General features: G+C 45.7%; 1 protein-coding gene and 2 long non-coding RNA genes across 3 annotated transcripts; 1 reads left to right on the plus strand and 2 right to left on the minus strand.

The window, feature by feature from the left end:
• Positions 1–21363: 21363 nt before the first annotated feature.
• CAVIN2 (caveolae associated protein 2) lies at positions 21364–52732 on the minus strand. Its single transcript, XM_083411618.1, has 3 exons — positions 51834–52732; positions 22883–26702; positions 21364–22621 (listed from the first exon to the last, which is right to left on the minus strand). Exons 1-2 carry the CDS (start codon positions 52338–52340, stop codon positions 25911–25913), a joined length of 1299 nt encoding a protein of 432 aa, XP_083267744.1. The 5' UTR covers positions 52341–52732; the 3' UTR covers positions 21364–22621; positions 22883–25910.
• On the minus strand, positions 32091–35499 carry LOC310665382. The gene is made up of 2 exons (XR_014505444.1): positions 33547–35499; positions 32091–33186 (listed from the first exon to the last, which is right to left on the minus strand). It is a non-coding gene; the product is annotated as an uncharacterized lncRNA (long non-coding RNA).
• Positions 33564–38824, plus strand: LOC310665129. The gene is made up of 3 exons (XR_014505185.1): positions 33564–34177; positions 36425–36517; positions 38277–38824. It is a non-coding gene; the product is annotated as an uncharacterized lncRNA (long non-coding RNA).
• Positions 52733–71855: the final 19123 nt, after the last annotated feature.

Consider the following 71855-nt stretch of genomic DNA (forward strand, 5'->3'; position numbering starts at 1 on the left):
GAAACAAGCAGAAGGTTCATGATATTTGGGTTATTCCTTCAGAGAAGCTGAGTACAGTTGGCTTAAACTGGTTCTGCTATCTCTTTCTGTCAAGGTCATGCTGACTATGAAAGTAAGGCCAGAAGGAGCCTGGGTTTCATTTTCTCTTCCTATCTCGTTTCCTTCTGGTGTGGTGTTCTGTACATAGTTTGCTTTGTGGAAAGGTTTAGACTTATTATAAGTTATTGTAAGTTTAAGTTAAGTCTGCTACAACTGGATTTCTCACGGACAGTGCCAATCCTGAATGTATTGGATTTGTGACCATTATGTTCATTTGCCTTCAATAGCAGTAAAGGTCTGCTGGATGAAATACAATTGCCTCTGGTCTATTTTTTGGGAATCCTGCAACGTGTTTAACTTTTTACTCTGCTAACTTTACATTGGAATCTACTCTGGATCAATATTGAGTAAAATTCAATGACACAATTAACCGTTGCGGAATGATGTGTTATTAATTTCCTGCATAGACCTGGTGGAATAGAAAGGTTGTCAACAGGTGTTTAAAAGTTGGCACAGAAAGCACCCACTGAATCTCTATTGGCAGAGCATCCCTCAGATGGGACCATTAGCATGAAAGACTTGGCTTCTCGCTGTTGTCCAATGAGTCGAACCAAGTTGGGGAACGATCAGCGATGCTCCTGCGGATGATCTCAGTGGTTGAGTTGGGATAGAAGGATTCAGGAAACCCAAACTCCAGATATAGTTGAAATACAGTTCCCATAATCTAGAGTTGCCATATTTTAAAAAGTGACAATCTGGACACAATCTGGAGCTCTTTTTTGGGGGTGGGGGGGAACAAAGTTGCTGAGCTTTGGCTGACCTTAACATCTTAAAAATGAGAGTTTTTGAGCTACAGTGGTACCTTGGTTCTCAAGAGTGCCCAGCTAGGTGGTCACAGTCAACCACTAACCATGGTTGACAGTGACATGCAGATTTTTTAAGTGGAAGAGGTGGAGCAGTGGTCTCCCAAGTGCTTATGAGGCAGTACAGTAGTACTTTGGTTCTCAAACTTAATCCGTTCCAGAATTCAGTTCCAAAACTAAAGCGTTCCAAAACCAAGGCATGCTTTTCCATAGAAAGTAATGTAAAACGGATTAATCTGTTCCAGACTTTTAAAAACAACCTCTAAAACAGCAATTCAACATGAATTTTACTATCTAACGAGCTCATAGATCCATAAAATGAAAGCAATAAACAATGTGCTGTACTATAAAATCAGTAAGACAGTATTGTAGATGATAAAAATTAAAATTATTATTTTTTCCTTACCTGCACTGATGATAGTCATTGTTTGGCTGGGGGGCTTTTATCCATTTCTGCAGTCACACAATCAATCAATCAATAGCTGAACTGGGTTCCACACAGTCACAAAAACAAATTAACCGAAAAAGCCTCAGACAAAAACGCAAAATAAATAGCAAAAACAAAAGCACCAAACTTAATCCGTTCCGGAAGTCTGTTTGGCTTCCGAAATGTTCAAAAACCAAGGCACAGCTTCTGATTGGTGCAGGCGCCCTGGAAACAATAGCTGACAGCCACATTGGACGTTCAGCTTCTGAAAAACGTTCGAAAACCAGAACACTTACTTCCGGGTTTTCGGTGTTTGAGAACCAAGGAGTTTGAGAAACAAGGTACCACTGTATTTTAAATGAAATTTGCCAAAATCTGCACTTCTGAAACGGGCTACCATACATCTGGATTTCCCCGGACATTTCCCCTGGTCTTTTCCTACAATCCCTAACAAAAATGCTTCAGGTTTCTTAACAAATGTTAGATGGAACATTTTCTTCAATTCATTGTATATCATTTCCCAAAACTTTTTGATTTCATTGTAATCCCACCCCATATGGTAAAATGTCTCCTCCTTTCCCTTACCTGCGCGCCTTTCCGCTGCTCCCCGACCTGCTCTTTGGGGCTGGCGGTGGGCTTCCACCCGCCAGCTCCAAAGAGCAGGTCGAAAGGAACCCGAAGCCTCCACAGCGTGCTCCGGAGGCTTGGGGTTGCCTTCACTGAAGCCTGGAGAGCGAGAGGGGTCGTTGCGTACCTGAACCTTGAATGGCACCTTGTTTTAGAGGGGGAGAACAAGGGGAAAAAAATTCTCCCCCTCTCTGCGCAGCACCTCCTGCCGCTTTGCTGAAGAGGCACTGAGCAAAGAGGGGGAGAATTTTTTTACCTTGTTCTCCACCTCTAAAACAAGGTGTGTCCTATGGTCAGGTGCGTCCTATAGAACGGAAAATACGGTACATGTTTTTCCAAGTGGTGCAGATGGTTAATCTGAACGAATCTTATGCTTATGGAGAAAAATGATTACATAGGCAAGCTTCATATCTTGCTTGGTGCATGCTGACATGAAGCCGTTTTCCCCAAATCATTATTTTTCGCACATGCTAATCCAGTTCTTGAGAAACACATGTTGAAACCAGGGCTGCCGCTGTATAATAAAGGCCCGCTGAGCACCTGAGCGCTTGAGCCCCGATGTGTTCAGGCCCTGACATGTTTGCAAGGGGGGAGGAAAGCGATTTCCATAGCTTGATAGGCTTTGCTTATTGCTGTTGAGATGTCTGGCCGCTGGCTGATACCTTAATGACAGGCTGGCTTGCGATTTCCCCCAAACGATAGGAATCGCTGGCAGGTCTTGCCCACGTATTGTTTCTTGCATTGGCAAGGGAGTGACATACTGTATTTTTCTGTGTATAAGACTATATTTTTTCCTCAATTTTTACAGTTTAAAATAAGGGGTCATCTTATACATGGAGAATCCATAGTGCATTTTCTTAATTTTGAGTCTCCCAAAATAGTCTTATACACATGGGTGTGTTATACACACAAAAATACGGTAAGCCTCGAATGGCGGCGGTTTTGCCTGGACTTGCGGGGATGAACAGGCAGGCAAGGGAGGTGGCTTGTGGAAATTTTAAAATCTCTGCAACACTTTTTCTTAAAATATTTATACTTTTCTGATATTTACATTTCACTGATTTTACAGTCATTCTGACATTTTAAAACTTAGTTTGCCTACCCATGCAATACAACATTAAAAACAGAACAAAACATCAAACATTAAAAACTTCCCTAAACAGGGCTGCCTTCACATGTCTTCTAAAAGTCAGATAGTTGTTTATTTCCTTGACATCTGGTGGGAGGGTGTTCCACAGGGTGGGCTCCACTACCGAGAAGGTCCTCTGCCTGGTTCCCTGTAACCTCGCAGTGAGGGAACCACCAGAAGGCCCTCAGAGCTGGACCTCAGTGTCTGGGCAGAATGATGGGGGTGGAGATGCTCCTTCAGGTATACTAGGCTGAAGCCGTAGGGCATGGGTAGGCAAACTAAGGCCCAGGGGCCAGATCTGGCCCAATCGCCTAATAAAACCAGCCCGCGGATGGTCTGGGTATCAGCGTGTTTTTACATGAGTAGAATGCGTCCTTTTATTTAAAATGCATCTCTGGGTTTTTTGTGCGGCCTGCCTGGTGTTTTTACATGAGTAGAATGTGTGCTTTTATTTAAAATGCACCTCTGGGTTATTTGTGGAACATAGGAATTCATTTTTCGCCTTCCAAAATATAGTCTGCCCCCCACAAGGTCTGAGGGACAGCCCCATGCTGAAAAAATTTGTTGACCTCTGCCGTAGGCCCTTCTCTGTGAAAAAAATGCCTGTGGATGCCCTTATGAGCTGGGTGTGTTCGCTCAAAGCTTTTTATGCAGTAGAATTCATTATCTTGAATGGACCGCACCCCTACCCATGTGATGAGTGGATTGGGATCCAGGTTAGTGTGTAGTATTCAGCTTCCATTTCTTCTCAGTTGAGACCTGATTTTGTAGACGTCACATTTAGAAGGGTTTGCTAACGTCTGGTTCACACAGTCAACTTGGGGGGCCTGTTGCAAGAGGAGAAATAATCACAAGCACACCCTGTTTGTGGGATGGAGCCACACCTGCTGCTTTCCAAATTTCTTCGCACTTCGACCACACAGGGAGCCAAAATGTGCATGCCGTAGAGTTCACAGAAACTGACAGGCAAGCACAAGCACACTTTGTGAAAGCAGAAAGAGACGGGCACTTTTTCTCTCTTTTTTTTAAATAATAGTTTATTAAGATTTTCACATAAGAAAAAAGAAAAATACAAAAATAATAAAGAAAAATAATTAAAAACAATTCAATTTTCATAATATATCTTGCATTCGCCTACTTCCCGGACCTCCCCACACCTCCCCTCTTTGTATTCCTGCTTGGCAGGGGGTTGGACTCGATGGCCCTTGTGGTCTCTTCCAACTCTATGATTCTATGATTCTATTCGAGTTCAATTATTTATTCAGCAAATCCTTTCCCTCTGCCTTATCCTTATCTTGATCTTAATATATTATGCCTTTAGCTTTTCATCAGTTAACCTTCCATTTTTCCATATTCCTTCGTACCGTTGTTACTAAAAACCCCTTAACCTCAATCCAACATCATTCTAACATTCATTAATTTTTCTGTAAATAGTCTTTAAATTTCTTCCAATCTTCCTCCACCAACTCTTCTCCCTGGTCTCGGATTCTGCCTGTCATTTCCGCCAATTCCATATAGTCCATCACCTTCATCTGCCATTCTTCCAAAGTGGGTAGTTCTTGTGTCTGAGACGGGCACTTTTTCTCGATCCTTTCTATTCACATAAGTTTATACGGAAACAATATGGCCCAGGGCGTTTATTAAGTGGGGCTTGGATTTGTGCTCCTGTTCCTACACAGCCAGGAACTTGATATGTGGCCAAACCTAACATTTCCCACCTCAGTTTGCTGTCCGTAAGGGAGATACATTAGCAGGAAAAAACTGAATAATATTATAATTTTAGAATATCTAACTGTGAAGATACACAGAATGAAAGGGTTTAAGGTCAGTGAGAAAGAGGAGGATCGCTTTGAGAAGATATTGAATTACAGTGGTGCCTCGCAAGACGAAATTAATTCGTTCTGCGAGTCTCTTCATCTAGCGGTTTTTTCATCTTGCGAAGCAACCCTATTAGCGGTTTAGCGGCTATTAGCGGCTATTAAAGGCTTAAGGGATTAGCTGCTAAAAGGCTATTAGCGGTTTAGCGGCTTAGAAAAAGGGGGTGGGGAGCGGAAAAAAATCTCAAGACTTGCAAGACATTTTCGTCTTGCGAAGCAAGCCCATAGGGAAATTTGTCCTGCGAAGCGCATCGAAAAACGGAAAACCCTTTCGTCTAGCGGGTTTTCCGTCTTGCGAGGCATTCGTCTTGTGGGGTACCACTGTATTTGGGGCAATTAAAATGTTAAAAGTTAAATAAACCTTGTGGTTGGAGGAGTGTCAATGTATATAAAATTGTACATATGGTTGATTTGAATATGTTATTATTGATTATGTATACCCAGCTGCCTGGGGGGTTTCACTGTTGGTGTTTTGGTTGTTGTTAAAAAATAAAATTTTTAAACATGAAACATTAGCAGCTGTGACGGAGAAAGAATTTTTTGAGAAAGAATGGACACTGTGGCTTATAAAAATGATGCCGGATGCAGAAATGGCAAGGCTAACAGCCCACAGCAGAGATAAAAATAAAGAATTTTTTTTGGGAGGAAGTATTTTGTAGACTATTTAAAGAAATATTATAATATTATGAAAACGCAAGCAGGATTTGAAAAAATGAGTAACAACTTAGAAATAATAATTTAGGCTGATTCAATCAATAGATTAAGAATAAAAATATATATGCAGCATTTAAGGCAATATATAGAACATCATGGAAGGGACGATGGGAGGTCACAAGCCGAGTTCAGTGTCATGTCTATAGAAAAATGTGTAAAATTTGAAAATTCATTAAATAAAATTTATTTAAAAAGATAAATAATGGACATCAGATCCCCCCCCCCGGCAGATTAAAAGTGTTGTAAGAACTGAACAACCTGAGGCACTTGAAATTTAATATTTTTGGTGCCTAAACTGTTGTATTATAACCCCATGTGTTTGTGAACATCTTGACCCTTCACTAGCCCTTTAATAAGAGACGGTTTTCTTTATCGTAAGTATTCATTAAAGCATTATTTTTTAAATTTTGGCAAATTTATTAAAGGAATAAAAAGAAGAGAAAAAAGGCGGAGGAAACCAAAGCAAAATCATCATCTTATATTCACAGTATTAATACACACAATCATAATTTACACATACAGGTAGCTCTATGCCCTTCAGATGTCCCAACAGGTGTTTATAGAAAGTATATTTAGTGTATTAAGTGCTCCAGGAGGCTTAGTTTGGTCAGAATTGAATATACACTTCTAGAGTTAACCCTAAATACAAGACTTCTGGTAAATGAGCCACCATAGCTAGAGGGCCATGAAAATTTGTGTCCTGGCCTTTTTACTTTATTTTTTTATATAATTTTTTAATTTGATTTTTAAAAAGTATAAACCTGTAACAAAAAAAACAGTGCTGAATCCAAATATTGAGATTACTCTGAATCTCCTGACTCCCCCCTCCCCATCCCTTCCGTGGATACTAATGATAATATTTACAACTGCATATCAATACTTATCCAAATTTTTATCCTTCTAAATTATCCATACTTTCTGTTACTTTACAAGTGTGATTCAAATCCTGCTAATGTTTTAACCTGCTTACAGTGGTCTCGTAAATAAATTACAAACTTTCCCCATTCTTTCTTAAAGTTCTTGTCTTCTTGATTTCTGAGCTTCCCAGTTAATTTTGCCATTTCAGCATAGACCGTCAACTTGGTTTGCCATTCTTCTCTGGTCTGGTCGGGGTTATCTCTTCCTTCCACCTCTGGGCTAATAACATCCATGCGGCTGTTGTTGCATACATAAACAATCTTTTCTGGTCCTTTGGTATCTCAGTATCTATCATTCCTAATAAAAAAATGTTCTGGCCTTTTTAGACTTGTTTACCCATGTACCAGGGGACGTGGGTGGTGTTGTGGTCTAAACCACTGAGCTTGGGCTTGCCAATCGGAAGGTCGGCGGTTCGAATCCCCATGACGGGGTGAGCTCCTGTTGCTTGTTCCCTGCTCCTGCCAACCTAGCAGTTCGAAAGCATGTCAAAGTGCAAGTAGATAAATAGGTACCGCTCCGGCAGGAAGGTAAACAGCGTTTCCGTGTGCTGCTCTGGTTCGCCAGAAGTGGCTTAGTCATGCTGGCCACATGACCCGGAAGCTGTGCGCCAGCTCCCTCGGCCAATAAAGCGAGATGAATGCTGCAACCCCAGAGTCGGCCACGACTGGACCTAATGGTCAGGGGTCCCTTTACCTTTACCCATGTACTATCTGAAACCCAACTGGTTGCCAGTTGTAAATATTTCTTTTTTCCAGTTCTCCTTTCCCACTACTTTTCTCAGTCTTTGGTTTCTTCCTGGTTCCTCCAGCCTTAAAAATGGGTCTGAAATGTGTACATTGTAGCAAAGGGAAGCATTAAATTGCATGCATCGGTGAAAATATTTTGGAGCGATCTTTACCCAAAATTCCTGGAGAGGATCCTCCAGCACACAGTCTCAGTCTGGCTTTCCTAGGGTTCATATTCCGTATAAAGCCACATCTTAGATGTTTGTTAATGCCGGCTAAATCTCTCGCTTTAGCTCAGGCATCCAGTGGCTTCATATCAGGAACTTTCTTTTACAAAGTGAACAATTGTGTAACAATCCCAAGAGGCCGGCAGAAGCTAAAAACAGGAAAGTGAAGGCAGCCCGAGCACCAAATGTTTCTGAATAAATCTGTGAGAGTGCAGTTATTCCAGAGGGAGCAGGGAAGAAATTGCTCTAGCAGGCATGCCCTGTATTTTCAGCTAAATGTGGCAGGTTGCTCAAGTGAGCTTGTTAGGGAAGTTAGCAGAGAAGGAGCCAGGCTTTCTCCCATCCATATACTGTATGTGTGTGTGTGTGTACATGTTGTTGTTGTTTAGTCGTTCAGTCGTGTCCGACTCTTCGTGACCCCATGGACCAGAGCACGCCAGGCACCTCTGTCCTCCACTGCCACCCGCAGTTTGGTCAGATTCATGTTTGTAGCTTCGAGAACACTGTCTAACCATCTCGTCCTCTGTCGTCCCCTTCTCCTTGTGCCCTCCATCTTTCCCAACATCAGGGTCTTTTCCAGTGAGTCTTCTCTTCTCATGAGGTGGCCAAAGTATTGGAGCCTCAGCTTCACGATCTGTCCCGATCTGTGTATACATATATATATAATCAAAATCCCACAGGAGTAGTATTATGACAAGCCCACCCACAGCAGGTCTTCAGCCCTCATCATCTATGCAATATCTATGCAACATGAGATGCTATATATGTATATGTATATGTATATGTATATATGAAACAGAATCTAACATGCACTCCACACTGGACTGTTTAGGAAATGTAGCCTTGTTGAGGGAAGGAATAGTCATGCTGCTGTCCCAAACCACTTGAGGAGCAGCAAATTCTCCACCTGCAAAGCAAATCTCTTTATGGGCTAAGAGTTTGCTGCCTCTCAAATGGTTTGGTTTAGAATCCTAGAATTGCAGACCTCGAAGGAACCACAAGAGTCATCTAGTCCAACCCCCTGCAATGCAGGAATCTTTTGCCCAATGTTGGGCTCAAACGACAACCCGAAGATTAAGAGTCTCATGGTCTACCGACAATGCTGAACTATGTTAAGAAGCCTCTAAAAGGAAAATGTCCTGGGAACAGAAGCTCTCTGTGGTCTGGGATGTGAAACTGACTAGTCTCCCCTCACAAAAAAAAAAAAAAAAGGTCTGTTAAAGCATCTCTAGTCAGTTTCATCTCAGTTCCTTTAAAGTTTGGAGGCAAATCCTGAAGAACCCGGTGGCTGCCTGCAACGATAAAACCGACAAGCACGCCGTGTGACAAAGTCCCTTCTCAATTTTCACAGTGGGAGGCAAGCGTTCAGACTTTGCCTCGAGATCAGTCGGCCTCAGCGGCGTCTTTTATCCCCAATAATATCAGAGACCCTGTTTGACAAATGCCAGTGACATATCTCGCCATCGATCCCAAAACCACTCCAAAGAACGATGAGGATGTGGGGGAGCGGCATTTCTCATGTGCTTGGATCCCTTTCTTGAAGGAACTTCCCCTTTGTGAATTTTACAAAGCTTGCATACTTTTTCTAGGACGGAAAAGAGAACTAAAGGGTGAAACGACCCAGGGCTATCTTCCGCACACTCTGTAAATGTGAACTAAAGCCCAATTCTTTGCCAAGGAAGTGCTTGTTACAAATCTCCGCTTTTTCCTATTGTACCAACAACAACAACAACTTATTATTTATACCCTGCCCATCTGGCTGGTTTTCCCCAGCCACTCTGGGCGGCTCCCAATAGAATATTAAAAACACGATGTATTTAACATTATTTAATGTTAAATACATCAAACATTAAAAGCTTCCCTAAGCAGGCCTGCCTTCAGATGTCTTCTGAAAGTCAGACAGTTGTTTATTTCCTTGACATCTGATGGGAGGGCATTCCACAGGGCAGATGCCACTACCGAGAAGGCCCTCTGCCTGATTACCTGTAACCTCACTTCTCACAGTGAGGGAACCACCAGAAGGCCCTTGGAGCTGGACCTCAGGGTCCGGGCTGAACGATGGGGGTGGAGAATCACACCTGTTGTTCTTCCCCCTTTTACGTTGGGGCCTGCTCACCACAAATACATGGCCATTGGACGTTTGTCTATGAGGTCCCAGGGGCTCAAAATGTCCCAATTTATTTGTTTATTTTTGCAATCTTCAAAGAGGTCCTCACTCCAACAAGTTTTGCTTACCCTGTGTAGCCTAGAATGACTTTGTATCCTGGCAGAGATAATCAATCTGGCCCAAGATTGAACTCAGGAAAGAAATACAGCTTGTACACACTGATTGTGGTCTCTGTCCGGTGACTGCAACAAATAGACCAGGACGCAGTGTCAATAAATCTCTATCTCCAAAATACCAACTGAACCATAGGGACCTTGAGAAGCATTTTTATTCTTAAAAGGCACAAAGCCCCTTTGACTAGCTGTGTGGTTGTTTCTAGGGCTGGGTGATATATCAATAAATTGTCCAAAACTGGTTTGAAGCCCATATTGTGATATTGGTTTCATAATTTTTCCTGGCAATATATCACAAATCATGATGTGTGTTACAGCTGGGTGATATATTGCCCCAAACTGCCCATATTGTGATAATGGGTTCATAATTTTTGACCTAGCGAATCCGAATCGTGTGTGTGTGTGTGTGTGTGTGTGTGTGTGTGCTATGCAAAAATAACAACGTTGTGAAAATCATGAGGCCAGCCAATGCTTCTACAGAGCTCCATACTTATTTCAGACACTGTGATATACAGTGGTACCTCGGTTTTCAAATGTCTCTGTTGACAAATGTTTCAGAACTCGAATGCCATAAACCCGGAAGTAAATGCTTCTGTTTTCGAACACGCCTCAGAAGTCAAATGGCTTCCACTGAGGTACCACTGTCTTTTTCTCCATTTTCTCTGTTAAATTTGCAGACTGCCCTTTGCGCCTCAGTTTTCAAACATTTTGGAACTCGAACGGTCTTCCGGAACTGATTACGTTAGAAAACTGAGGTACCACTGTATCTCTATATTGTGATGTTTAGCTGGTGATATATCGCAATGTTGAAAACCCGATGTTATGTACTGAGTTGATCCAAAATGCAGCAGTCCAATTGGTCCTAGAACAATAGGATCCAAAATGCAGCAGTCTGATTGGTCCTAGAACAATAGGATTCAGAATGCAGCAGTCTGATTGGTCCCAGAACAATGCGGCAGTATGATTGGTCTGCAGGAACCACCCAATCCAGCTCCAGGTGGAAGTGAATCCACAACCTGATTGGCCTACAGGAGAATCCCAGAATTAGCCAATCAGGTGCGGCCCATTGTGTAAATAATGTATATAAAGCAGATATTTTGGGGGAACTTCCATTTCTCCTCACCACTATGAGCTGAATAAAGAGCATGAAATCCACTCTCGACTCCGAGTAGATTTCACCAGATATTGCCCAGCCCTAGTTGTTTCTTACTCCTGTCTCAGATTGTCTTGAGTTCTCTATCCTTGTTTCTTACTACGTTTCCCAGATGTAAAGACTGAATTCTGCACCCTACTGTCTTCCTCCTTCCCAAGGAAAGTGAATTCGTAGGTTACCAAATAACAACTGCAGCTCTTATTTGAACGCACGCAGCTGCTCTTGGGGATAATCTGATCATCTGAAGAATGGCAACAGTGGGAGGCAAGCAGAGAGATGTCACTGCAACAGATTCTATAAATTAACCCACACACAGAATGTGTGCAAACCTGCTCTTAATAATACACCCCACCAAAAAAGAGACTGGAAGCCCAGGCCATCATCATTTTTTAATTGCATGCCGCCTTTCCACAGTTAAAAAAACAATGCTCAAGGCGGCTTACAGCATGACAAGATTTACATAATTACAAAAGCCATAAACCATAAACAAACCACATCAAAAAAACACACAACCAAATGAGAAACAATTTCCACATAAATCAAAATCTAAAACTAAGAATACAGCATTAATATCACGGTTTAAAATGACATAGGTAAAAAATAGCAGCAATTTAAACAAAAAACAAAACAAAACAGAGCCCTCTCTGCCCAGCAGCAGCAGCAGCAGCAGCAGCAACAGCAGTCCTTTATAGAGCCCATCAGGCCCTGCCCTGGGCCAGGTGGTGAGTGGCAGGACTGGGGCCCTCAGGCACTGAGCAGGGGAGTCCTCCTGGAGCCACTCATGTCCTTAGAATCCCAACCAAACTGACCATTGCCCTTCCCCTCACAGAAGCTGGACTGGAAACACTGAATTCCACCACCAGCTTTGTTTTGGTTGGTTGTGAGCATTCCGGCTTTACAGTGCCTCAACCGATGGATTCCAGAGACTTTATTGCCGTTAGACAATATGGTGTCCTGCGCTCTGCTGAATCTAATCACCCTACGTGTTTGCCATTGCAGAGCCTCATCAGCTACTCCTGGAGGCTTTCTGCCTACTGCAGGTTAGCTCCTGTTCCTTGCACCGAGCCCCCGAATCGGGCTAGCCAGAGGCCCAAATAAATGCAATTTCTAATGAGGGTATAATTGGACCGAGTCCGATCATTTCTGAATGGAGCCTCCTACAGCTGCATATCATCTGGCTGGGACCTATAACTTAATGAGGTTTCCTGCAGGGCTGTTATGAATTAGCCCGTGGGGTAGCCTTATTAGGTAGCAGAAATCTGGGAGCTGCTTCAGTCTGCAACTCTCAGCTCCCGAAAGTGATGGGCATGGTCAAATGCCTAAATTAGGGTTCTGCTTCTCCCTCCCTCCACATCAGAGCACTCTTGAGGAGAGGCCTCCTTCCCCCAATACTGGGAGTTAAAAGTGGCTGAAGTAAAACCATGCAGATCACAAGAATATATTTTGAGATCTCCAGGCTAATCATAATTAGAAAAAAAAAAAATGTCTTCTGCAGAGAAATTGTGACTCATAGTTTATGTTCCCCGGAGTGTTGCTATGGCAAAGGAAGCTTGTGCCAACCGCCGCACAGATATTAATCCCCAATTTGAAAGAAAGATAAATAGACAAACTTTACTTTAGCCAGAACCCAGCCTAACTTTCTATCAACAGTGGAATGCATCTTGCTGGAACGGGCAACCCAGGCGCGCAGGAGAAACTCAAAGCTTTAAATCAAAAGGAGTGAAAGTACAAAAGGTTTTTGAAAGGAGAGCTAGTTCCTTTATCCGAAGAGGGTGCACACCCAGAGACTGGCAGGAGAGAGACAGAGGGAGAGGGAGAGGGAGAGAGTGTGTCAGCTGGTCAAGAAATAAATAGCGTGTCAGGTGTTAATACAAAAGCAGAAGGTACCGTATTTTTCGTCCCATAGGACGCTCCGTCCCATAGGACGCACCTACTTTTTTGGGGGGGAGGGGGATAAAGGAAATTCCCCCCCTTTATTTCCCCTCCAAAACCAGGTCGGGGAACAGTGGGGTGGCGGCGCTGCGCCTCCCCGCTGTCCCCCGAGCTTGTGGGGCTGGCCGATGTCTGCCCGGCACGAGGGGCGCTCTGCTTCAGGGTGCATCAAGCGCCGGGCGGCAGGCTGCGGACACCTGTGCGAAGCAGGTTCCCCCCCCCCGGTGCGCAAGGCTTGCGGACACCTGTGTGAAGCACGGGGTACCCGGGAACTCCCCCCGGGTGCGCAAGGCTTGCGGATAGCTTCCTGGAGAGCGAGAGGTGTCGGTGCGCACCGACGCCTCTCGCTCTCCAGGCTTCAGCGAAAGCCTGCATTCGCCCCATAGGACGCACACACATTTTCCCTTCATTTTTGGAGGGGAAAAAGTGCGTCCTATAGGGCGAAAAATACGGTATATGGCGTTTCTGTGCGCTGCTCTGGTTTTGCCAGAAGCAGCTTAGTCATGCTGGCCACATGACCCGGAAAAACTGTCTGTGGACAAATGCTGGCTCCCTTGGCCAGAAAAGCAAGATGAGTGCCGCAACCCCAGAGTCGTTTGTGACTGGACTTTACTGCCAGGGGTCCTTTAACTTTCTGAGGGTGTTTCCACATGAGGCCTAATTCACATTTTGAGCCTCTCTTTGCTCACTATCTGCATTAAAAGCCGATGATAATTGTGGACGAGAAAGCTGGGGAGAGGCATTGGTGAGGCAAATGGACACCCCAGGCCAATTCATGTTGGACGGTGGGTTGAATCAACCTATCTCATGTGAGACGTTGCACACCTGAAACGACACTGGGAACAGTGAAACTTGTAACAAGCTATGAGCGCATGCATGTCCGAGAGAGTCAATTTCATGTACAGTGGTACCTCAGGTTAAGAACTTAATTCGTTCTGGAGCTCCATTCTTAACCTGAAACTGTTCTTAAACTGAGGTACCACTTTAGCTAATGGGGCCTTCCCCTGCTGCCATGCCACCGCTGCGCGATTTCTGTTCTCATCCTGAAGCAAAGTTCTTAACCCGAGGTACTATTTCTGGGATAGTGGAGTCTGTAACCTGAAGTGTCTGTAACCCAAGGTACCACTGTAGTGGCTACAGCACTGGGCTAAGACTACATACCCTCCAACATTTCTCTGATGAAAATAGGGAACTTCTATTCAACAACAGCAACAATTTTATTATTCATACCTTGCCCATCTGACTGGGTTGCCCCAGCCACTCTGGGCGGTTTCCAACACATATAAAAACAGAATAAAGCATCAAACATTTAAAAAAGCTGTACGGGTCTGCCTTCAGATGTCTTTGAAAGGTTGCATAGTGCTCAGAAATCAAGGTGACAAGAAATTTTAAAAAAGAATGGGAAATATTTATTATGTACTTGCAAAAATATTGTAAACAGGTTACTAAATTGGTAAGATTTTAAGAACACTTGTAATTTTAGAAAGAGTATAGGAAATTTGAGGTAGAAAAAATAATTTGGAGTAGAAATGACATGCAGTTGAAAAGGAAAATTAAGGAACCAGGTGAGGGGGGAAGAAGAGTCACGGGATTCGGAGAATCCCATTTTATGGATTTGGTATTGTTTTTGTGTATATTTTTCTTTGTGGTTGTTGTGTTTGTTGTTGAAAATTTAATAAAAAAATGTATAAAAAATAAATAAAGGTTGCATAGTTACTTATTTCTTTGGCTCGGGGGTCACATAAATCTACAGTCTCCAACATGTCTCTGATGATAATAGGGACGTCCTATTCCACAATCATAATACTAATAATTTCATTATTTATACCCCACCCATCTGATTCTGTTGCCCCAGCCCTTCTGGGTAGATTCCAATATATATATAATTTAGGGCCGTCCTAAGGAAAAGCGGGACATTCTGGAATCAAATTAGAAACCGGGGCGGCTTCTGTAAATTTGGGGCTGTCCCTGTCAAACAGAGATACTTTGAGGATCTTCATTGTGCTAAGACTGGGGAGGGTCAGGTTTAAATCCCCATTTAGCTGTGAAATTCATTGAGTGGCCTTGAGCCGGTCACTAACTCACCACCCATGCTCCCTCAACAGGGTTGTTGTGAGGATAAAAGGAGGCAGGGAAGAGAAAGGAAGCAGGGAACCAAGGCTGACTCTGTGCCACTAAGCAGTGTGAGACGGCGCATTAAAAAAGTGTAACTTTTCCTCATAGGAGTGATAGATTCGTAATCTGGAGAACCGGGTTCGCGTCTCTGCTCCTCCACATGCAGCTGCTGGGAGACCTTGGGCCAGTCACACTTCTTTGAAGTCTCTCAGCCCCACTCACCTCACAGAGTGTTTGTTGTGGGGGAGGAAGGGAAAGGAGAATGTTAGCCGCTTTGAGACTCCTTCGGGTAGTGATAAAGCGGGATATCAAATCCAAACTCTTCTCTTCTTCTTCATAAGTGAGGGTGCGCTGCCTCGGGCTGAATGCATAAAAAGAGCCCTGCTGCTGGCGCATCTAAGTATGACACTCTGTGCCACACAGTGCCTGGGGAAACTGTTCCCAGAAACCCAGGAACCAAACGAAAGGCAAAAGTATGGTTCCAGTCCACGCTCTTCAGAAATGTACTCCCTTCCATTTTCAAAGCAGGGGATTAGGAAGCAGAGAGGCAAAATCTATGCAGTCTCTGCACAGGTGTTAGTGAATATAGCCAATGCAGTCGTCCATGCTTTCAAAGACACACCGTGATCAGAAAACTGGTTTTTCAAATATGATACCTTCCCATTTCATGAACCCCTTTTCCACCAAGTCACAGAATGAAGCTTCTGTACGTATCAGAAACTGGAATCCACAAATGGTTTTTTTAAACCAAAAACAGAAAAACCAACCGGTCTCTTCTCTTCAGCGTTGCCAGTAATGGGGCAGAATAAATCCTGTGTTTCCGCAGTAGCGTCTGCTGTGCTTTGCAGACAAAACCAAACCTTTTGATTCCACCCATGAGCTAAGCGTAAAAGATTAGGGAGATGTAATGCAGTGTTGGTTGTCCTGTGTTCTTGCCCAGATCTCCATGATACTGACCGGTGTGAGGGACTTTGCAGAGTCCTGGTCAATGGAAAATCTATGTCATTGCTGGGAGCTCAGTCACTGACGCCAGTGGGTTTAGAAGCGGGCACATTCTGGGGGCACATGTACATTAAAACAGGATTTGTTCTCTTGGTGCATTTTCCTGACACTATATATCCATCCTCCTTTTTATTTATTTGCATGACTTGTCACAGCCTGCACTTCATGATGTGTTTTCTGCTTGCAAAATATGGCATTAAATGCAGCTTGCAAGGATGTAAAAGTGCTCCTTCATACATGTGTGTGTGTGATTGTGTGTTTGTGTGTGTTTGAAGACTTTCAAATAAATAAACAGATGCCCCTTCATAGAAATCACCTGTATCTATTTGCATGGAGAGTTAAGAAACGTGAGCATCCAATTGCAGGCTGAAGTGGTAGTATTCAGACACAGGTTTATCACCTCAGTTAGGCCTCTCTGATGGGCTGCAATTCTCATGTGCTCTGTGGCAAAGCAACCTCTCTTATGTTTTACCTGAGCGAGGCGGTGTACACCCTGCTCTGTACATGCCCTCCAACATTTCACCAAGGAAAATAGGAACATCCTGGCGCTGTGGGTTAAACCACAGAGCCTAGGACATGCCGATCAGAAGGTCGGCGGTTCGAATCCCTGCGACGGGGTGAGCTCCCATTGCTCGGTCCCTGCTCCTGCCAATCTAGCAGTTCGAAAGCACGTCAAAGTGCAAGTAGATAAATAGGTACTGCTTCGGCGGGAAGGTAAGCGGCATTTCCATGCGCTGCTCTGGTTCACCAGAAGCAGCTTAGTCATGCTGGCCACATGACCTGGAAGCTGAACGCCAGCTCCCTTGGCCAATAAAGTGAGATGAGCGCTTCAACCCCCGAGTCGTCCGCGACTGGACCTAATGGTCAGGGGTCCCTTTACCCTTTACCTTTATTCAATACTACTACTAATTTTATTATTTATACCTTACCCATCTGACTCTGTTGTCCCAGCCACTCTGGGTGGCTTCCAACATATATAAAAACATAATAAACATTAAATAACTTCCCAATACAGGGCTGCTTTCAGATGCCTTATAAAGGCTGTATAGTTACTTATCTCTTTGGCTCAGGGGTCACATAACTCCATACCCTCCAACATTTCTCCATTGAAAATAGGGGTGTCCTAAGGAAAAGTGGGGCATTCTGGGATCAAATCAGAAACTGGGATGGCTTCTGTAAATCCGGGACTGTCCCTGGAAAATAGGGACTCTGGGAGAGTCTGGGAGATTTCACATCCTTGAGACGTGCAGAGTGTGTTTCATTCAAGAGTTGACAAAAGCCTGATAAAATAGGCCTGAGGACTCCCATTTCTCTCCCGTAGCACCGTTGTTTGACTTAAAGCTACCAGGAACATAAACAATGCAGGAATAGCTGAGAGTGAAATGCAAACATGATGTTCGATTCCTTCGCAAGTGCTAAAGGGCTGCTGGAAGTTGACAGCTATCCCATGAAGGTTAAACATACATGCTTTGGCCTGTCAGTAAAATTAAGTCTTCTAATGGCTATGCAGCACTGTGCATGACACAAGTGTCTCTGTCTGAATAAACAGAGCATCCACTTCAATATGTTTCTGCTGGCGGAGCTCTTTAAAAAGCTACCCTATTAAAAAGTCTTGCACGATACAATAGCAAGTGCAGACAGATCCGTCAAATGCATTGGGGCTGGCAAGGTGCAACCCCTTTCGAAACATGGTACTCTGATATCTGGGAGGAATAAGACGAAAGGGAATAGCATACCCTCCAACAATTCTCCAATGAAAATGGGGACGTCCTAAATAATAATAATAATAATAATAATAATAATAATAATAATAATATCCTGCCCTTCTGACAGGGTTGCCCCAGCCACTCTGGGCGGCTCCCAACATATATAAAAACATAATAAAACATTATGGTGCTGGAGGAGACTCTTGAGAGTCCCATGGACTGCAAGAAGATCAAACCTCTCCATTCTGAAGGAAATCAGCCTTGAGTGCTCACTGGAAGGACAGATCCTGAAGCTGAGGCTCCAATACTTTGGCCACCTCATGAGAAGAGAAGACTCCCTGGAAAAGAACCTGATGTTGGGAAAGATGGAGGGCACAAGGAGAAGGGGACGACAGAGGACAAGATGGAGGGCACAAGGAGAAGGGGACGACAGAGGACAAGATGGTTGGACAGTGTTCTTGAAGCTACTAACATGAGTTTGACCAAACTGCAGGAGGCAGTGGAAGACAGGAGTGCCTGGCGTGCTCTGGTCCATGGGGTCACGAAGAGTCGGACACTAAACAACAACAACAACAAATATTTATTGATCTCCTTGCTTCGTGGGTCGCATAACTCCATACCTTCCAACATTTCTCTGATGAAACTAGAGATGTCCTAAGGGAAAGTGGGATGTTCAAGAATCACATCAGAAACCAGGGTGGCTTCTGTAAATCCGGGACTGTCCCTGGAAAATAGGGACACTTGGAGGGGTCTGGAATAGAGGCAAATGGACTGTAGGATTGAAGCTGTGGGTGGATGCACCATTGAGCCATGACATTTCTTTTTGAACAAGGAGCTCAAGGTGGCATGTATACGTCCCACGCACCCTTGTATACACAGTAAAACTCTGAGGTAGGTTAGGAGGAGAGATAGAGACTATTTCAGAGTTATCTGGGTGACTGGGGATTTGAACCTGGGTCTCCTTGGCCCTAGTCTGACACCAACCCCCCCCCCCCCGTGGCGTCATGTGTGAGGGGACCACAGGGGCAGTTGCCCCGGGTGCAAAATTGTTAGCGGCGGAAAATTTCGACACCCGGTGCTGCCTCAGTACAACTGTCAGCTTCTCCATGCGAACCAGGAAGTGAACTCTCCAGACAACAGAATGACTCTTCTTTTCTTATCTCTGTGGCCAAGATCTCGTGGGTGACGTGGCCGCTTTTAGGCAGTTGAACGCACATGTGTTTTCCATCCGTTTCCCTCCCTCCGTGTGACCCACACAACATCACTGCCAACCAACTATACTACAATAGCTGTTGTGTAAGGAAGAGGGGGGCGGGATTCAATTTGGTTCTCATTTAAAGGCGAATCTGTCAGATTTGCACTTTAGCAAACCAAAATGCAAAGCATCCTTCAAAATGTGCACTTATCTGAATTTTGCAATGTAGTTCTCCAACCGATATTTACAAACATGCATATCTTGTGCCTAAAAATGAAGATACTGTTGAAAAAAACAAATGCATTCTACTAGGGAAAATTGCTTGTACATGAGTCAAAACTGCATACAAAAATGTGTTCTTTGGGAGAAAATGGCATGAAAAGCCTGATGAATTTTTAGGAGGATTTTTTTTTTTTTTGCAAATTGTTGCTGAAGGGTGGAGAACTGAAATAAGATTGAAAAATGTGAAACAAATGTGAAACTAAGAGAACTGATATTGCCAGATCCGTCCATCCTTCCTTGCGTGGGCATTTTGTTTCTTCAAAAAAGGACGTGAGAGAGGATTTTGAACAGCGAAGCATCGGGAAGGAGTGCTTCATCCTTTTCCTACTTGCCTGTTGGTTTATTTTCTTTTTTGGCTTATTCCCCATAGGATGAACGGGACACGGGTGGCACTGTGGGTTAAACCACAGAGCCTAGGACTTGCCGATCAGAAGGTCGGTGGTTCGAATCCCTGCGACGGGGTGAGCTCCCGTTGCTCAGTCCCTGCACCTGCCAACCTAGCAGTTCGAAAGCACGTCAAAGTGCAAGTAGATAAATAGGTATCGCTCCGGCGGGAAGGTAAACGGCTTTTCCGTGTGCTGCTCTGGTTCACCAGAAGCGGCTTAGTCATGCTGGCCACATGACCCGGAAGCTGTACGCCGGCTCCCTCGGCCAATAAAGCGACATGAGCACCGCAACCCCAGAGTCGGTCACGACTGGACCTAATGGTCAGGGGTCACTTTGCCCTTTGCCTTTTGCCATAGGATGAAAACATGCATTTTGAACGTAACAGTGGGAAAAGCCACTGGGCAGAGTCAGCAGGTGCTGAAAGGGTAAATCTTCTAGCCACTTCTCTGCTCAAAATCCTCCCTTCAAAATAATAATGATAATAATAATAATAATAATAATAATAATAATAATAATAATAATAATAAAATTGTACCCTGCCCATCTGGCTGGGCTTCCCCAGCAACTCTGGGCGGCTTCCAACAAAGATTAAAAATACATTAAAATGTCACACATTAAAACTTCCCTTCAGATGTCTTCTAAATGTCAGGTAGTTGTTTATCTCTTTGACATCTGATGGGAAGAATAAGAAGTCTTGGATTCCCATTACATGCATTTGGCCATTAAAACTTTCATAGTACCAGTTTCATGTTCATAGAGTTGGAAGTGACCCTGAGGTTCATCTCATCCAGCTGGCCTATACAGGGATCGAACCTGCAACTTTGGTGTCATCAGCACTGCACACCAACCAACTGAGCTATCCATCCTGAGCTTGTAGTTTGCTCTTCAGTCCCCAAGCAGATGGGGGAATCTGCATCTCCACCAGCCTCAAAAGGCCCATCCAAGCTGGTGAATCAGGCGAGCTGCTGCAACCATTATGGAGAGGCACTTCTAAATATGCATGTGTGCAGCTGTGTATGGAGAAGACTGGGACACGAGTGGGGCTGTGGTCTAAACCACTGAGCCTCTTGGGTTTGCCAATCAGAAGGTGGACGGTTTGAATCCCTGCGACGGAGTGAGCTCCCGTTGCTCTGTCCCAGCTCCTGCCAACCTAGCAGTCCGAAAGCACACCAGTGCAAGTAGATAAATAGGTACCGCTGAGGCTGGAAGGTATACAGCATTTCCGTGCACTCTGGCACTTGTCAAGGTGTTCTGTTTTGCCAGAAGCGGTTTAGTCATGCTGGCCACATGACCCGGAAAGCTGCCTGCGGACAAACGCCGGCTCCCTCGGCCTGAAAGCGAGATGAGCGCCGCAACCCCATAGTCGCCTTTGACTGGATTTAATTGCCCAGGGGTCCTTTACCTTTTTTTTCTAATGGAGAAGACTTTTTCTCTGCATGAATCTCCTTCACTGGACTAAGAGCCAAGCAAATGTTAGTTGCCTCTTAGTATTTAAAGGGCAGGGTTTTTTTGTATTATTATTATTTAAACACAAACAGCATAAAGAGGGGGATTGCTGCCAGTAATCACAAAGGACATGGAGAGGGAATGTAACTCCTTTGTTTGCTGTGATTTTGGGGGAAATCCTTCATCTGAAGGTGATATTTGTATTGGGAGGAAATCCCCCAATGACACCACTTAAAACCATGCTAATTTGGCTCCACGAATTACATATCAAAAGATTTGTTTGCCCATCTCTGCAATGATTTTGTCCAGACAAGTGTAATTTAATGCAACTTGATTTTTATTTACTGAATCACAACTGTGGTTAGTAACAGGCATTGTTGTTAATTCAAAATAAGATGAATCTGTGTGGATAATATCACAGTTATATCTACTGATTGCAACTCTCTCGTAATATTGATTTTTTTTTTTTAAAAAAGTTTAACCATCTATAGCCCTGCTCAAAAAATCAACTCTGATCAAACATCCAGTGACACTTAAAATGATTGCGCGAAGCTCTCCGTGTGGAATAGCTCACTGCCATCAATAGATTTTCTTAGACTTCTTTAATTTGCATTTCTAAATAATATCTTTCAAAAAAAAGCAATGCTTTAGTGCAATATTATGTAAAAGCAGTATTAAAAGGGGGAGGGGGAAGATTGCATATAAAACAAAATACAATTGTCAGGCACTAGTAGGTTGACTGCTGCTAGTTTATGTTTGTGATTGTAAAGTGGAATGGAGGATTTGAAAATAAGGTGCAAGAGGAATGCAGTTTCGTTTCTGAAGATGTCCAGATTTTGGTTGAAAAGCGTAACATTTGCAGGAAATTCAAACGCGGTATCATTGTGAAGTCCAGTGCATACTTCAAGATGCAAAAGATTGCAGATGTATCTCCACAACGGTATTAACATTGAGCCTGAACAGAGAAAATTCCCTGGTGGGTTGTATTCACTGCCATTTATATCTCATTTCACACAATACACAAAACAACACACGCAACAAAATGTAACATCTTTTGACATCACCCGCGGAAAAAGAAAACATTCCACCCACTTTTAAAGAACCACATATTTCCATCTGAAGACAAATTTTACACATCACAGTGAACGTTCAAAATCTAGGAACTTTCAAAAACGGCAAGGGCGTGTTGACAATCCCTCATGCATTTGGCTCACGTCCAAAAATATGAAGATGGTTTAAATTCACTAGACTGCTACTTAATGGCCCTTATCAGCATTCACTGGGGTCAGTCCATCCTGTTGGACATTTGCCACATGTGTGGAGGTCATCATTTCCTCGTGTTTTCCAACAACCTGCATATTTTGGACGATGGCCAATGCAGCTACGGATACGCAAGTCCCACGAAAATCAAGGGGGTTAAGGTACATGTCATTTTGTGCTGGAATGTGGCCATCTCCTGTTCACACACACACACATAAAAAAATAATATATTGGCGAAGTTTTCAAAATACCCTTGCTTGTCATCTGGTGCAGGTGTAGAATGAAAATATATATATTTCCAGAATGGTTCATGTGTACTACCGTATTTTTCGCTCTATAAGACGCACCAGACCACAAGACGCACCTAGTTTTTGGAGGAGGAAAACAAGAAAAAAAAAAATTCTGAATCTCAGAAGCCAGAACAGCAAGAGGGATCGCTGCGCAGTGAAAACAGCAATCCCTCTTGCTGTTCTGGCTTCTGGGATAGCTGCGCAGCCTGCATTCGCTCCATAAGACGCACACACATTTCCCCTTACTTTTTAGGAGGGAAAAAGTGAGTCTTATAGAGCAAAAAATACGGTACTTAAGTGTGTTCTTCATAAGTCTAGTTTGTATCTGACTAGCCTCTATTTTCCCCCATCATGTGCTCTCTTTCTTTTTATCAGATTATATTGCAACATGGCGATCTGTCCCTCACATTGCACTCAGCGATACAGTAGTTGGGTCCATATATATATATGAATCTGTTTCATTATCTATTTCCACGATTACAGTCCTACCTCTCCCTTTTGCCATTTCGACGTAGTAGATTGCATTAAGCAAATAGCATCTTTTAATAATAACAACAACAGTTCTCTCTTAACATAGAACAAAATAATAATAATAATATATATATATATGCGTATATACATTCGTTACTGAATCAGCATACTTGGAACAAAGGAAGTCAAATTAACTAGGGAACATATGTAGACATTGCTAAGCTTACACATAAAACCATTTTGTTTTCATGATCATGCCTCACCTCTTAAATATCGCCTGGTCCAACATGTGGTAGCTCTCCTGTGGAACGTCAACAAAATACAAAGGAGTACAACTTCCCCAACAGATAGGTGTGCCCAGGAACAGCATCCCTCCCCCCTGTCTAGATAATCCTAAGGAGTCAAAATATACAAGAGCAAGATCTTATTCCCACTGTACTTTACTCACAGTGCTTCATCCTAAACCGACCAGTGTGGTCTGCCTAAGGTTTAAGGGAATCTCGCACCAGGACACACCCCTTACTGGCTCTCCTTTGCACCCTCTCAAGTGCTTTTGGCCTGAATGGAATGAGGCCTTGTTCTCATTCCATCATGCTGGTTTGGATGATGGGCTGAGAGGGTGAGTATGTGTACTGAGGTAAAATTTACATTATTTTTTTTTGCTCCACTCACTTTTGCATATGGAAGGTAGCTGAAAAGGGGTTCCCCACCCGTCCCTTCAGGTAAGACATGTATCTTGCAGATGTCCATGGGTTTATGTGCAAAAAATGTGTCATCTCACCAAGCCAAGACACCATTTTCCATAGAGGGGGAGATCCATGGAATAGATGCTTATTACATCATCTGCCATTACATTCAACTAATATACCAGGGCTGCAATGCTATACCTGCTTAAGCGCTACTGAACTCAATAGGACTTACTTCTGAGTAGACACGTCTAGACTTGCACTGTTGCTGTAGGAATGCTAGATATTTTTTTCTCCCCTGAGCAGAACAGGGGCGGATCAAATGAAATTCTCAAGAGTAATGAACTCAAAGACAGTTATGGCGTTGATCATGTTAACAGCCCAACTATTCTGTCTCAGTAATTACTAACAGTAAAGCAGCTAAGATTCAATTCTCATAGAATCGTAGAGTTGGAAGGGAACCCAAAGTTCCTCAACACCCTGAAATGCCTATTTCCCATATTATTTTTCGATGTGGGAAAAACCACCACATGGGAATCCTTTTTTTAAAAAAAACCACCTCAACTTGTACAAGGCCAACACTAAAAAAAATAAAAATGTGTCGCATCCTGGTGGCTCAGTCGCATCAAATATTAACATGAGGAAACGAACTGAAGTACTTTATAGGGAGGAAAATAGGTGGAAACTGCACAGACACTACTATAGGGAGGAAAAACACACAGAGGAAACAGCTTTATACAGAATCAGACCACTGGTCCAACTCTTCAGTATTGCTAGTATCAGGGGCAATCCCTCAATAAGGGAACCTGATTCTGCCACCTTCCAAAACCCTACTAGTTTGGGTCGTGGCATCAGCCAAAAGAAAATTAAAAAGTGCTGGGGTTGAAGGAGAAGAAGAAGAGGAGGAGGAGGAGTTTGGATTTGATACCCCGCTTTATCACTACCCGAAGGAGTCTCAAAGCAGCTAACAATCTCCTTTCCCTTCCTCCCCCCCAACAAACACTCTGTGAGGTGAGTGGGGCTGAGAGACTTCAAAGAAGTGTGACTGACCCAAGGTCACCCAGCAGCTGCATGTGGAGGAGCGGGGAAGCGAACCCGCTTCACCAGATTACGAGTCCACTGCTCTGAACCACTACACCACACTGGAGGAGCCCAGCACCCTGGTGAGGAAACGAATTGCCTCCTACCTGGTCATCAGAGCGGCCATCAGATGAGCAGAGAGGGAGCAATAAGATCAGCTGAAGAGGGGAGGCCGTGGGCCTGTGTGTCTCCTTGTATTTGTGCTATGTGTGTGCCTACATTGGCCGCTAGTGGCTCTCCAGGGTTTCAGACAGGATTGAACCCGGAGAACATGTGCTCTCTGTCACTGAGCGACAGCCCTTCCCCACAGCTTACCACCCACAGTCTGCAGCTTAAAAACAGCGAGCGGGGACACACAGACGCAAACACACACTTCATTAACTCACAAAGAAGGCAATACAAGCACACTCTCCCAGTCAGCAGTTCTGTGGACAAAAGGGCACAGCAAGCAAAGTGGAAGGCAGCTCTCGTCCTCTGCTGTGTAAACTCGCTTTTCCCAAGCAGCGCACGGCTAGGAAAAAATACTGGGGAACGCATTTGAATGAACTTAGCACTTAGGAGAGCTTTTCACCAATGAAAATTGTGCCTACAGGGCAGACCCCCCTCCAAAAAAAAAAAGGTTTAATAGCCTCCCCTTTTCTGTCCTGGGAGTAGAAGTTTCCTTAGGGGAAAAATCTCTGAGAATTCTCAGCACCCTCACTGAACTACAATTCCCAGATTCTTTGGGTGGAAGTGAAACAGATGCCAGCCTGATTCAATTTGTAGGGTAGTGCTGCTTTTAAACCGGTTCGTTTAAGTACATCTCCACCTGCAATTGATTGCAGCAATTTGAAATCGATAACCAATAGATGTGTGCAAGAGAGGTTGGAATGGACTTCAAAATGCAGCAGTTGCCTTTAAATTACCTCATTTCCCGTCTAAGTGTATGAAATTAGCCTTTTGTGGAAACCTAACTGTCCAAAAAAGAACCACTCCACCTTAGGTTACTGTTGCCCCTTGTTTATTGTGTAACAGCCCTGTTTTACTGATGTAACTACAAAAAAAATGCGCATAGAAACATAAAAGGCGGCTCAGACGATTTATGCAGTTTGGTTGACGTGGAGGACAGCAGGCTGGCTTGATTCTTCATCGGAGTGCTCCATCTCCCCACTGGTCGGTTTGCTCCTCTCATCGTAGAGTTCCTGCCTGATTTCGAGCGAAGCCCTATAGTCATCTCCTTCTTCAACGATGGCGAGCTCGATGTTGTTGTTGACCACAGCATCTCCTTCACTCCCGTTTTCTCTTTCCAGGGAGTCAGCAAAGGCTTTCCCTTCCTCCGCCAGAGAACTGGGAGAGGCCAGGTCGGAGTGAATCTCGGTGAAGGATGTCTCCTCATCGTTTGCTGTGTGCTCACTGCCGGTAGCCTCTGCCGGCTTGTCTTCCGTTTCTGCGGAGGGATCTCCATCCCGAACTTTCTTCACGTTGAACGTGAGGGGAGAGACCTTGAAAGATGAGCTTTTTGATGAGGAGGACTTTTGGTGGTTAGGGGTGAGGGACTTCTTAATCTTCTCCCTCCTCTCATGAGAGACGATCTTGGTGCTGAACTTGTTCATCTTCTTCTCGATATTTTGGCGGGAAAACGCTTTCTTCAGGCTGTCCACCTTCTTGAGGCTGGACCTCTTGATTTTCTCAGCTCTCGTCTCCCCGATTTTCTCATCCATGCTATCGTCTGCCCCCTCTTCATCATGGGGTGCTTCATCCTCTGAGGAAAGCTCTACAGTGTGCAAGGTTTCCTCCAAAGTTTTGTTCTCATCAACAGGCTCTTCCTTCCCGTCAGTAATACTGGGAACAGGCTCTTTCACAAACACGCTGGCCGGGATTTCGTTTTCTTCCTGCAAAGAGTTGACATCGTGTTTATTCAGTGTTCACATAGCACAGACTTGATAAACAAGGCACGGCCCTCAACAACATCAATATTTTTCTTTCGTATAAGGCGGTAAAGGAAGTTTGTTTTTTCTGCTGTTGTTGCCACAGTATATTTAACCAGTAACAATCACTCCCCGTGGAATTGTTCGGTTACGTGCTGTAAGAGTAATGGGCTTACGAGCTGTCAACTGCATTGTAGAAGAATTCATTTTGCTCCACGTTTAGGCCAGCGTAGATCTAACCTTGCCAATTTCTTAAATGCAGTTGACAGCAAGATGCAGGATCAATTCCTGTTTCCCCTTCACGCACCCCTCCCTGATGGCCTTAACAGCAATATTAACGATGGTTATGGCCAACTAGGGCTCTTGGTCACATCTAACCCATAGTCTGAAATTGGCTCCAAACCATTGTTAAACAATTGGCAGCGGCGTATCTCCACTAGTCCCGGAAAAGCTAACCAGGAGATTGTTCTGCAAGTCCACTCCCCTTCCCGGGGGGTGGCATTGAGGGGAACCAGGTCCTCCCAGTGACCCAGCTGTGGGTGGAGGGATGCCACTTGCTTCATAGGGACCCCTGGCCTCATCACCCCACCGGCTGACCAATTGCAGTAGCTGGGGGGCATGGCCGCTAGCCATTTAAACAGCGGCACGGCTGGGGGGGTGACCTCCTTTCGCCTCCTCGCTGGATCTCTCAGCCCACCTGCCCTCTTTTCATGCGTTGCTTGACAGTGGCCTTGCTATGGACTAAGGTCGGCCGCCATATTGTTGGGGCCAGGCAAACTGGCACCAGCCATTTGGTTTTCGCCTACCCTGTAAACCTTGTTTATGGGAGGGGAGGTTGTTGCCTCTGCCTGCCCCTCCTCGTTAAGGGTATCCAGGGGGCATGGTTCCTGTCCGAAGCCTGGGCATGGGCTAGGGCTGTAGCACGACCCCAGCAGGTACCCTGAGGGTGCCCCCATTTGATGTATATCATAGCGCTCCCTCTACCTGTGGTTTAACCTTGTGAGACTCCCTGCAGATGGGCAGGAGTCAGGATATAGTCTGGTTTCACCCAATGCCTAAGCCAAACTGCTCACATCTGTAACCAAGAAATTTGGGGCCTATTTTATCCCATTAACCTAAACTTTATAGGCACAGGCAAACTCGGCCCTCCAGATGTTTTGGGACTAGAACTCACATCATCCCTGACCGTGGTCCTGTAAGCTAGGGATGAGAGGAGTTGTAGTCCCAAAACATCTGGAGGGCCAAGTTTGCCTATGCCTGACCTAAACATTTGTGTCCGTGTGTTTATTATCTAAGGGAACGGTGGGGCGCAGAGCCTCGCCACGCAATGCTCTTTACTCGTCATGAATCTGGGAGCTTCAAACATGCAAAGTATGTGCTCTACCAATGTGCTGGAGCACACAAGACATTCGCACATCCTCCATTTATTTTTACTTGCTGCAAAACATGGAACAACGGCAATGTTTTTGTATGTGTCATGGGCCTTAGGGAAAACCAAGGGGGGAAGTGAAATTGGAACTGCCTCCAGTTACAAATCAGGCAGGCACCATCTCCTGTTGTCCTTTTGGCGCCTTTCAAAGACGGTCCTTCTCTGACATGCCTTTCAAGTGGAGATGTTTATCCCAGTTTGAGTATTGGACTCAAAACTGTTTTCATGCAAGTTTAATCGCCGTTGTCTTCTTTATTGTCAAATCGCTTTGGGGTGTTTTAAGGTAATCCATTAAAAAAATAGTTCAATGACAAAGAATTAACAGAATTCTAGGTGCTAGACGTGGGTGGCGCTGTGGGTAAAACCTCAGCGCCTAGGGCTTGCCAATCGCATGGTTGGCGGTTCGAATCCCCACGGCGGGGTGAGCTCCCATCCTTCGGTCCCAGCTCCTGCCCGCCTAGCAGTTCGAAAGCACCCCTAAGTGCAAGTAGATAAATAGGGACCGCTTTATAGCGGGAAGGTAAACGGCGTTTCCGTGTGCTGCGCTGGCTCGCCAGATGCGGCTTCGTCACGCTGGCCACGTGACCCGGAAGTGTCTCCGGACAGCGCTGGCCCCCAGCCTCTTGAGTGAGATGGGCGCACAACCCTAGAGTCGGACACGACTGGCCCGTACGGGCAGGGGTACCTTTACCTTTACCTAGGTGCTTGTCGGGATTTGTACATAGAATTATGCGAGTTTTAAATTTTTTTTTTTTTTAAATGTTCAGTCTGGAGCATTAACACTCTCCTGACAATAATATAAAGCAGGACTCATGAAGAAGTACCCCAGGTTAATTGAGGATAGTTATTTATGGCTGAGGAAAAAGACGATGTTGCATGCAGGGCATGAGCTCTGGCCTTGGGGACATGCACATTCTTCTGTGAAATTTGCTTTAGTTGTTGCAATAACTGTATTTCATAAAGGCGCTGGTTTAATGCCATCTGTGCCTCATGCCTCTTGTATCCTTCCACACACACCCCACTTTGTATTTTAAATAAATCTTAAAAAATAAGGAGGGGAAATATTCCGTGGCCACCAACTCCATTGATACCAAACCCATCTTTTCAGCTATTTGATGCATCAGACTAAGACATACTGAAGAGCAGGTCCGTTGAACTTAACAGGCTCAACTGTTTCAAGTCTGCTGGTATGGGTAGGCAAACTAAGGCCCGGGGGCTGGATCCGGCCCAATCGCCTTCTAAATCTGGCCCGTGGACAGTCCGGGAATCAGCGTGTTTTTATAATGCTTTTATTTAAAATGCATCTCTGGGTTATTTGTGGGGCCTGCCTGGTGTTTTTACATGAGTAGAATGTGTGATTTTATTTAAAATGCATCTTTGGGTTATTTGTGGGGCACAGGAATTCATTCATTTTCCCTCCCCCCAAAAAATATAGTCCGCCCCCCCACAAGGTCTGAGGGACTGTGGGACAGAAAAAGTTTGCTGACCCCTGACATATGAGCTTATTTTTTCAAAAGCAGCATGAAAAATATATAGGTAAGCTTTGAATGCCCCCCCATTCATGGTATATCTGTGGTTCTGAGATGGAGTGGGTTTCCATATTGTTGCTTATTTAGGTGGGATTCAGTCGCACACCCAACAAATTCAAGTCTGCAATAAGTCGATTGGGAGGTCTTGTGCCAACAAACCAACTCCCCCAAAAGATTGGACTTTTTGTGATAAGAAATGCGAAGGGAAAACGTACTGGAAACGGTGAGGTTGTGCTTGCTTTGATGCAACATCGTCTAACACCCCTGCTAGCAAACCAACATGAATACTCAATATAGGCATTGTTGTCTAATCTTTCTGCAAACGAATCAGGACAAACGCTCAATGAACAGGCTGCCTGGAAGCACCCTGACTGGCTATTCAGTGAGTGGCTGGGAAGACTCATACTGGAGTATATGGTCTGAAGACCGGTCCACCTACTGAAGCTAAGCAGGGTTGGGCATGGATGGTGTCTGGATGGGGGACTGCCTGGGAACCACGCTGCTTTGGGTTTCCTGACAGAAGAATGGCAATAAAATAATTAACTAACCAAAATATATCCGTCTGGCAGTTTCGTCTAACCAAAAGCAGCCTCCACCAGAAATGGCTTGCGTTCAGCATGTACATGGAACAAGATTCTTCTGCAACTAAATGTTCTAACTTCTGGGTTTCTTAATCCTGTCGGTGTTGTTGACAAAGAGAAGTGTGCTTTTTCAGTGATGCTTGTGTGTGCTTAAAAACAACAACACTCGTATTTATAGTGACTTAAAAAAAAATTACTCAAAGGAAAAAAGGAAAGGAAAGAAAGAGGTGGTGTTTAAGTAGGTATTTATGACTGATTGCCTTATTACCTGGGACTTAAATCAGTTTTACTTTAAATTGGCTCCCAAGACGAAGATAGAACCTACAGCGGCTGCAAATTCTTTCCTGCCTTAATATAGCATTCACATGGGGGTGGGGGGTTGGAAATGAGAGAAAGCTCAAGTCTGGTGCATTTTGGGGCATTATATAGAAGGGATGCTGTGAGGTACTTAAGGGGCTTTTAGTACGAGCCCATGGCTTTACGTAACATTAGGGTTGCCATAAGTCCAGAATTTCCTGGATATACCCAGAATACTGCAGTTTGCAGTCAGAAGAAGTGTCCGGGTGGAAATCACCCCCGCTGGAAAAACATGTCAGGGAAAATCCAGACGTATGGCAAGCCATATCGGCAGTGTCGTTTTTGCCAATATTGCTTAAAAATAGCTCCAAACTCAACCCCCCAAAAAAGTTCAACAATTTTGTGTGTGGGGGGGGGGGGAATTGTGTCCAGATTTTCACTTTTTGAAATACAGTGGTAACTCGGGTTAAGAACTTAATTTGTTCTGGAGGTCCGTTCTTAACCTGAAACAACTGTTCTGAACCTGAGGTACCATTTTAGCTAATGGGGCCTCCTGCTGTCGCCGCGCGATTTCTGTTCTCACCCTGAAATAAAGTTCTTAACCCGAGGTACTATTTCTGGGTTAGCAGAGTCTGTAAACTGAAGCATATGTAACCTGAAGCGTCTGTAACCCAAGGTACCACTGTATGACAACCCTACATAACGTTTGAATATTATTTATTTACTTATTGCATTTATATCCCCTCTCCCAAGGAGCCCAGGGCAGCATACATGGTGCCCCCCCTCCTCATTTAATCACAAGAACAACAACAGCCCTATGAGGTAGGCTAAGCTGAGAGGCAGTGGCTTGCCCAAGGTTTACCCAGTGCATTTCATATCTGAGCGGGGATTCAAACCCTGGTCTTCCAGGTCCTTGTCTGACATGCTAACCACCACACGGCTCTCATATGCTGCTAATTGCAGTGGCGTAGCGTGGGTTGCCAGCACCCGGGGCAAGGCAAGTAATTTGCGCCCCCTAACCCGGGGCAAGGCAAGTAATTTGCGCCCCCCCGCTGCACTGTCCCTCCCCCAGATAGTCCCTCGCTCTCTCTCCGCACCGCACCACACGCCTGGCACCCCCCTCTCCACAGTGGGCGGCTCGGATCGGATTCGCACAGCCAGCACTGCAGCTAGAGAGAGTGAGTGAGCCAGGTAGGGGCAGAGAGCTGCGAGTGCGAGCGCGCCCCCCCCAGATGTTGCGCCCGGTGCGGCTGGCCTCCCCCTGCACCCCCCACGCTATGCCACTGGCTAATTGTATGCATAAATGACTTGGGGAAATGAAGAGGTCAGGTAGGACACTCATCCTTCCTATAAGCAAATTAATCAAATCAAATCAAACTTTTAAAAAGGTGGAAGGGCAAGAGTTCCAGGATCTAGCACAGAGGACCACCTCCTAACAGCCTCTCCAATCTCATGCAAGATGTGGTTGTGTGTGTGTGTGTGTGTGTGTGTGCGTGTGTGTGTGTGTGTGTGTGTGTTTTACTGAATGTTGATGTGCTGTATGTTTTAGGAGTTTATTAAGATGGGCACATTTTCTTTCTTTCTTTCTTTCTTTCTTTCTTTCTTTCTTTCTTTCTTTCTCATTTTTAGCTGCCCGAATCCTACAATGTCCGCCATCACTCCCCGAGGACCTACTGAGCTTTGGATCATGTGATGAAGCGTTTTTTTGAGAAGAAAGGAGATTGAAATAAACTGCCCTCGGGCTCTGCTGTTGGGCCTCCCAGTAGGATATGTGCAAACAGGATGCTAGAAGAGATGCACCCCCCCCTCCAGTCTGATCCAGCAGAGCTCTTTGTATGCTCATACGGCTCCTCCAAAGTGCTTTAAATCAGATACACTTTCTTTTTTTTTGGGGGGGGGGAATGTCAAGGGATAATCTGGTCCATGATTCCTTTCATAATGATAATTGGTCCGCCTACAGGGAATAACTAAAAGTATAAATGAAAGGCTGCACTGATTTTTCTATTGCTGTTACCATACCATGTCTATTTTAGTGTCGATAATGATGAACACCATGGATATAGAAATAAATACTGTACTATGGCCTTTTAAACTCTCTCTCTCTCTCTTTGTGTGTGTGTGGGTGTGTGGGTGTGTGATTTTTCTCATTGGTTATTAGGCTATGTACTTTTGTGTTTTTATATTGCAACCCCCCCTGTGATTCTTGGGTGATGGGCAGTCTAGAAATCTAATAAGTAAATAAAATAGAAATAAATAACCATGGGATATACAGCCCCTGACTCAGAAGCCTAGACCGGGATTCAACTTAGGAGTCCCATCAACGGAAGCCCTGTGGAAAGACTTCTGTTTGTGCACAGGGGTCCCCCTTCTTCTTCCCCTGTGCCCCCCACAACTGGCTCACAGTCAGCGGTCAGGAGTGTGGGTGACTTGTAGAAATCAGCTGGTTGTTTGCCACACCTCAACCTCTGTGATATATCAGCAGAACATGGAGAACCCCAGCAGAGTCTTCAGAAATTTCCTTCTCTAGTCAGACAACTTATTCTAGCGGGGAACTCCTCTCTTGCACAGTTCAAAGTAACAAAGTGCTTATTGTTTCCAGACACAAGACAAAGCTAAGTACAGTGGTGCCCCGCAAGACGAATGCCTCGCAAGACGGAAAACCCGCTAGACGAAAGGGTTTTCCGTTTTTCGATGCGCTTCGCAGGACGAATTTCCCTATGGGCTTGCTTCGCAAGACGAAAATGTCTTGCGAGTCTTGAGATTTTTTTCCGCTCCCCACCCCCTTTTTCTAAGCCGCTAAACCGCTAATAGCCTTTTAGCAGCTAATCCGCTAATCCCTTAAGCCTTTAATAGCCGCTAATAGCCGCTAAACCGCTAATAGCGCTAATCCGCTAATGGGCTTGCTTCACAAGACGAAAAAACTGCTAGACGAAGAGACTCACGGAATGGATTAATTTCGTCTTGCGAGGCACCACTGTACTACGATCTAGTAGGGCTGGGAGATATATCCATATTTCGTCCAAAACCGGTTTGAAGACCATATCGTGATAGCAGATATCGGCTAAGAGACAAATGATACACTCCGGTGTCCCAAGAGTGGACTCACAAACTGAATACACACAAACACATCCCCACCTCCCCGCTTGCAGAAAAGCATCACATAAAGGAGAATACAATGCTAGAGTCGTTTTAGTGTTGGTCAACAGTTAGCCCTGGTAGAACTTAGCAGGGAGGAGAATAGGGAGAAAACTGGGGTAAGTCTTCTCTGACTATCATTGGTTCTGACGCTGCATACTGTTTTTCTCCCTCTCTGCTTTCTGCCTTTCAAGTCCCAATGGTCAACGGCCACTACTGAACGAAGCTGTAGATGGAAACCGATACCAATCCGAGAGGAAATAGAACCCTACAGTTAGAAGTCATAATAGCAGCCATTCTTCACAGCTCTGGAACGGAATGCGGTGGGTAACATTCACAGCCAAGAAACTTCAGGAAAAGCAAATATTTCAGAAGGAATCTCCTCCAAACAAAGAAGAGGTTATGGAGGACCAAGCAAAGGCCTTCCTTCAGAAATGTGCGCTTATGAAAACATCACAGCTCCGCAGGGTATGTCCCAGAAGCTTGAAATGAACTGGGCAGCAAATTGGCACATGGTTGGGGCTTAGAAAAATCTAGCAGTTTTGACATTTCTGAAGTTCTTTCCCCACTTCAAAAAAATAAAAATTCTGTTGCCATTTGCAATATCTGCATTTTTCTGTCAGGGTTATATACTTAGTTTATCATTTTGAACGAGATGTTCACGAGATAAATTTGCCTCCACACAGAGAAGGGTGGCAGTGCAGCTGAAATGCTGCAATTGTTTCAACTCTGTTCCCAGCAGATTGCAAAACGTGGCAGATATAATGTAGCTTTTGAACCCGTCAGCTGTTGGTGAAAAGAAAGCACAAGCCCTTCTTCAGAACGGTTTCCCGGAGGAAAGGTTATTGGCAAAGTTGCCTCGGGGTTGAGATTCTGAATACCATGTGCAGATGCCATTTTGCACTCAAGTAATCACTTAAAAAAAACAAAACAAAAAACCCCCCCGCTAACCTCATGGAAAACACCAGATCAACATTTCAAATTTTTAAAAAGATACACTGTTAAGGTCCTGGTGTTTGTTTCACAATGTTCAAGGGAGCCATTGTGTTCTGAAATAGAGAGATTCATCATGTTCTACAGAGCCTGGGAGTTTCCCATCATCTGTTTCATTAAATGACATCTTGGGAAACAAGGTTGTTGTGCTCATTGTGCTTTTAGTAGAGAAAATAATACAAAAAGTGGTTTTGGGTTACTTTAGACCCAGTGAGCCATACAACGGAATGGTAAAATAGGTAAAGGGACCCCTGACCATTAGGTCCAGTCGTGGCCGACTCTGGGGTTGCGGCGCTCATCTCGCTTTATTGGCCAAGGGAGCCGGCATACAGCTTCCGGGTCATGTGGCCAGCATGACTAAGCCGCTTCTGGCGAATCAGAGCAGCACACGGAAACGCCGTTTACCTTCCCGCCAGAGTGGTACCTATTTATCTACTTGCACTTTGATGTGCTTTCGAACTGTTAGGTTGGCAGGAGCAGGGACCGAGCAACGGGAGCTCACCCCATCGCAGGGATTCGAACTGCCGACCTTCTGATCGGCAAGTCCTAGGCTCTGTGGTTTAACCCACAGCGCCACCCACATATAAACGTAAATGCATACATACTTAAGGCACTTGCAGATCATGGGTTCCAACCATCTAATTTAGGGGTGGCGGAGTCTTTTAGTTGTTGTTCTTATTAAGGAAATTGGAGTCACAAACCCTTGCAAGCCTACTGTGGATAATTTAGCAAACGGCCCGTGCGTCCTAATCTGCCCATCCCCAACTGAAAATATATGGGCAATGAACTTTAGACCAGTTTAGCTGCAGAGTGATTTGAATTTGCATTTCATCAGCCCTGCCACTATAGTCAACCTGGAACCTAGAATTTAAGAAAGGTGGGGCAACATACGAGAACCTCTTGCAACAACTTGCTGGTTCTTCGCCCTTAGGACTTAGTCCTGAAAACAGACTCAGGCCTCAAATATCTGAAACAACACCTGCTTCCCAAGCTTGACTTGGCTCCATTTCTAATGAGACAGTTCACTGTCTACGGTGCAGATACCCGAGGACAAAACGCCAACAATTCATGTATACATATTGTTATTGGCATCCATCTGTCTCAGGAGACAGTGAGCCATTTGGGGTAATTTTGGAGTTTCAGCGCCTGCTGTGGCTGGCAAGAGTGATGAGGGAGAGATATTTTATTGCAGCTACGAAGGCGACTGCTTTTGCTGCTACAGGTGCACCGTGGTGTTTCTTCTGCCTCTTCCCAGCAGTGATTCCTTCTGCCTGGCATATATGGGTAGGCAAACTAAGGCCCGGGGGCCGGATCCAGCCCAATTGGCTTCTCAATACGGCCCACGGAAGGTCCGGGAATCAGTGTGTTTTTACATGAGTGTGTCCTTTTATTTAAAATGCATCTCTGGGTTATTTGTGGGGCCTGCCTGGTGTTTTTACATGAGTAGAAGGTGTGCTTTTATATAAAATGCATCTCTGGGTTATTTGTGGGGCACAGGAATTTGTTCATTATTTTTTTCCAAAATATAGTCAGGCACCCCCACAAGGTCTGAGAGACAGTGGACCGGCCCCCTGCTGAAAAAGTTTGCTGACCCCTGTGCTAAGCCATACTCAGAATAAACCCATTGAAATAAGTGGAGTTGATTACCAGAAGCCCATTGATTTCAAGCCGTCTCATTTGAGTATGACTCATTCAGAAGCAACACCCTGTCATTCCTTGTAGAGAATGCAAACAAGCAGGGGTTGGATCCATTACTAGCATGCACTTTAAAGGGGAAAGCTGCAGCTGAGACACCCAAAGCGAGCTTGTACCCAGGTACGTATACCTAAACACTGAAGGGTATTGTTAAAACTGGCCTCAGAAGTTGCACTGATTCAACCCCTAAGAAAGCATTTTGCGTCATTCTTTTCAGGTTCGTTCCTCATCTGGGCATGATTCTTGATGGGTATCCAAATAAACCTTTTTTTGGGAGGAGCATTTTGGATACCTAGCAAGCTGAAAGGCTGCAGCTTATTGTCCTTCGTGGGAACCTGTGAAATCAAGGCAACGAAACAGTTTCTTCTGTTGGCAGATTGCCTTGAGGCCTTAGTCTGGGTTATGGCTAACTCTGATTTGTTTCTGAATCACAAATTCTCTCTCCTTACATGGGCAAAACTCTCTCTGACTTATGCTTGGCAGAGGACCAAGCAGAGCCTTTGACATCTAGCAAGAGAGTTTTCCCAAATAAATAAAATTTCGCACAGTGTGGTCAAATCATCTTGACGACACAGAATGGCTTGATCTTGTTGCAAAATGATGTCGGCTCATGGGGAATTGGTCTCTTTCTTCATTTACTAATGCTACGTACTGAATAAAAGGGGCCCACCACTAACATCCCGATAGCTTACAGGCAGGGATGCAATCCTGTATCTCTCCAAAAGGGAGTTATATTCCAGCTCCCACCAGTTCCAGTCAACATGGCCAATAGGCAGGTTTGATGGGAGCTGCAGTCTGGCAGCATCTGCAGGGAGACAAGGTTCCCTATTGTCTGGTATTCAGAAGTATGCTAAAAATTAGTCAGCATTGTTGCAATAAGCTGTAAAAGATAAAAGCTTATGTACATGATAATACAGTGGTACCTTGGTTCTCAAACACCTTGGTACTCAAACGCCTTGGTTCCCAAACGCCAGAAACCCAGAAGTAAGTGTTCTGGATTTCGAACGTTTTTTGGAAGCCAAACATCCAATCCGGCTGTCGGCTATTTGTTTCCAAGGCGCCTACACCAATCAGAAGCTGCGTCTTGGTTTTCAAACATTTTGGAAGTCAAACAGACTTCCAGAACGGATTAAGTTTGGCGTTTTTGTTTTTGCTCTTTATTTTGCATTTTTGTCTTTGAGGCTTTTTCGGTTAATTTTTTTGAGACTGTGTGGAACCCAGTTCAGCTACTGATTGATTGATTGATTGATTGATTGTGTGACTGCGGAAATGGATAAAAGCCCCCCAGCCAAACAATGACTGTCATCAGTGCAGGTAAGGAAAAAAAAGTAATTTTAATTTTTATCATCTACAATACTGTCTTACTGATTTTATAGTACAGCACATTGTTTATCGCTTTCATTTTATGGATCTATGATCTCGTTGGATAGTAAAATTCATGTTAAATTGCTGTTTTAGGGGTTGTTTCCAAAAGTCTGGAATGGATTAATCCGCTTTACATTACTTTCTATTGAAAAGCATGCCTTGGTTTTGGAACGCTTTAGTTTTGGAACTGAATTCTGGAACGGATTGTTTGAGAACCAAAGTACCACTGTACTGCCTCATAAGCACTTGGGAGGCGACTGTTCCACCTCTTCCACTTAAAAAAATCTGCATGTCACTGTAAACCATGGTTAGTAGTTGACTGTGACCACCTTGCTGGGCACTCTTGCTCCTCTCTATTGCTATGCAGAGTAAACAAACCGTGATCCCTCCAAACAAATCACGTTCAAGAACAATCAGTGGCTACAGATTGTGGCTTCTGGGAAATGAAATAAACCACGATCCTTGGTTTGGACCTAATGCTAAACCCGGGACTGTGGCTTGCTTCTCTCTCCAGGGCTAGCAGGAAGAAGCGCAAAGCGGGAGTGATCAAGCCATGCACAGTACGCTATTGGTTTATGGCTGACTGTGGTGTGCAAATGGGAGCCCTGGACGTGGAAAAGCCGAATGTTTCAGTGAGAAGGTGAGCCCATCATTCCAAGGCTGCAGAGATCTGTGACCGGACTGTGATAGCATGTCTGAATTGGTTTACTGTGGCATAAACTCTAATGGTCTCATAAGCTGCTTCATCAGTTTCTTTAAGACACCATTAAAATTTTCTGCGTCTTTGGCCTCCTGGCCCCATATCCTCTTGATTTTTGAGCTGGCAGGTTTCTGAGCTGGGAGTCTCTTGGTATTCAAACAGCACAAAAGGCAACCGAACAATGACATTTCTGGGTGTTTTTCTCCTCTTCTGGCTCCTTCCATTTTAAGATCAAATATTTACTAACTGGAGTGGCACTGAATACCAAATTCAGTGACCCCTAAGCTCTCATTTAATGGGATTTTTCTGGTCCCCACATGCTATCAAACTGCACATTGTTGTTACTGTGTTTTGCTTTTTTTTTTTTTTTAATAAAAAAGACCTGAATTTCTCCGTTTTCGGTGGCAACACGAGCTTGCTCATTTGCTGCGGTGCACGATTGGCTGAATGACGTTTATTCTGAACCAAAGCGGGGCGGGGGTGGGGAATCATGCAGGTCATGTGGTTCCAACAAAGCAGAAAGGAACAATGCCAAAGCTTAATAAGGCTTTGCAAACAGTCATTTCTGTGTTTTGTTAGGTATTCTGTGCCGTTTGCAATTTGTAACAACTCCTGCAGCCACGTTAGGAAGAAAGAGAAGCCAAGTTTGGAACGGGACAGTATATCTAAATGAGGGGAAAACAAGAGGCATGCAAAGGTACAAAAGTTTTTCTTTTAATAAAGAAAAAAACAATGTATCAAGAGCTCTGCTGGATCAGGAAAGGGCCCAATCCAGTCTAGAATCATAGAATCATAGAGTTGGAAGAGACCACAAGGGCCATCGAGTCCAACCCCCTGCCAAGCAGGAAACACCATCAGAGCACTCCTGACATATGGTTGTCAAGCCTCTGCTTAAAGACCTCCAAAGAAGGAGACTCCACCACACTCCTTGGCAGCAAATTCCACTGTCGAACAGCTCTTACTGTCAGGAAGTTCTTCCTAATGTTTAGGTGGAATCTTCTTTCTTGTAGTTTGGATCCATTGCTCCGTGTCTGCTTCTCTGGAGCAGCAGAAAACAACCTTTCTCCCTCCTCTATGTGACATCCTTTTATATATTTGAACATGGCTATCATATCACCCCTTAACCTCCTCTTCTCCAGGCTAAACATGCCCAGCTCCCTTAGCTGTTCCTCATAAGGCATCGTTTCCAGGCCTTTGACCATTTTGGTGGCCCTCCTCTGGACACGTTCCAGTTTGTCAGTGTCCTTCTTGAACTGTGGTGCCCAGAATGGACACAGTACTCCAGGTGAGGTCTGACCAGAGCAGAATACAGTGGCACTAGTATCCTGTTCTCACAGTGGCCAACCAGATGCCTGCGGGAAGTTTGCAACATAGCTGTCAACTTTTCCCTTTTCTTGAGAGGAATCCTATTCGGAATAAGGGAATTTTCCTTAAAGAAACGGGAAACGTTGACAGCTATGGTTTGCAAGCGGGATCTGAGGGCAACAGCTCTTCTGCTCCCCAATGGTGATTCCCAGAAACTGGAAAGTGACCTGCTCACAAACCTAAACATATGCATTTATTTTCACATCCATCTTGGGTAAAGGGTAGGAACGGTCTTTCTGAGAAACACAAAGTATCAGATTTAATCAGCGCTCTTTTTCTAGCAAAAGAGGTGCCAGAACTCACCACGAACACCTCACCCGTTCTCTTAGAATGGCAATGGTGCCCAGAAACTGAGTTCCGGCAAGTTCCGGCTAAAAGAAAGCCATGGATTTAATCTGTCTGGGTGCTGTTGTTGTTTTCTGGTAATCTGAAAGCTAATGCAGAAAGCTCAAACTCTACAGGTGCTTACTGTAGCTTTCGTCAAGAAACCAGAGGTCAAGATTGTTTTGGGAGATTTTCGCTCGTTTCCGGGAGATTTTTAAAAGCTCGTTGTTCACTAGCGAATGAAACCCCACACATTAACGACGGGATTTTTTTTTTTAAAAAAAACGGTTTTCATCCTGTGTGTACAATACTTTCCGCTCGCCTCCTTTTTTAAACTAGGGAGTGGACAAAATAATAATAATTAATAGGTCTTTTCTTTATCGAGGTCATATAAGAGGGATCTCTGTGAAGGCTTTTGCCTGGAAAGTCATAGACTGGATGAAAGAAGGGGGGGGGGAGAAAAAGAGAGACCTGAACATGGCGGCTGTGTTTTATGATCCGTTCTAGGGTGTGGCAAAGTTGTTCCCTAGATGTGGACATTCTTGGCAGAGAAAGTTGTGCAGCCTGCAGGGCTGAATATCTCATAATTTTGCGAGTGCTTTGGGGCTGAAGTGAACGAGGAAAGCTTTATCTATGGGCCAGCCTCTTTGTGTGTACACATGTTCGCATTGCACGGCTATCCCAGTATGGCGAAAATGCAAGCGGAGGGGCACAAGGGTGGAAAGCTTTTTGAGCACAGCCACAGGGCACATGGGACTCCCTGCTTGGCTAAGTGCTCCTTGTGATCCAGTATCAGCTATAAAAATAAGCCTGAACGTGGTGGTAAGCGATGCATTCCAAAGATTCTTAAATCCTCTGTCTCAGGAGCTACAGAGGCACCCAGGGTCTGGGTTGTTGCCAAGTAGATGGGAGTGGCTGAGACATTCAGCCCTGGAGGCAATATGGCCGTCCCCACATGTTTGTTTTGTGTAAAAACAGGCCTAAGGGAAAACCATTTCCCAGTGCGGAAAACTTTGCCTGGGACTTCCTAAGCTCCTAGTCCAGGGGTCAGCAAACTTTTTCAGCAGGGTGCCAATCCACTGTCCTTCAGACCTTGGGGGGGGGGGCAGACTATATTTTGAAGGGGAAAAAATGAACGAATTCCTGTGCCCCACAAATAACCCAGAGATGCATTTTAAATAAAAGCACACATTCTACTCATGTAAAAACACGCTGATTCCTGGACCGTCCACGGGCCGGACTGAGAAGGTGATTGGGCCGGATCTGACCCCCTGGCCTTAGTTTGCCTACCCATGTCCTAGTCCCTAGATCTGCAGTTGCAGGTCTACGATTCGTAATTTGTGAGGAGCTCAGAGGACACGATGACTTCCCATGGTCTGACCGTAGCCTCTTCGTGATGCCGATAATTTTGTTCCTGGGTTTCTGATCTGGTCCAAAGTTCTCCTCACCACATGGCCAGGAAGATCTTAGGAATGGGTGGGGGGGAGGCGACAACCCCCAAACAAAACAAAAAATCCCCCTTGAATCAAGGCATTCCCTTTTCCCCACCAAAACCAGTGGTGTGCAGTGAAATCTTTCATAGGGGAACAGTTAGGATCAGAGGCACCAGCTTGTGAAGGCAAAGGGGGGTGGGGGAGAGACAATGTCATGTGTATGAGCATCGTGTCCCCTTCCCTGAGCTGGGCAGAAGCTTCCCGGGCTTTGGGAAGGAGGCACCAGACTTTAATATTGTAATATTCTAATTTAATGGGAACATTTCAGGGACTAGCCTAGCTCCCCATGTCCACTGACTGCATGCCACTGACCAAAATTGATCTCTATTGCCTGGATTCTTTTGAGACGAGTAAGGAACTCTGAGAATTGCCATTAAATGGGTTTCTAGAAAACACGGATAGGAAAAGCCTGAGCAATTAAAAAAACAGCAACCAACCATATTATATTCCTGTATCTTTCTTCCTAAGAATCCTGTTATCTTGGCAGCACGGCACCTTGCCAACTCTTATAACACCAATGCTATCTTCCTTCTTTCGCACTTCTTCAGCTTCTCTCGTGACCTTTTCAACCTAAAACCTACAACTCCCATCATCCCTCGCTAGCAGGGCCAATGGTCAGGGATGATGGGAATTGGAGTCCAAAAACAGCCGGAGACCCAAGTTTGGGAAACGCTGGTCTAGGGCATCCTTTCTCAACCTTGGGTCCTCAAAAGTTGTTGGACTACAACTCCCATCCTCCCTAGCCAGCAGGGCCAAGGATGATGGGAGTTGTAGTCCAACAAGGTCTATCTTTGGTGTGTGTGTGTGTTTTTAAGTCTATGCTGAGCCTTTGATATGGCAGCGAGATGGAACACTTCAAAGTTTGCTCTCGGGGCAAAGCATTAACGAACTGGAAGACAGAAGCTGCTAGCGTGCCAGGATCCTTTTCCTCCTCTGGTTTTATAATACTGAGAACTGCACAGCGAGCAGAACAATGAGCAGCAAGGTGGAGTCTTTTCCTCCCTGAGGGAAAGCACAGGAGGTTAGCGAGCTAGCGAGCAACCTGTGCCAAATGTTTTCCACCAGGCCTGCTTGATTTATTTAAAGTATTGTCATCTAACGGTGCAAGAGATATTTAACACGAAAACATCGTTGCACACATACCCCTATATTAAACTTGGCAAAACCAAACAGCTTTCTTTCCCTTCTCAAAGCTGCATGGTCCTCCCCCATTTTTTTAAATAATTGAGTGGAATGTCTTGTATAGTTGATTCAAATTTAGATTTTGTGCAGTCCAGACCACTGCTAAAAAAGGGGATGGAATGCGCACTGCTGATTCTATTTTAAAAAAAAGACAAAGGAAAAGAAAAAGTTTGGTTTTACAAGCAATTCTTACCCCTTAAGCTCCACTTCTGAACGGACCGGATTGGTCCTCAAAAGTTTACGACTGGCACTCTATCCAGAGTTAACAGTGTTGATACTTGAAAACAAGTCCAACTTTTAACCAGCAAATGGCCAGACTGCATTATGCAAGAATTCTTAGCAGATTTTTTTTCTAGCAGAGGAGGGGTGCAGAGTTGCCTGGGGGCTGCTGAAAGTCCTCCCACTGACTTAGAGCTCGTGCTTGAAGACTAGATGACAACTAGTGCGAAGAGAACAAAAATGTACAGCCTTGCAAATAAGTCTGGTAGTTACTAGCCTGACTTGCATATGACACATTAGACATGTGACGGACCAACTTCCTGAAAGACACGAAGAACCAACCCTTTTCCATTTCACAAATGCTTTGCTGCTTAGCTGCCTGGCAAATTGTGCTTGCTTCTCATGGGCAACACGGCAAGAGGAGCCGATCTACATGGAATCAGAGCAGAGGAGTGGGAAAAGAGATGCAGATGCTCAACCTCTGGATTTCCTGCATCATAGAACCATAGAGCTTGAAGGGACCATGAGGATCATCTAGCTCAACCCTTCACAGTGCAGACATCTTTTGCACAATGTGCGACTTGAACACACAACCCTGGGATGAAGAGTCTCATGCTCCGGGCTGGACTTCAACTCCCATCAGCCCCTGCCAGCATGGCCAATGATTAGGGAGGATGGGAGTTGGAGTCCAACATCTGGAGAACCACTGGTTCTGCATTTCTGGCTGATCCTGCCTTCCACAATTGCTATATATTGGATATATTGGAGTGGTAATGAAACACACCATGGCAATTGTCCTAAACTCACCGTGGGAAGAATGAGATAAAAATGTAACCAGTAAGTCAAGATATTCTCTGTGTACACAACACTTTCAAGAATTAGCAAGAATAGCCCATACGCAAAAACAAACAAACCCAAAATGCCTAAACACCCAGCATCAATGTACCCCCTGACATATTTTCACTTCCGCAAATCCCACATGCAAGAAAGCAAAAATGGGTCACTCAATGGAGGTGCTGGTTTGCCATGCTCTGAGCAAACTATTTTGGTATACAGTGGTACCTCAGGCTAAGTACTTAATTCGTCCCGGAGGTCCGTTCTTAACCTGAAACTGTTCTTAACCTGAAGCACCACTTTAGCTAATGGGGCCTCCTGCTGCTGCTGCACCGCCGGAGCCCAATTTCTGTTCTTATCCTGAAGCAAAGTTCTTAACCTGAAGCACTATTTCTGGGTTAGCTGAATGTGTAACCTGAAGCATATGTAACCCGAGGCAGTGGCGTAGCGTGGGTGCAGGGGGGGCCGGTCGCACCGGGCGCAACATCTGGGGGGCGCAAATCCACGAGTTAGGGGGCGCAAATCCACAGGTTAGGGGGCGCAAATTACTTGCCTTGCCCCGGGTGCTGACAACCCACGCTACGCCACTGACCCGAGGTACCGCTGTATGCATATATTCTCAAACTGCAATTGCTGGAAAACGATACACGGAAGCCTGCAAAGATACTTGTTTCTGCCACTATTCTAATCTGCAACATACGGACCCCATGTGATTGCATTCTAGCAAAAGCGGAGATGAATGGGGTTTGTGTGTGAGCAATGATGTAGAAAATGGGACATCATCCGCTAAGCAGGGGGAAGGCGCACACAATACAAACATTTCTTTCAATGCTCATCCTTTTGATAGCTTTGGGCTGATTGGTAGCCTGCCTGTCTGCAGTTCTGGCGGGGAGGCGGGAGGAGAGAGCAAATCTTATAATAGATTCCTGATAAAATATTGATATACGTGGGAAAACAAACTGAATTTGAAAACCTTGCTTAATTCATTTTTGTTATTACAATACCTGGAACACGAAGCTGTGTTTTCACTCCCACTAACTACTACAGGATACTTTTTTTTAGAGAGAGAGAAACAAACAAATACAAACCCCATAAGAATCAAATCTCGGCTCTTTCATACGCTTACTAGGTGCCTTGAGGAAAGGCATTTTCTCTCTACCTGAGCAGCATCTACCCCCATTCCTGGTCTGTAAAATGGAGATGATAACACTGACTTTATGGGGTTGTTGTAAGGATCACAGACATGATACAGTGGTACCTTGGTTCTCAAAAACCTTGGCACTCAAACAACTTGGAACCCAAACACTGCAAACCTGGAAGTAAGTGTTCCGGTTGGTGAACGTTTTTCGGAAGCCGAACGTGCTCCGTTTTAAGTGTTATGTTTCCGATTTGAGTGCCACACTTCCGTTTTGAGTGTTACACTGAGGTCTGTCTTTTTTTTTGCTATTTGTTTTGCATTTTTGTTTTTGCGGCTCTTTTTGTTTTGTTTTTGTGACTGTGTGGAACCCAGTTCAGCTACTGGTTGATTGATTGTGTGTGTGGCTGCAGTACATTGTTTATTGCTTTCGTTTTATGGATCAGTGGTCTCGTTAGACAGTAAAATTCATGTTAAATTGCTGTTTTAGGGGTTGCTTTTAAAAGTCTGGAACGGATCACTCCATTTTGCATTACTTTCTATGGGAAAGCGTGCCTTGGTTTTGGAACACTTTGGTTTCGGAACGGACTTCAGGAACAGATTAAGTTTGAGAACCAAGGTACCACTGTATATGGGTAGTGTTTCAAGTACTCAATAAAGGCTATGATCATAGCGTCTCTCCATCGTTTCTGGTATGGTCATCTCCAAAGGGAGGGTTCATATGACGCCTGCCATGTTGAAAGATGGGTTGAAAAGGGGTCCATGTGGGCTAGCCCTGCTCCTGGGAAAATATGTGCCATGGCCCTATGGAAATCATTCCCAGTCATCTGCACCTTTGGCTGCAGTGGAAAACTACTGTATTTTTCGCTCTATAGGATGCACCGGACCATAGGATGCACCTTGTTTTAGAGGGGAAGAACAAGAAAAAAAAAATCTCCCCCCCCTCTGCTCAGCGCCCCTTCAGCGAAGTGGCAGGAGAAATGGAGCCCCTTACTTTCTCCTCCTGCTTGGCTGAAGTGGCGCTCGCAGCTCTCCCTCTCTGCTGAAGCTAGGAGAGTCTTGCTCTCCCGGCTTCAGCAAAAGGAACCCGAAGCCTGTGGAGCGCAGCGGGAACTCACGCTGCACTCCGAAGGCTTCAGGCAGCTATCCCTGGAGAGCAAGAGGGGTCGGTGCACACCAACCCGTCTCGCTCTCCAGGCTTCAGTGAAAGCAACGCGAAGCCTCCGGAGCATGGAGGGAGCGCTCCCTCTGCGCTTCAGAGGCTTTGCGTTGCTATCGCTGAAGCCAAGGAGCCTGCATTCGCTCCATAGGACGCACACACATTCCCCCTTAATTTTTGGAGGGGGAAAAGTGTGTCCTATAGAGCGAAAAATATGGTAGTTCTACAGGTATATCGATGTAGAGATCTTCCACCCAAAGGAAGAACCTAACTGAGCAAGATTTCTGGGCCCGCCCTCCTTTCTTGTAACTTGAAGCCCTTTCAAGAGAAATTCACAGACTTCTTCAGCATTCCAGAATCAACAGCACGAGACTATCGCTAAACGGGCAGAAAGAGACACGCTGGCCAAGTGTGACAAAACACCAAGGTACAAATGTCACTTGCCGAAAGAAAATCTCAGTCCACAATGTAATGTTTAAGGGAATCACTGCTGTCTGCTGAGGGGACCTTGAGACGATGGCTGTCTCTTAAATTGCACTAAAATAGGTTGAGGCAATTGTCGTAACTGCAGAAATCACACCGTCCTCCTCGACTCCTTCAAAGACAAAGGCCTGAAAACAGCTGAGCTGTTTCTGGGGTTTGCAGTTCACCAACCTGTCTCGAAAGCAATTACTTATTTAGGCGAGATGGCTGCCTTGAACTTTGGACATGGGAGTGGCATGTAGAAGTTCTCCCCGTGTCTTAAAAATGCAGTATTGGATGTAATCCTAAATATGGTCAACTCAACAGCCCAAACTTTTGCATATTTGCTGGGAAATATGTCCCACCGGGCTCGGTGGGAGAAACTCCCTCAACATTTTCCACAGGGCTGCAACCTTCCTGTGGTATTTTCTTGCTGATAAGAAAATGTCAAGATTCCTGGGCACATTTCTCTGAGGCACGGGGAGCAGGTTTCTCATTGCAATCTCTCTGGCAGCGTGCCTGGGGTGTTCTTTCTGGGTGGTGGAAAAAAGAAAGCGAAAAAGTCGCCTGCTTCCTCGAGGGTCCAACACAGCCCATTGAGTTAGCTGGAGCAAACTCACTTACACAGCTCTGAAGCATGGCTCAGTATTCGTTCCCCTAATTTATTCTCGACATCGTGCATAGATCTCTCTAAAAATGGGCTTCTTCCCCCCACCCCTTTAATAGCTTGTTAACTCGTTACATAATTCATTACTTGCTTTAAGCTCTTTGCAATTTTCAAAACAGGTTTTTTTGTCACATTTCCTGCCTAGGAAAACACTAATCTGCAATTTGGGTGGGGTTGACATGTTTTTTTTTACTCTGGACTTTGAGCATCTCCTGCTGATTTTAGAAAAGAAACACCCCATACATTATTATCTCTGACAAGACTGGCAGCTGACGCTGCTGTACATTTATGTGCGAAAGACTAGCTTTGTCTATCTGCTCGCCTGTGTGGGAGTCACAGATGTGTGCTCCTTCCTACACCACAGAAACCTCTCAGCAGCACTGGAGAAAATTGTGTGGCTTCTCCTCTCTACAACAGGGGTGTGCTAGGGGGGTGAAGAGCCAAAACGTGCCGGTGTAATGTGGCATTTGGGAAGCGGGTGGCGCCGCGGTCTAAACCACTGAGCCTCCTGGGCTTGCCGATCAGATGGTCGGCGGTTCGAATCCCCACGACAGGGTGAGCTCCCGTTGTTCGGTCCCAGCTCCTGCCAACCTAGCAGTCCGAAAGCACACCAGTGCAAATAGATTAATAGGTACTGCTCTGGTGGGAAGGTAAACGGTGTTTCACCAGAAGCAGCTTAGTCATGCTGGCCACATGACCTGGAAAAACTATCTGCGGGCAAACGCCAGCTCCCTCGGCCAGTAAAGCGAGATGAGCGCCGCAACCCAGAGTCTTTCACGACTGGACTTAACTGTCAGGGCTCCTTTACCTTTAATGTAGCAATTAGGGCACGAGGAAGCTTTGGCCCTTCAGGTGTTGTTGAACTACAAGTCCACCAGTCCTAAAACAGCACAGACAATGGCCTTGGATGATGGGAGTTGTAGTTCAGCAACATCTGAATCTCATTGAGCAACCTGGTTCACATGTCACACTGAACACAAAGACTAGCTGTCTGTACAAGAGTGCGCACCCGTTGCATTACTTCTCTCAAGCACGCTGTGCACCCTTTGAACGCTATGTGTGAATAAATGCACAAGTGCACAGCTCTACTGTTTGCGTGCACAAGCTGCACACTTGCTGAAGCACCCTTACGTCTTTGCCTAGCCTACTTTACAGGGTTGTTGTTGTGAGGGTAAACAGAATGGAAAATATGCATGCGCACACACACATGCTACCTTGCGTTCCTGGAGGTCAGGCAGCATATAGACCATGAGATCATCTTCTGAGGCCCTCCTTCGTGTGCCTCCTCCCTGAGCGGTACAGAGGTACGGAGGGTGGTAACGTGAGAACGGGGCCTTCTCTGCAGTGGCTCCCTATCTGTGGAATGCTCTCCCCAGGGAGGTTCTCCTGGTGCCTTCATTATACACTTTTAGCCACCAGGCAAAAACGTTCCCCTGTCCAAGCTAGCTCCACAGGAGCAGGCTACAGCGGGGGTGGGAGACATTTTTCAGCCTGAGAGTGGCATTGGAGGGTGGGCAGCATATGCCAGAACTGGGCGTGGCCAGAGGGGAAAGTGGGCAGAGCAATGAAAGGAAATTTCACTTTTGTAGTGTAGACAAGTTTCTACACCTGCCCACTGGATCTCTCCAGGCAAGCGAGAGGCATCATGCTAGTGGTGTAGCAATAAAACTAGCTAGCACATTTGCAAAGCTAAGCAGGGTCTGGTCTGGTTTCCAATTGGATGGGAGAATATGTGTTGAGATTCTTGCATTGCATGGGGTTGGACTAGATGACCCTCAGCGCTCCCTTTAATTCTATGATTCTGTGATTATCACAGTTCAAGGACATTCCACCCAGGCAAAAACATTCCAGGGGGGTTTGGAGCCTGGGAGACAGACAGAGAAGCTTAAGAGGGCTTCCACATTCGGACCAGAGGCCTGAGATGTCCCACTCCTGTTCTATGACAACAACAAAAAGTAAGTGATGTCAAAGACGAAGATGCTTTAGCACAGGGAGGAAGTCAGATCTTGGGAGGAGAGCACTTGATATACTTTGCGGGCCCACAAATCAAAACATTACTGGATTGTCTATATTGCAGGATAATATATTTAGCAACATCAAATTGGAGGCAGATGCCCAGGAAACCAGAGCTCAAGTTTTGTACACAATGAAGAACGAGGCTTTATCAACAGGCACCGACGGCTGCAGAGCGACGGGAAAAGCTTAGGCCGGCTCAATGCATAAACCCGTGGGGAGGGACGGAGTGGGGTGGAGAAGCCAGAAGAATTTGCTCAGGGTGGCAAAGTCCATTAACTACTTTTTAACAGCCAGGAGCTAGGTGAGACTGTTTTTTAAGCTGATAAGTATACACATGTATACCGTGTTCTCTCTCTTTTTAATATTAAAAAAACAAAGGTGCCCTGTCCTCCTATCTTGATAAAAGTGCTGGGAGTACCAGAACAAAATGACCCCCGTGGGCAGCAAAAAGAAGAGGGTGCGATGCTCTGTACAGGTGAGCACTGTCACAAAGAAAGCCTTGCTGCAAAACAGGTGAGGGTGAGGCTTGAACCCATGCAAGGACTATGGATTTTTCAATGGCGACTGCTTTGCAGGAAGGGGTGGGGAACCTGTGGCTCTCTGAATGTTGTTGGGCTACAACATCCATCAATCCTGACCAGCATGGCCAATGGCAAAGCAGGGGGGGACCGGGAACATCCGTGAGCCACAGGTTCTTCACTTCTGCTTTCCAAGTAACAACAGCATGGATAACTGTTTGTAAGTTCGATGCAAACTCCTGATCTTATTTCTCTGGAGGGTGGAGCAGTCCGATACTTCGATATCTGCTGACCACTGGCAGAACTATGCAGACAGAAAAAGCCTAGAAACTGGGGAAGTGGCGGTTGTTGCTGGTTGTTTTTAAAACTAACCATATAGCAGATGCCGTGCCAGTTTTTGAAAGAGAGGTTCATCTATTTTTAAAACACATTTATCACTGAACTCAAGCAAAGATGCATTGCGGCTGCAGTCCTGTGCATAAGTCACTTGGGAGTAAGACCCAGTAGGATTTAGTTTTGTGTAAACATGCACAGGATCAGACTCTAGGACTGTTTTGCTGGCTTAGCTGCATATCGGAGCTGAGGATCATTTGCTGCAAAGCAACTAGGTAGGATTCAGTGGGAGGCGTGTTCCATCGGCAGCACCAATCACAGGGCCGGCAGCTAACGGATCATTTTTTCCAGACTACATAAATAAGACCTGTGTTTGCTCAGTGGAATTTGGGAACACAGATCTGATGATTCATACCAATTTCAGTTTTGTGAGTATGGCATGCAGCAGGCATGATCTTTAAGCACTGAAAACTGGCAAGGCTGAGTTTCAGCCTTGGCTTACCATGGCCTCAGGATCCTGTTTTCTTGTCTAGACTCAAACCTGGAACCTGTGAGGCAACCATCAGGACTGTGCCTGTGAGCATGTGCTGATGGTAACCACAGCACACATCTGGTGGGATTCCTGCTGCAATGGGTATCCCAGCAAGACTTGACCACGGGCAAATATTTTCTTTTTGCCAGATCTTGGGGTGTGCAAGCAATGGCGAGGGGATGAGAGAGTAGGAAAAGCACAATGATAAATGAATACAGTCTGTATGGCAGAAAAAGGACTGCTTGGATGACTAGTTAATATTCCACATATCCTTCACAGAAATCAGGGCGTCGCAGGTTAGGTTAGGTTTTTGTAAACCTCTATGAGGTTTTCTACAGCCAAGAGGCATATGACTTTTAGGAAACAGGTTAAGGAAGTGTTTCCCAAACTTGGGACTCTAGTAGTTTTTTTTTACTACAATTCCCATCACCTCCAACCACTGGTCCCACAAGCTAGGGATGATGAGAATTGTAGTCCAAAAAACAGCTAAGGGATAGTGGTTGGCCTAGGCTTGCCCAGCACACTTGATGATCCAGTGAACACTGGAACTTGGGTTTTGCCCGGGGTAGAAAGGCACTCTAACCATTGCACTACCCTGCCTCGGTGGTCTCTAGCAGTTGCTGAACAGTGGCTGGCCAAACATTTCTCCGGGGTGAGCCTGTCCCTGCGGCCCCAATCTCCCCTCGTCTCACCCTCGCCCACAGGAGCCAACTCCGAGGGCCGAGGTCCCTTCGTCTCCCCCATAAAGTATTTGCGGGTGTTGAACCCCCCCCCCCAAATGATGGGCATTGCCATTCAAATGGTGTCCATGTGCCACGTCTTGAAATCAATTATGTGGGGTGGGGCTTACCCCCCCCCCCCAGTGCCAGCTTGCCAAATAGAGTAGGAACCAGTTTATGGGGACTTTTAGGGGCCCCACGACAACAGATCAAAATAATATTGATTTGATCCCGAAGGAAAAATGCAATCAAGCTTTCTTAGTTTTAGGAGATTATTTGCAAGCCCCCGAACCCCGCCCCCCCCCCGGAACAGTTTGACTGCCTAGGGGGTGCTGCCAATATTTTATTCGAGTTGGCACCCCTGTCCCCAGACCCCCGGCCCTTTCTCTCCAGATCCCCCACCCCCGACCTACCTGGAAGATGAGCACCTTGAAGTGGTTCCTGCGCAGCAGTTGCGCGTGGTTGTGCTCCAGCCGCTTCACCTGCGCGCACTGGCGGTCCATGCGCTCCCGCACCTCGCGCGTGTTGGCGCTGACCTTGCGCGACTTCTCCAGCAGCTTGGCCACCGTGTTGCTGGTGGACGTGTGCTGCTTGCACAGCTTGCTCAGGTCGCTCTGGATGCCCTTGACGGAGCCCTCCAGGTCCACCTGACGCTGCTCCATCTTCTGCTGCTTCTCCTGCACCGAGTCCAGCATGTTGACCAGCTTGTCCAAAAGAGTCAGCACCGTGATGGCGTTCACTTGAGAGCTGTCGCGGACCGCCTCGCCCGGAGCTCCCGGAGCCCCCGTCGGCCCCGGCTGCAAACTGGGGCTACGGCTGCCCGACGACGGCACCGGACTGGGGCTGCCGCGATCCAGAGGCCCGTCGGGGCTGGACGGCGAAACGTACGCGCTGCTCTTCTCCGCTTGCACCGCGTCCATCGCGGGAGGCTGCCCGGACGACCGCGATCAGCCACTTCTGGGTGCTTGGCTGGGTGGGTGGGTGGGGGTGCCCTTCTGCTTGGGTGCTGCTGCTGGTGGGACGACTGCAAGAGCAAGGTCCGCCCCGGGAGCGAGCGCCTTCCCCAAACCTCCCCGCCGTCGGTGGGACGCAAAACTTTCGCTCCTCCCCGACGCAGGAGGAAGCCCGGTTCTTGCACGGATCAGGCCTCCTGTAGCTTTAACTCCGCTCCTCTGCCTCTCTCTCTCGCCCCCCTTCTTCCAGCCCCTCCTCGCCCTCTTACTTTATGAGAGGAATGCCATATTTCCCCCATGACTTCATTGGCAAAGGCGGGGGGAAAAAAACAAAACAAAACAGGCCCTGGGCGGCCATTGGTGCAAAGCCTGTAAACTTTTCAAACAGGCTGCGGATGCAGCGCCAGAGACTCTCCCCCCTCCTCCCTCCCAATGTTCCTTTCCTGTGTTGGGTTTCTTTTTTTTCTTTCCTTTTTCCTTTTCTCCCCACCCTAAAAGAAAATGACTTTAATGGAAAGAATTGTTTGCGTTTGTCCTGAAAGCAAGGAAAGGGAAGGGGGAGAGAGAAGCAGTTGAGAACATCTTATTTATATTCTGCAAAGGGTTTTATTCTGTTCTCCTAAGTTAGCACCTCTGTCCTTTGTATTCATGCCTCTGATGCAAAAGAACTTCTCCCCCACCCCCCCCACAAGTGGGGAGGTGCCCATGGTGGGCCCCTGGCTTGCTGATGGGCTTCACAGAGGCATCTGGGCATGATGAGAACAGTGTGCCAAACCTGCTAGGCCTTCCGTTGGAGCTGGCTTCTAGGCTTTTATAACTCTGGAGCAGCAGTTCTCAAACTTTTCTGGGTTGTTTGTACAAACCCATTCTGAGTGTCCCTTAAAGGTAAAGGTAAAGGTCCAGCCATGACCGACTCTGGGGTTGCAGTGCTCATCTCGCTTTATTGGCCGAGGGAGCCGGCATACAGCTTCCGGGTCTTGTGGCCAGCATGACTAAACCGCTTCTGGCGAACCAGAGCAGCACACAAAAACGGCGTTTACCTTCCCGCTGGAGTGGTACCTATTTATCTACTTGCACTTTGACGTGCTTTCGAACTCCAAGGTTGGCAGGAGCAGGGACCGAGCAATGGGAGCTCATCCCATCGCGGGGATTCGAACCGCCGACCTTCTGATTAGCAAGTCCTAGGCTCTGTGGTTTAACCCACAGCGCCACCCGCGTCCCGAGTGCCCCTTACCCTGCTCTATTAAAAAATCATTATTCAGAGTAGGGGCTTGCACCACTTACAGTGCCAGATTTACCTATAAGCTAAACAAGCTAAAGCTTAGGGCCCCACTCTCTTGCCCCCCCCCCCAAATTAAAGTAAAAAACAAACAAACTTGGATGTACATTTCCAAAAAATAAGGTAAAAAACAAATGACTGGTTTGCACATTTCTATATATAGGGTGCCTACATTCTGCATGGACTGGTTGCATGGTAACATGGGCAAATGGCTTTAGATACCTATTAGCTCCATAAATTACCATATAGCATATATTCTACACAAAAGACAGCGACAATTTCTTGTTGACAAAGGACAGCTGGACATATAATGGGCCCCATTATCTTCAGTAACTTAGGGCTTCATGAAACCTAAATCCAGCCCTAACTGGATTGTGCCTCTGGGCTTAATCCCGGAGCCTCTTTTGAGTGTTTTCAAGTGCAATAAGACAGTGCCTCTAAGTTTATGCAAAGTGCATTTCTTGCATAGTCAGTTTCTCCTAGTACACACATACGCACTAGTGCGCACACATCTCACTGTCCCTGCCACGCATTCAGTGCTTTTGCTTGGCTGAAATCTGTCCTTGACCTCTGGCTATGCCTCTCACTTGCCTCAATGGAGGGCAGAGGTACCAAGTAGTGTGTGGGCAAGCCAGGATTTGCCAGGGGCATATGGCCTTTGGAAGGCTGCCCAGAAGGAAATTGTGGCCCTTTGGTCTGATAAAAATGTTCCCCATCCCCTGCTTTAAAGACATAAATGCATCATGTCATTTCATTAAATGATATATAATGAAATGAAAAGGATGTTTAAAAAACCAGAAGCTTTTCTTTGGGGAGTTATAGGGACAGAACTACCTAAAATGTATAGAAACTTATTCATGAGAGCCAGTATGGTGTAGTGGTTAAGAGCGGTGGACTCGTAATCTGGGGAACCGGGTTCGCTTCCCTGCTCCTCCACATGCAGCTGCTGGGTGACCTTGGGCCAGTCACACTTCTCTGAAGTCTCTCAGCCCCACTCACCTCACAGAGTGTTTGTTGTGGGGGAGGAAGGGAAAGGAGAATGTTAGCTGCTTTGAGACTCCTTCGGGTAGTGATAAAGCGGGATATCAAATCCAAACTCTCCTTCTTCTTCTTCTTCTTCTTCTTCTTCTTCTTCTTCTTCTTCTCCTTCTCCTTCTCCTTCTCCTTCTCCTTCTCCTTCTTCTTCATATATACAGCGGCAAGATTGTTACTTGCCCCAAAATAGAAAGAAGCAGAAGTCGCAGCAAAGGAAGAATGGGTACAAAAACTTATGGAATATGCAGAAATGGCGAAACTTACCAGAAGTATAAGAAATCAAGGTAACAATTTATTTATTTTTTACAAAAAAAGAGGAAATGGTTTATTGATAAATTATAAACAGATAAAAACATTGGCAGGATTATTGTAATAACCTGCAGTTTTATAAGAGTATGTATATTCAAAGAAGATGAATAAATGAGTAAATTAAGTTACTTTGGATATGCAGAAGATATTAAAAACAAATTTTAGGAACCGCAGAAAGAGGGGGAAAGAAGTCGAGTTTTGAAATGTCAAAATGATTGTAAAATCAGTGAAATGTATAAAATTAGTGAAATGTATAAACTTGAAAAGTTTAAATAAATAAAAGGAGAAATATATAAAAACAAAGACATAAATGCACGTGCTTGTTGGCAGTGAGAACAGTGATGGGTTAAATGAGGATTCAAAGACAGCACTCAGATGGACCAGAGACAACACCTTTTAGGACATATTTAGCTGCTGTTTTTAGAAGAGGGGACCAGAGCTGACCAAAATGATAGAATTGCAGAGTTGGGTCCATCTACTCTACTCCAGCCCCTTGTGGTACAGCTGTTCCATACAGGGATTGAACCTGCAACCTCAGCATTATCAGCACCACACTCCAACCAACTGAGCTATCCAGGAATATGGGGGAGTTAAGAGCTTGCAGATTTATCAAGGTTCCCTTCCCTCCCACCCTCTCTTCCTCCCTCCCCTACAATTCCATCAGTGTTCTAATATTATCAGTTAAGTGTGTAGACCAGTGGTTCCCAAAGTAGGTAGCACTATCCCTTGGGAGCAAATCCTGCAAGTGTCCCTATTTTATAGATTACAGAAGCTGTTCCAGTTTCTGATTTGATCCTGGAATGTCCCACTTTTTCTTAGGACATCCCTATTTTCATTGGAGAAATGTTGGAGGGTATGGAGTTATGCGACCCCTGAGCCAAGGAGATAAGTAACTATGCAATCTTTAGAAAACATCTGAAGGGAAGTTTTTTTAATGTTTAAAGTTTTATTATGATTTTATAAATAATAAGTTATTATTTATACCCTGCCCATCTGGGGTTTCCCCAGCCACTCAGGGCGGTTTCCAACAAAATATTAAAATACAATATTAAACATTAAAAGCTTCCCTAAACAGGGTTGCCTTCAGATGTCTTCTAAAAGTCTGGTAGTTGTTTTTCTCTTTGACATTTTTTTTCAATTCATTATAAATCATTTCACAGAATGCTTTTATTTTATTTTATTATTTTATTTTATTTTATTTTATTTTATTTTATTTTGTGTTTCAGAATTTTTTTATTTTCTTAGCAACAGAAAATCTGCTTATTTTGTCTACGTTGGTCAGAATCTTTGCCTAAGGTGGATGGAAATGTTGACAAGCTGACATTTTCAATAGACCAGAGGCATGAGAAAGTGTGCCTTCATGTCACAAATATTGACCATTTGGCATTTTTCATACCTTGAAAAACTGAGTGAAGGAAATTTTTCATACCTTGAAAAACTAACTGAATGAAGGAATCTGCCAAGTATTGTTTTTATGCCATTCTAACCTTGGCTATCTTGATGGCTCTGGGATCACAGCTAAGAACAGATCCCTTTCTTTAATATTTGTACAACATTGTTAGGTACAAATAGTAACTGACTGCAAATATTTAGAATGTTGCTTCTTTTTTCTTTCTTTCTTTCTTTCTTTCTTTCTTTTTATTCACATAATATACATTCTTTACAACAAACAACTCCAAAATAAAATCATATGTAACAAAACCATAAGTCTCATGTTTTCATCTCTCCGATACCTTTACTTGATATTTCTTGCTACTTTCTGCTTTCCTTATAGAATCTTTATAAAAATTTAAATCTCTTAAATACTATACTAATCTTTAACAATTTCAATTAATCCCTTCACCTCGCTCCCCCACAGCCCTCCACCCGTGTGCGATCTTCTTTACCTACTATTATTTTGGTTACTGTTGCGTTATTCACTTTATTTGTTATTCCATCCTTGATATATTATTATCCTGTCTCCTTGCGCCTTTTAAACTTTTGCATATTAGTTTTTAAACTCCAGCACTGACTTTTTTCATGTATTCCTTAACGCATTCCCATTCTTTATTAATTTTTTAATTAGAGTAGCCTCGAACTGATGCTGTTAATTTCGCCATCTCCACGAATTCAATAAATTTGGTTCTCCATTCTAATAATTCTGGTAAATAATGCTTTTATTACCTTGCAGGAACACCACATATGTTGAAAGGTGCCTTCTTTCTTTTTACATTTCCAACAGGTCTTTGGACTCGTCTTAAACAATTTTGCTAGTTTCCTAAGAGTCAAATACCACTGGCACATCATTTTCATACAGTTTTCTTTCAGCGCACAGCAAGCCGTAAATTATTATTATTTTATTTATTAAATTGGTATACTGCCCTATACCTGCAGGTCTCAGGCCGGTTTACAAGATATGGTGGTACTAAGAGCCAAGGGGACGACAGGAGGGCACTGGAGGTGTAAATGACTATCAGACTTTGAAAAGAGGCTCTGACCAGATCAGGTTCAGCAGGTTTTTTTTTAGAAATCCATACAGTGGTACCTTGGGTTACATACGCTTCAGGTTAAAGACTCCGCTAACCTAGAAATAGTACCTCAGATTACGAACTTTGCTTCAGGATGAGAAGAAGAAATTGTGCTCTGGGTGTGCGGTGGCAGCGGGAGGCCCCATTAGCTAAAGTGGTGCTTCAGGTTAAGAATAGTTTCAGGTTAAGTACGGACCTCCGGAACGAATTAAGTACTTAACACGAGGTACCACTGTAATTAACTAACTGGTCAACCGACAATATTTGACTGGTCAATTGACCAGGTTACAGACTCCGCTAACCCAGAAATAGTGCTTCAGGTTAAGAACTTTGCTTCAGGATGAGAACAGAAATCGTGCTCCAGCGGCAGCGGGAGGCCCCATTAGGTAAAGTGGTGCTTCAGGTTAAGAACAGTTTCAGGTTAAGTACAGACCTCCAGAACGAATTAAGTACTTAACCTGAGGTACCACTGCAGTTTCACTTAGATTTTGAGTAAATGTGCAACTCATTGTCACGTTTTGAATTGTATTATTGTCCTCTTTAGTGAGTGGTCAGGGCTGGATTTAGGTTTGATGAGGCCCTAAGCTACTGAAGGTAATGGGGCCCTTTCTATGTCCACCTGTCCTTTGTCAACAACAAATTGTCGCTGTTTTTTGTGTTGAAATACATGCTATATGGTAATTTATGGACCTAATAGGTATCTAAAGCCATTTGCACATTTTGCCATGCAACCAGTCCACGTAGAATGTAGGCATCCTATACAGCATAATAATAATAATAATAATAATAATAATAATAATAATAATAGTAGTAGTAGTAGTAGTAATAATAATACTAATTTATTATTTGTACCCCGCCCATGTGTCTGGGCTTCCCCAGCCACTCTGGGCGGCTTCCAACAAAGATTAAAAATACATTAAAATGTCACACATTAAAAATTTCCCTGAACCGGGCTGCCTTCAGATGTCTTCTAAATGTCAGGTTTATCTCTTTGACATCTGATGGGAGGGTGCCACTACCGAAAAGGCAGTCTGCCTGATTCCCTGTAGCTTTGCTTCTCACAGTGAGGGAACTGCCAGAAGGCCCTCGGCGCAGAACCTCAGTGCCCGGGCAGAACGATGGGGACCTTCAGGTATATAGAAATGAGTGACTAAACAACAACAAAGTGATATTTTAGGGAGCAGGCTAGCAGGCGGGGCCCTTTACTTACATCATAGGAGCCTGCACAACACAAAACACTGGTGCTGTAGGTAGGTTTTAGTTTATTTGTTTTTTATCTTATATTTTGGAAATGTACATCCAGTTTTTCCCCCTTTAATTTTTTTGGGGGCCCCCAAGAGAGTGGGGCCCTAAGCTATAGCTTGTTTAGCTTATACATAAATCCAGCACTGCTGGCAGTAGAATGAGTGATTTTTTCTCCAGATCTGCTGGGATGACTGCCCTTAACAACTGTACATGACTAACTTTTCTATGCATGCACATTCTCCCTGGTTGTTGCTGGGCAGTAGGCCAGAAACTGTCCCCCCCCCCTTGTTCACAGCGAGAAGGCAACTCCATTCGTCCAAAAAATAGAGCCAGACTTGTGGAGTCAGGCAGGCCTGTACCTCCCTCCCTGTGGCTAGTTTCAGGTGGAAGGAAGACCCCTCTGGTCTTCTCACATGGCACCTATTGGCATATGCAAATGTTATGCAAATCTCTGTCCTGTTCTGGCAGCTGATGGCTACAGCGTCCTGCCCTTCATTCTCCTGACTGCCCCTCCTTCAGGGAAATCTTGCCCATAGAGGCAAGTGGTGCAGGGCGCCAGGGCGCCAAGTTCTGGAGGGCGCCAGGGAAGAGGCGGAAGCTGGGCGCGGCGCCTCCTGACATCAGCTCGCCACCCTCACCTGCCTCGCTGAGGCAGCGTTGCGCCCAGAGCCTCCGTCTCTTCCCTGCTGGAGGAGCCGCCCTCCAGCCGCTGTCTGCCTCCTCCAGCCCCACAAAGCTGCCAGCAGCGCAGTAAAAAGGTTGGCAACTCTTGGAAACTGGGGGGGGGGGGCACCACCGCCGGAGGGATTTTTCCCCACGGCGCCAGATATACTTAAGATTGCCCTGCCTCCTCTCACCCTTCCTGGGTGGGTAATTTCAGAGGCGAGTCTAAGGCCCAAACGAGACATGATGTGGGAAACATATGAATGGCATCTTCCTGTGCCCCTTTTTCCAGCCATTAGGGCAGAGTTTTCCCAAACTTGGCTCCCCAGCTGTTTTCGGACTGCAGTGCCCATTGTCCTTGAACACTGGTCTTGCCAGTGATGATTGTAAAGGTGCTTTGGTGATCGTTATGGTCGCACCAAAACACCTATGCTCTGGCACAACTCTTACAGTCACCAGGCACCTCCCCAGAAGCCACTCTGGCGATCGTAAGGGTCGCGTCAAAGCACCTCCGGGAAGCTGTGCCTGCAGCCACAAGAAGCAGCAGCGATGAAGGATGGCGCAGCGATATAGGAGCCAAATCCTAGGGGCTGTGGGGGCTGTGCCCCACCCCCCAATAAAATATTTGAGGAGGTTGGGCCCCCACAAAGTTGATGGGCATTGCTATTCAAATGGTGTGTGTGTGATGCATCATGTGATCGATTATGCAAGGTGGGGCTTACCTGGGCCCCCACAATATTTTATTCCAGTTGGCACCCTTGGAAAGTGGCAAAGATGAAGAGGGGATGAGCGAGTTGGGGGGTGGGCAAGCGGTGGCGGGGGGTCTGGTGCGTACTGACACATATTTTCCTTTTTAACCCCCCCCCACAGTATCTCTATCTCTATCTCTATCTCTATCTCTATCTCTATCTCTATCTCTATCTCTATCTCTATCTCTATCTCTATCTCTATCTCTATCTCTCTGTCTGTCTATCTATCTATCATCTATCTATCTATCTATTTATCTATCTATCTATCTATCTATCTATCTATCTATCTATCTATCATCTATCTATCTATCTATCAATCATCTATCTATCTATCTATCTATCTATCATCTATCAACAGTCATACCTCATGTTACGTTTGCTTCATGTTACGTTTTTTCAAGTTGCGTCCCACGGCGACCTGGAAGTACTGGAAAAGGTTACTTCCGGGTTTCGCTGCTCAAGCATGCGCAGTAACGCTAAATCGCGCTTCGTGCATGCGCACAAGCACCAAATCATGCTGCACACCTGAGCACATACAGTGCTTCAGGTTGCGGGCTTTTCATGTTGCGAACGGGCCTCCGGAACGGATCCCGTTCGCAGCCAGAGGTATCTATCTATCATCTATCTATCTATCTATCTATCTATCTATCTATCATCTATCTATCTATCTATATCTATCTATCATCTATCTATATCTCTATCATCTTTCTATCAATGCTATCAAGATGAGTACCAATAAATGCAACTTTTCTTCTTCTTTTCCAGACAGCTTTGGAGGATCATTATCCAGCCAAAGATCAGTAGAGGACGTTAGCTTCCCAGGCCCACAGGATAATCTACTTTTTTCGTTTGTTTTGGTGCTCCCAAGGGCTACATCACCTTTCCTGCATAGTGAGAGAAGAAGGGAACCTTGTTTTTCTTTTTAAGACGGCACCTGCCAGCTTCATTTTTGTATGTTATTAAAATAATTAACAATTTAAAAAACCCCGCTGCCAGATTCATTGTGGGCCCACCTGCTAAAATCAGTTGAAAGCTGTGGTTTTTTGTTTTAATTGACTCATCTCGCTGAATAATCTGCAAAACTGTTGCAGCCCCAGCAGTTAGGTGCCTAATTTGTGGAAGCAAAGTTTGAAGACCTCGCTGTAAATCTCCTAACAGCCTTGGCACTCGCCTCTGCTTGGTGGGAGAGCTGCAATGGCATGCATATGACGGCTATATGGAAAGCTGTTCTGCAGGTTCTGCCACCTTTCCACATAGGAATCTGCTTCTGGGTGGGATTTGTTTTTTTGCATGTGTTCTTCGCAGTTGCCCTGGGGTTGGGGATGGGTGGGAAAGATCAATTCCTTTGGTCGATTTCCCCTTCAGAGGCTTGGCGGATAAATTTCCCTTCACGTTTCCCCCGTAACCATAGTTGCTATCAGGGAACAGAAAGAATCCTCTTTCCTTCACAGGCCAAAGCAGTTAGTCACCAAAGGGCTGTGTTTCAGTGAAGGGAACAGCGTTTTCTTTGCTTCTCCCTCCTCTTAATTGTGACATACTCCTCTGGCGCTGTGGGTAAAACCTCAGCACCTAGGATTTGCCGATCGCATGGTCGGCGGTTCGAATCCCCGCGGCGGAGTGAGCTCCCGTCGTTCGGTCCCAGCTCCTGCCCACCTAGCAGTTCGAAAGTGCAAGTAGTTAAGTGCAAGTAGATAAATAGGTACCGCTTTATAGCGGGAAGGTAAATGGCGTTTCCGTGTGCTGCTCTGGTGCCGGTTTGCCAGAGCAGCTTCGTCATGCTGGCCACGTGACCCGGAAGTGTCTGCGGACAGCACTGGCTCCCGGCCTCTAGAGTGAGATAAGCGCACAACCCTAGAGTCTGTCAAGACTGGCCCGTACGGGCAGGGGTACCTTTACCTTTACCTTACCTCTTAAAAAAGATAGGAAGCTGGTAGATACTGTGAATTGAACCCTGAGCCTTCTTCTTGAAATAATAATAATAATAATAATAATAATAATAATAATAATAATAAATTTTATTTCCATCCCACCCTCCTCAGCCGAAGCCAGGCTCAAGGCGGCTAACAACAATAAAATAGGACAGCATTCTAAAATCATTTCATTATAAAATTAATTCAAATCAAATTGATGGCAACCATTAGGCTAAAGTTCTGTGAAGATTGCCAAAGGAGGGAGTCAGGCTGTGCCCTGACTAAAGGCCTGGTGGAACAGCTCTGTCTTGCAGGCCCTGCAGAAAGATGTCAAGTCCCGCAGGGCCCTAGTCTCTTGTGACAGAGCGTTCCACCAGATCGGAGCCACAGCTGAAAAAGCCCTGGCTCTAGTTGAGGCCAGCCTAACCTCTCTGTGGCCTGGGACCTTCAGGATGTTTTTGTTTGAAGACCGTAAGTTCCTCTGTGGGACATACCAGGAGAGGCGATTATTCTGCCACTGAGCTGTGACCCTTCCTCAAAGGGATCTTCTGATTGGCTAATTCTGATTGGGATTCACCTGTAGACCAATCAGGTTGCGGATTCACTTCCACCTGGTGCTGGATTGGGTGGCTCCTGTGGACCAATCAGACTGCTGCATTCTGAATCCTATTGTTCTAGGACCAACCAGACTGCTGCATTTTGGATCCTATTGTTCTAGGACCAACCAGACTGCTGCAGTTTGGATCCTATTCAACTCAGTACATAACAGTCGGGGATAGGACACCTGCGGCCCTCTAGGTGTGGTCAGACTGCAGCCCTCATAATCCTTGGCCCTTGGCTCTGTTGGCTGAGGCTGATGGGAGTTGGGAGTCCCTCAACATCTTAAGCTCAACAGTGTCTCCCATCCCTGCTTTGGGTATTTGAAGAGCTTGATCACGTCCTACCTCTGAACTCATTCCTCCTCTGAACCAATGTTCTTCTGAACATTCAGTGATATTTTGCAATGACCTGAGACGGAATCCTGACAAGATGAGGTATTGTGGGTAGGTGGTTCTGGTGTCCAGGAATTGGTGAGCAGCAGGCAGAGTCCTTGTTGCAAGGCACAGGATCGCTTCAAAAAAAGCTGAATGAAATATACTCGGAGCTGAAGCTTGGATACACGGTGCGAGGCAGCGGTGCAGCAGGTGGCGGTGTGTGTGGCAGTCAGCTCAGCGGGATCCCACCTTCACCGCCAGTGAAATATACTCGGAGTCGAGAGTGGATTTCATGCTCTTTATGATAGTAGCGAGGAATGAAAGTTCCCCCAAAGTATCTGCTTTACATACGTTAGTTACACAATGGGCCGCATGTGATTGGCTAATTCTGGGATTCTTCTGTAGGCCAATCAGGTTGCGGATTCACTTCCACCTGGAGCTGGATTGGGTGGCTCCTGCGGACCAATCATACTGCTGCATTGTTCTAGGACCAATCAGACTGCTGCATTCTGGACCCTATTGTTCTAGGACCAATCAGACTGCTGCCTTTTGGATCCTATTCAACTCAGTACATAACACTGAACAACTCTGGCTCCCCACAAAAAGCTCAACAACTCTGGCTCCCCCCCAAAATATGAAATAAAGTCAAACCATTTTTTGCAGGCAGAAAATAATAATAATTTCAATGTGGGGGTTGGGTGACAAGAAATTTTCCGCACCGGGTACCACCTGACCTTGCTATGCCACTGAGAGCGGGGCTGTTCTTTCTGAGCGGGTTGGACTAGATGACCCTGGGGGTGCCTTCCAACTCATTTGTTGGGGACATTTCTCCACCTCACCCTCTGTTCCCCTTGCCTCTATCCTTAGGGGTGTTTGAGCGGGATCTGTGCATTTGGCCTTCCTAGGAACTCTACTCTCAACATATAATTATAAACAAATCACTGCACTGCAGAGCCACACTTCAGACTTTGCCCTTTGAAAAGGTGAGCTTTCAGAAAACCCCTGTCATGGCTAGCAGTATTGGAAAATAGAGGCCTTGGCTTTTCAGCATTTGTTCCTCTCTGCTCATTCCCCCGCTCCCCGGCACACCTCCTCAAAACCAAGCCAAATTGCTTTAGTTTTCCTTGTTATTTTCATGTGCTCATTAGAGAAGAGCCATTAGAGTGTGTGAGAACAAAATGTCTCCTGAGCTGCGGAGGGGAAGTGAAGGCCAAATATTGGACCCGTTTCAAGCTCCGAAACAATACCACCGTCCGACCGGAGAGCTGTGTATGTGAGTTTGGCCAAGGGGGAGAGGAGGTCAGGGGAAAAAAAGGTTGCCTCGGAAGATTCCGAACCTTTCGCCAAGCCCTGCAGTCCTTGGCAGGACTCCTGCTGATCTCCTGCCATCTCCCTCGATGACCTGAGGAAAGGAGAGAGAACGTCAGGGCTGCATGTCGTTCTGCATGTCAGTCTCAGGTCTACAGGAGCGCCACGACCTCCATCGCCCAACCAGGACCGTAAGCAGTGGAGGCTGGTCTGCTGAGGCGAATCAGGCCACTGCCCCACCACCAACTTCAGTCGCCCCACTCAGCAAGTCCCCACTTTCCTATTTGCACCCAGTCCAGGGGGTGGGCCTGCCTGTCGGCTTCCTCTTCCTCCTTAGCTTAGTGATACCCTCCTTCAGGAAGCAGGATGGTGACAAGCCTGGAATAAGCATATCCTCCAACACTTATCTGATGAAAATAGGGATGCCTATTCCACAGCAGGGACGCAGGTGGCGCTGTGGTCTAAACCACAGAGCCTAGGGCTTGCCGATCACAAGGTCGGCGGTTCGAATCCCCGCAACGGGGTGAGCTCCCGTTGCTCGGTCCCTGCTCCTGCCAACCTAGCAGTTTGGAAGCACACCAGTGCAAGTAGATAAATAGGTACCGCTCTGGCGGGAAGGTAAACTGCGTTTCCGTGCGCTGCTCTGGTTAGCCAGAAGCGGCTTAGTCATGCTGGCCACATGATCCGGAAGCTGTACGCTGGCTCCCTCAGCCAATAAAGCGAGATGAGTGCCGCAGCCCCCGAGTCGGTCATGACTGGACTTAATGTCAGGGGTCCCTTTACCTTTTTTCAACAACAACAACAATCTGATGAAGATAGGGAGGCTCTGTTCAACAGAAACAACAATAACAATACACCAGCCACCTGACGGGGTTGCCCCACCCATTCCGGGCAGCTTCCAACATATATAAATATGTGATAAAACATTAAACATTTTAAAAAAACCTTCCCTACACAGGGCTCCCTTCAGATGTCTTCTAAAGGTTGCATAGATAGTTACTTATCTCCTTGGCTCGGGGGTCACATACCCTCAAACATTTCTCCGATGAAAATGACATTACGGGATCAAATCAGAAATCAGGACGGCTTCTGTAAATCTGGGACTGTCCCTGGAAAATAAGGGCACTTGGAGGGTCTGGAATAAGTTGGTTCCACCTGTCTTTGGCTCTGGTTTTGCCTCCTGTTGGGGCGCCTTTCCTTCTACTCTACCAGCTGCAATGAGAATTAGCCACCACTGGCAAGCAAGGAGGACCAGAAGCCTTCCAGATGGGGCAGGATTTCAGTTCCTATCAGCCAGACAGACAGACAGGCAGCCAGCCGGCTGCAAACTCTGCAGTGCAGCCGACTCCTGCTTTTGGCAGGGATCTCTCCTTTGCAGCCCAGCTTGGGCTGAAGCAGCACTGCAAAGGAAGAAAGAAAAGAATCGGGAGGAGATAGTGTACTCCCAATTATTTCCTTTCAAGTTGGGTCGCCTGATTGACAGGCAAGCAGCGCTGCCCACCTGTTAAAATGGCCTGGGAGGACAAGGCCTCCAGATCTTTCCTCCACCTTTGCCATAAAGCCCTTACCTGTCTTCTCCCAACACTACAATTCTATGATTCTATGTGCTTGACAATCTCACTAGGAGAAGGAAACCAGGAGGCTTGTTGAGATCTTGGTGGGCCATCCAGGGGTGGAGGAAGGGGGCATGAGGTGGGGGCGGACCATCCTGGGTGTCACCACTGAGGGGGGTGACAGGCAGCACTCACTGCGGGGCCTGCAGTGCGCCCGAGCCACACATCTCTCCTTGGGCATCTGTAGGCTCCGCGCTGCCCCGAATGGTCTGCCCGCTGCCTCCCCCTCAGCTGTAGGGAGGCTGAGTGGGAGGAGGCAGGCAGACTCCTCAGAGGCCCTGGCTGGCCCTGCCCCTGGTTGCAGGGCACACGTGCCGCCTCAGGCGCCCAGCGCTGGGGCCATCACATACTCAATGGGCCAGCCGGATTTGTCTCGAAGGGTGGAAATTGCATTGACCTGCGTTGTAGAGGTGCCAGGAAGCTAGACCAGAGCTTTATTCCCTCCCTTAAGGCAAGAACAGAATGGCAACAGGAAACTCCAGACTCCAGCTGCCTTGTGACGTTTATCCACACATAGGCTTTTCTTTGAAAGAAAGCATGCTGAAGAGTTTTGCTCTCCATTCAATATTCCTTTTTGCCTGGATTCAGTGGAACCTCGGGTTATGTACCGTCCTTCTTACGAACGCTTCGGGTAATGAGCTCCGCTAACCCGGAAGTAGATGCTCCTGGTTGTAAACTTTGCCCCAGGATGAGAACAGAAATCGTGCAGCGGCAGCGGGAGGCCCCATTAGCAAAAGCGCACCTCATGTTAAGAACGGTTTCGGGTTAAGAACCGACCTCCGGAATGTATTAAGTTCGTAACCAGAGGTACCAGTGTAGTGCCATCAGTATACATGGTTCTTGACAGACTAACATTTTTTTTAAAAAATCCAGGTTCCTTATTCCAAAGAATTTACAGCTTACATATTTAACAGTGGATAAATCAGCAAAGGGACAAAATAAATGGCCTGTTAATTTTTAAATGTGCATATTGAGTAATGTGATAAAGCTGCAGAAAAAGCGGACAGCTGGGCTGCCTCCAAAGTTACATTGCTTCTGGGGTTTTTTAAGGCTACATTCACACAGAAATTTATTCCATTTCCCCCATTGTTAATTTCCACGTGATATCTGAGCTTTCACACGATGTGAAAAGCCACTTCTGTGAAATTAATGGAATATAAGTGCATGCTTAGTGCTCGCTTCCATGTTGTTTGGTTCCAGGGAAGAAAAGCATGCTTGCAGCTCCCTTAACTGGAAAATTGTGGGAGTAAAGTGACAAAATTGGGGATGGCATACCACCAGACAGTTCTTTCCTGCTGTTTTCATTGGGCATCAGGAAGGTGGGGCAGTGGTAATGTATCATGACACATGTCCACACCACGCCCACTGGTAGGAATGAAATTTAGCGCAACACTGTGGTATGTTGAACACAGAGCAAGCATTGCACAACACAGCAGGAACTGCAGTGTGAAAGGAACATTCGGAAACTAATGCAATATTTTCCATGTGTCTGAATACACCCTTAGCTGCCTGCCACCATCAGCTTAATCCAAAATCACTGCTTTCAGCTATGGATGTCAGATTCCTGTTTGGATGTGGCTTGCATTGCTGGGATGACCAGCTGCACATCAGTGTCTCCTGCAACACTGTTAATGAGAAGCCCATGCAGAAGCCTGGCTGGGCAGCCACCCCATCTGTATAATGTCAGAACCTCCAAGTGTCCCTATTTTCCAGGGACAGCCCTGTGGGAATGTTAAGGGAGGCAGGAGAGGATATATTGTTTATTAATATCCTTCCTAACTTGCGCTAGCAAGTTCCTTTACTTAGCAGAGTTTTAAATTCCCCTTTTAAACGCACACCAGGTAGCGGGTTGAAGAAGAAGATGAAGAGTTTGGATTTGATATCCCACTTTATCACTACCTGAAGGAGTCTCAAAGCGGCTAACATTCTCCTTTCCCTTCCTCCCCGACAACAAACACTCTGTGAGGTGAGTGGGGCTGAAAGACTTCAGAGAAGTGTGACTCGCCCAAGGTCACCCAGCAGCTGCATGTGGAGGAGCGGAGATGCGAACCCGGTTCCCCAGATTATGAGTCTACTGCTCTTAACCACTACACCACACTGGCTCTCAGGCTTGTTGCAGGCTTGTGTAAACCTCTCACTGTTGGTTCCTGGTAAGATCCGTTATATCCCTCTTAAAAGAATAAACACGCCCCAATCTTATTTAAAGTGAATACAAGAAGTTTACTCACATCATCAGTTCACAGTTGGATCCCTGAAGGCAGACTTAGTTACAAAGTATACACATGTGGAACGATCCCATATGGGGATACTCCCAGTGTCCTCTGTTGGCTGGAAGCAAACAGAGCATCTCTAGCTAAAAGCTAAAAGCTGCTTTAATGACGGAGGAAGTAAAAAAGAGAGTGTGTGCTGCGTGCCTTGTGCTTTTGTTACCTGAACAGGTAAGGTCATGACCAAAGGAAGTATGTCCCAATCCAGGAGGAAACAGGAAGTTCCGACTGGCTGGACCAAACATCCCCTTGCATGTCCACTCTAGGAAAACAAGGAATGCTGTATTTGACTGCTGCTTATGTATCACATCCCACAAGTCCTGGATTTACAGAAGTCATCCCAGTTTCTGATTTGATCACAGAATGTCCCGCTTTTCCTAGGGACGTTTCATAGGAGAAATGTTGAAAGATGTGGAGTTATACGATGAAGAAGAAGAAGAAGAAGAAGAAGAAGAAGAAGAAGAAGAAGAAGAATAGGGCGTCCCCATTTTCTTCAGAGAAATCTTGGAGGGTATGAAATTTGTAACACAACTGTGGATCTCCAACAACATCCAGAAGCTGGACCTTTCTTCCTTGACCCAGCCCTTCATATCAGTTCATCTCCTTCCTTCTCTGAAGATGACAAATATATTTTCCCTATGTTACCTTCCTCAAGAGTGCTTTGCTTAAAACAATAATGGTCGTAACAATCAAGGTTCAGCATAATGGGAATTAAATTGTTTGGGCCTCTCTCCAATATGGGGGCGTCATCCTTCCTAGAAGACCAGCCCTGGAAAGTGTGAATTGTTATGAGATCTGGAGTCATTTCCCTTGTTTCTAAATAGCGATACATGGAGGGAGTGTTCCTCCTGCCATGCAGCTGTGTACATGTTTTATTGCTCATCGCAAGGGCAGTGTTACCGCAGCTGCAAAATCAGGTGTTTTATGGACAGTATGTGCTAAGCACGTTTATGCGGTGGCAATCAGTGTGGTAAACCACTGTGGATGCAGCCCTAAAAACAGTTGCAAGGGAGTACAGTGGTACCTCGGGTTACAGATGCTTCAGGTTACAGACTGTAATGGTTCTAGGGGTTGCTCGTGCGTAAGCAGGTGCCTATCTCCCCGGCTGGGTGCAAACACCTGGCTGGGTTGCCTGAGTGAACCTTTTCTTTCTGACTCAATCGCTGGCAGAATCCGTCAGTGGGCGTCTCTTAAACTTCTTCCAGCAAAGAAGTTCTTTGATGCCTAGTCTTCTCCTACTCTCTCTGCGCGAAAGCCTTCTGCGCAAGGAGGGCGTAGGCAGCAGAGGATCCCTACTCTCCCCGCTGGTCCCCGGCAAGGAGTCATGGGACCACCTCGCCACTTCCCCCATCTGCCCCCCTTCTCCACTGGTGCTACGCTGATTCTCTTCCCCAGAAGATGGGCTGCTCCTCCCGATCCCTGGACGCTGTCTGGAATCCCTCTGGCTTTCGTTCTCCCCCTCCAGTACTGATGGCAGTTCCCTGACACAGACGCTTAATGTTTGATCTTTTACTGTGTTTTTAATGTTCTGTTGGGATCCGCCCAGAGTGGCTGGATGGGCGGGTATAAAATAATAATAATAATAATAATAATAATAATAATAATAATAATAATAATTTATTACTTGTACCCCGCCCATCTGGCTGGGTTTCCCCAGCCACTCTGGGCAGCTTCCAACAAAGATTAAAAATACATTAAAATGTCACACTTTAAAAGCTTCCCTGAACAGGGCTGCCTTCAGGTGTCTTCTAAATGTCAGGTAGTTGTTTATCTCTTTGACATCTGGTGGGATGGGATTCCACAGGGCGGGCACCACTGCTGAGAAGGCACTCTGCCTGGTTCCCTGTAGCTTTGCTTCTCGCAATGAGGGAACCACCAGAAGGGCCTTGGCACTTGGACCTCAGCATCCTGGCAGAACATTGATGATGATGATGATTGCATCTGGATTATTCGAGCCTGGGCTGCCTTCCCTCGCCCACCTGCCTTTGCTATTTCATTGGACTTCAGCAGAACCTTTTGCATGTCTCATCATTAGAAAGCCATTCTTTGTTTTGCTACAAAGAGGAAGCACCCTTGCCTAATGTCAGATCATCTGCTTTGCTTGCAGAGGGCTCCACATTCAATATCCAGTCTCTACCACCTCCTGGTAGGGCTGGCAACATCCCCTGGAGATCTGCTGCCATGCAGAGCTCGTCCACACTTCTGCTTATCCTGTGCCTAGAAAGCACGGGTTTGAGCAGAGTTTTCTCTTTTCTTTTTTCTTTTGCTTGTCCCATGCTTTTTGGGCACTGTTCCAAGTGGTTTTCTGTTTGCCTTGGAAGATTCCGAACCTCTCGCCAAACCCTGCAGTCCTTGGCAGGGCTCCTGTTGATCTCCTGCCATCTCCCTCCATGACCTGAGGAAAGTGGTGAGAATGTAGGGGCTGCTGCACGCAGTTCTTCATGTCAGCCCAGACACGGAGGTCCAGCTCTGAGGGCCTTCTGGTGGTTCCCTCACTATGAGACGTGAAGCTGCAGGGAACCAGGCAGAGGGCAGTGGCGCCCGCCCTGTGAAACGCTCTCCCCTCAGATGTCAAACAGAGAAACAACTATTTGACTTTGGAAGACATCTGAAGGCAGCCCTGTTCAGGGACGTTTTTAATGGTTGATGTTTTACTATGTTTTTTATATTTTGTTGGGAGCCGCCCAGAGTGGCTGGGGAAACCCAGTCAGACGGGCGGCATATAAATAATAAAATTGTTGTTGTTGTTGCTGTTTTTATTATTACAATGGCAATGGTTGCTACTGGCAAACCAAGGCAATAAGCAGCAGATGTTGATCCATTGGGGCTAATTGACATTTGCATTGATTCAGTGGGTTTTCTCTGGGGAAAAGTGGTGGGACAAGCCAAAGTATGGATCAGTCTTCCATGTAGACGGTACAGAGCTGGATAGATCTGTGGTCTGACTCTGTATAAGGCAGCTTCCACAGTGACGTCCACCTCCTCCTCCCCATATTGTCCTCACAACAACAACTCTCTGGGGTAGATTAAGCTGAGATGAAGGGACTGGCCCAAGGTCACCCGGTGAACTTCATGGCTGAGTGGGAATTTGAATCTCCCAGGCTCTAACCACTTTACCACACACATTAGAACATTGTGTCCCAGATCAGCACTTTTCTACCAGTGCAGTGAAAATGCATCCCTGTGTAAAGTTCTTCTCTAGACGGTCACCTGCAGTTGCTTATTCAGGTATGTGGCCCAAAGTAAAGACAGCCATTCTCATTGGCTCCCAGAGTCACACTGTTACCTGTGACGCCTCCTGATTGGGCTGTGACCTGAATGGATCAGATGATGAAGAGGCTGCTTGCTTGTCTAATAACCTTCAGTGGCTCGCTCAAGATCATGGGCTTTTTGACCTGACGAGAATCCTGTTTTGAGAAACGTCAGTTATGCGCAGGCAAGTCAAACATAATAGAAACCTGCCTTTTAAATCAATAAGAGAACAGATGGCATATTATGCTGGGTTGCACTGTGGACATTTCTGGTGTAAAATGTGTGCTTTTTTGTTCCTGCCTAAGAATGTAAGAAGAGCCTTGGCTCATTTGGCCCAGATTCCTGTTTTCACAATGGCCAATCAGAAGCTT

The sequence above is a fragment of the Podarcis tiliguerta genome (assembly GCF_965153285.1).
Source record: "Podarcis tiliguerta genome assembly, chromosome: 1".
Taxonomy (NCBI): Eukaryota; Metazoa; Chordata; class Lepidosauria; order Squamata; family Lacertidae; genus Podarcis; species Podarcis tiliguerta.

Excerpts from the sequence above, each read along its gene's own strand:
- CAVIN2 (XM_083411618.1), bottom strand. The coding sequence starts at position 52,340 with ATGGACGCGGTGCAAGCGGAGAAGAGCAGCGCGTACGTTTCGCCGTCC. Across the intron at positions 26,703-51,833 it reads TCAAGGTGCTCATCTTCCAG|GAAGAAAACGAAATCCCGGC; the intron begins GTAGGTCGGGGG and ends AACTCTTTGCAG.